General features: G+C 39.2%; 1 protein-coding gene across 6 annotated transcripts; it reads right to left on the bottom strand.

Moving 5' to 3' along the window:
* Positions 1-4803: 4803 nt before the first annotated feature.
* rhobtb4 (Rho related BTB domain containing 4) lies at positions 4804-42940 on the bottom strand. 6 transcript variants are annotated; one of them, XM_060882556.1, is made up of 12 exons: positions 42805-42940; positions 42255-42534; positions 23777-23978; positions 23316-23419; positions 21585-21770; positions 20693-21491; positions 19834-20053; positions 18451-18569; positions 11594-11744; positions 10756-10844; positions 10387-10492; positions 4804-10301 (listed from the first exon to the last, which is right to left on the bottom strand). In XM_060882556.1, the coding sequence occupies exons 3-12, from the start codon at positions 23966-23968 to the stop codon at positions 10120-10122; spliced, it is 2148 nt and encodes a 715-aa protein (XP_060738539.1). In that variant the 5' UTR covers positions 23969-23978; positions 42255-42534; positions 42805-42940; the 3' UTR covers positions 4804-10119. The 6 variants fall into 6 exon arrangements, with proteins under 6 accessions (XP_060738539.1, XP_060738540.1, XP_060738541.1 ...); XM_060882557.1 differs by lacking the exons at positions 42255-42534; positions 42805-42940 and adding exons at positions 28878-29001; positions 30255-30594; XM_060882558.1 differs by lacking the exons at positions 42255-42534; positions 42805-42940 and adding an exon at positions 41759-41868.
* Between the last annotated feature and the right edge of the window lie 15809 nt (positions 42941-58749).

Here is a 58749-nt window from a genome sequence, read left to right as displayed (position 1 = left end):
GAACTTTTTCCTATTACTGAGCTGATGACAAAATCTATTGGTGTAATCAGCATTTGCCCACACACACACACACACACACACACACACACACACACACACACACACACACACACACAGACGATGCCTATGTGGTCTCCTGCCCTCTCATCCATATGGCGACATCAATGAGACCCAAAATTTTACAACTTTAGAGTCAATTCTAAAACATCTGTGGCAGTGCTCCCCCCTCAAACCGTTACTGGAAATTCTGCTGGATGTGTGTGTGTTGTCCCCACATCATACACTCCTGCCATGACAACCACCATCACATGTCTCACGTTTATGTGACTGACGAAAACCCGGCCTACGTCCCAGTCCAATAAAATCTCAGAATCAAGTCACTAAAAAGCTAAAAATTACTGTGTCATGAGAGAGAGAATGGGTTGAGGAGGAATACATCACGCAAATCTATAATCAAGCCAAGTAAAACTAAGAGCGCTGACTCAGTCTTCTGAACCCCTGAGTTGGGAGGAAAAGGACGTGGAAGAGGCAGACAGGAAGATCAGCCTGCCAGACATCTCAGGAGAGTTGCAATCCGACAAAAGCATGAGCTGCAAAGATCAGTATGAAAGAAGATGAAAAATAGGTTGCATGGCAAATGGAATGAAATTCATTTAAAGAATGAGCTTAATGCTTTTATTTATTTTGGGTGGCAGAACCTCCAGTTGAAGGGCTTTTTATTGATTAACAATCCTACAGCAGGATTCAAACTACACCAGAATGAGAAATGAGTACTTTATGTGCAGTTACACAAGCATTTACTTTTCAGTACAGACTCCAATAATGCATTTGAGCTGAAGTGCGATAGTGGGACTGTCAGAACTGAGAGAACTGAGCAGCTAGATAGACAAATCCTCAACTGAAGATTCTATTACAGGATTTTTGGTTAAAAAAAAAAATAAATAAAAAAAATAAAAAAAAAGAAGGAGGTGGTGTGTGCAGAAAATCTGTCTGTTGTAGGGAAAGGGAGAGATAGGAATTTATAGGAAGTAAACTAAGAAGAATGTGGAGCTTCAGGCATAAGTCAGTAGAGTCATATTATGATGGAGATACTTGAATGCCTAATGTCAAAAAAGCTTAACATGGCTTATATAAAAAAAAGAGCAAAACAAAATCTTATACTTAAATTCCTATACTTAACTTGCTGTAAATACTTATCACTGGCGAAAGCAAAACACTTAATCCAAAAAAAAAAAAGTTTATATTTTATTCATGATGGATTGAAGAACGTACATAATTGTACGCAGAAAAGTGTTACGATTTGTAAATTTGATTGTTTTTGTTTGGTTTTGGTCTTGGTCCGTGTCAGGGTAAGAATGATATGGCTTCCAATTAGAAGCTTAGCCTAGTAGTATTGCACATTACTAGTCTTCTGCTATTGTAGCTCATCTGCTATTGTAGCTTCATGGTTCAACAAGCTGTACATTCTGAGATGTTTTTCTGCAGACCCTGGTTGTAAAGAGCAGTTATTAGAGTTTCAGTCAGCTTGATCTAGACATTTCAGCTTATATATCTGTTTTATTGTTGTTTTCTTAAGCATCTTGTGTAAACTCTTGAGAATGGTGTGTGTAAAAATCCCAGGAGATCAGCCATTACTGAAAACCAGGTCACAAAGTCCCTGACCTGTATCTGGACAATATTATGCTTTGCACTGCTGTCACATGATGAGGGATTTGGGGTCAATTTTTGCTAACATTATTTTTAATCTTTGTTGTCTACTACAGAAAAAAGGTTGTTTAGAATGTGAAGCTGGAGATGTGCTACTGCTGCTGATAAAGGTTGAGGAGTGCAGTGGGTTCTGCTGTCCCCCATTAATTACAAGACAGCTTAATACTACACAAAACCCACTCTGTAATAAGAATATCATCTACAAACCTCATGATGGTGTTGGAGGTCTGGGTGTGTATGCTGTCATAGGTGAATGGCAGGTTGTGTAGGGGACTCAGCATGCAGACTTGTGGTACTCCAGTGTTAAAAAAATCAGACTGGAGGAGGAACGTCCTACATCATTTCAGTGTTTCAGTTTCAGGGTATTTTTTCGACTAGAAAATGCTATTTGTTATTATGGCGAACAAGTACAAGCCTAGTTGCCTTTGCCTTTTATCTGACATGATAATGAGAGACTGATGAGTGAGTAAACAGTTGACTTGATGACAGGCTACTACACACGTTCAGTCAGACCACACAGTTTATACATGCTTTCTGGTTGGGGAAATCCAGGGTGCTCTAATTTATTGGGTTTTTGTCCTTCAAGTCCATGTGTGAGGCATTTGTGGCTTCTCATACACAGAGCACCCATAGTTACAGCCAAAAGACTCCATGAAAGTCTGAAGAAGCTTATGTGTCATATTTTTAAGGAAATTGTATCTGAGGCTCAGATTATAAATGACTTTAGATAGAAAGAGTGCGTCTGGTAAGCTATAGACAAGGTCTAAATGATACTATGCTTGTGATAAAATCTGATCAACTTTGCAGAAAAATATAATGAATAAATATGCCATCTATGTGTGGGATGAAACTCGCTTGGCTTTGCATACACTGTAAAAGATAAAAGTACTCTAAGGTCATGAGAGCTTCATACATACACTCGTGAACAAAATCTTAAGACCGGGGGAAACATTTGAAGTGTTTGCATTTCACGCTGGTGAATCGTAACTAGGTTGTAAGAACTGCTTCAAAATGTCAAAAAAAAATGAAGCAAGAGACAAAAAAACAGAGATTGACAATTTATTGAAAATTGCATTTAAACTCAAACAAGCTGTTCATCAGCTGATCAAAGGTTTAAGACCATAACCCAAAAATACTCACAACAGAACTAAAAGTGTTAAAAAAGGACTCAGTAGTGAGTAGCCCCAGAGATCTTGTTGATAACTTCAAACATTTGTTTCGGCATGCTTGATGCAACTGTTTCCAGGAGGCTGGTGGGGATGTTGCTCCACGTGGTGACGATGGCTTCACAAAGTGCATCCACAGTCTGGAACTGATGTCCGTTTGTGTAAACTTCCCTTGCCATCCATCCCCAAACATTCTCAGGGGGATTTAGATCAGGGAAACATGCAGAATGGCCCAGAAGTGCAACGTTATTTTCCTGGAAGACGTCCTTCGTCAAGCGAGCATTGTGAATTGCAGCGTTATCCTGTTGAAAAACCCAGTCATTACCACAGAGACGAGGGCCCTCAGTCAAGAGGGATGACTACTGCAACGTGTCCACATAGCCAGCCGCTGTTTAAGGCCCTTGCACAACCTGAAGCTCCATTTTCCAATTGAATTTAAAAACAACACAGATCATGATGGAGCCTCCTCCAATGTGCCGGGTAAAAAACATCTCAAGTGGGATCTCCTTGTCATGTCAGTATTGTTGGAAGCCATCAGGACCATCCAGGTTCAATTTTTTCTCATCAGAGAATAAAACTTTCTTCCATCTTTCATTGGTGCTCCCTTGCAAATTCCAACTGGCAAGTTTGTGGTGTGGTTATTGGGCTGCAGTCATCATCAGTAATGGCCTTAATTTAGTCAAAGATCATCCTGTGTCTTCACGGGTAGCCGGTCGGATCCTTCGGCTCAACGAAGGTGACGTTTTCTCACAGGATCTTTTAGAAGAAATTTAAAATGACTGTCTTACTGCGTCCAACCTCAGCAGCAATGGCACGTTGCGAGAGCCCTTTCTTGTGCAGCTCAATAATCTGCTACGTTTAAAAACAGAAACCTTTTTGCTTTTGCCATCAGAAGATCATGACTGTGTGACTGTCTGAAGGACAATGACATTAAATCAATACTTTTGCATAGATTTAACATTTTAAAGTCTATGGTCTTAATCTTTTGATCAGCTGATGACCAGCCTGTTTGAGTTTAAATGCAGTTTTTAATAAATCGCCTACTCTCTATTTTTTGTCTCTTGCTCGTTTCTTCTTTTGGCATTTTGAAGAAGTACTTACAACCTGTTTACGATCCACGAGTGTGAAGTGAGAATACTTAATATATAATATTTATTTAACTTAATATTTTCCCTTGCCTCTTTGTTCAGGAGTATATAACAATGATAAGTCATGTAATAAGTATGAAGGGTACTTGAACTCCACCTCTAACCCATATGACAATCATCTGTAGTCTAAAAGCTACATTTTCTTTTTGTGTAAGAGAATAGCTTTGATAACGCTAGCTTTGCATTAAGCTTACATGTACTGTATTTGTAGACTGTACATGTGGTAATAACAAGTCAAGAGAACTCTTATAAGTCTGGCTTTGTGTGTGAGTGGTAGGATCAACAAGATGAGACGGGAAATACTGAAGTCTTAGATTTCATTCTACTCTTTGGCAATAAACACAAAGTAAACAAAAATAAACTCTGGCATCTTCTTCCATAAAATAAGATTTTACATTATAACATTTTTTAACAGCAGAACCAGGCAAAAAGAATAAAGAATAATAATTAAAAAAATTCAATGTATATATATATATTTAAGGATTTAAAAGTGCTGTAAAACTACTAAATTGATCTTTAACTCCCTCTACTGGTCATTCTTTGGAAGTGTCTATTCAAACACTGCTTTATCTGGATTATTGTGGTCAGGGTTGTTTTGGTCATGGAGCTTACTCTGGGAACAGAGGCATCGCCTGTGGTAGCTAGTTAAAATCTTACATGTATTTGTTTCCTCCTGTTGACAAAAGTACACTCAGTGCTTAAAATAATACTACAAATGAGAGTCATTTACTACGAAATTTCATTTTTGTCGTTTTAGTAAAGAAATGAAGAAAAAGCAAACATGAAATCCACTTAAAGTTTATTAAAAGCCCAGTTAAACATTAGAATACTGAAACGGCATTTCCCCTACTTATTTGTTCCATTTTGTACAAATCACAGTGGTTCAAAAAGTATCACAAAGGTTTCATTAAAACAACATTTTTGCGGCATCTGCAAAACATTCTGATTGTTGCCTTTCTTTCTTTCTGTCTTTTTTTATTCGATTATTAAAAAAAGCCCTTATAGAGTGTTGTGTGTGCTCATTTTTTGTTTCATTACATTAACAGCAATATCCAAAAAGAAGTAAGAAGTTAACACAAAGTGCTTAATGGTGTAATAGTGATATAATAATTTAAAGAGAACAAAACAAAAGGAAGAATGGTCATCAGATTTTATTCAGTTGCTGACTGCACTCCAAAATCGAGGTGGCCTTGAGACGGAGATGCACACTAAGTAAACCTGACAGGACCATTAATGTTAGAATTGGCATGTTAGTTTAAAGAAGGCCACTTCCACTGAATGTGAGAGCTGTATAATCAAAATTAGGATAATATTAACCCCTTTGCATATTATTATTCCCCACAGCAGTTTGTATAAGATGCATGAAAAAAATGCAAAAAAAAACCCCCAATAAAATAAAAAATCTAAACCACAAACAAGTAACGCTCTGTCTTATGAAGTCACTGCATGTGAAACACAAGAGTGGGTTTTACCCAAAGAAAAATCCTGCAATGAATCAAAATCATCCTAATTCTAAAAAGGTACGTATACAAAGAGTGAGGTACAGAAAATGAGGAAGTCACAGTTGGAAGAAAATAATAGCAAGAAACAATTTGGAGAGGGGATGCTGAATCAGAACGGAAACAGCAGCACAGGAAGAAGCATGTGCAGCCCTTGGCTTCCCGATAACGCAGAAGTCTTTCCATCACACCAGAAAATGTGTACTGCATAATAAGCTGCGTTCAATAGTTCTCATTTGCGTCCTTAGAGGGCATGAGCGTCCAACTACGACGAATACTGAAGGCTGTACGTGCTTTCCCACAGCTGTACCAGCATGATCATGTCGAACCCAAAGCATTTATTTCCACTCAGTTCAGCAAAAACAAACAAAAAAAAGCTGGAAATATTTGATACGTGAAAAGCAATGAAAAGGATGCAGCATAAAGACAGGTTCGAGAAACAGTAAGCAGTGCTACATAACGTCCACAGGCACTGAAAGTAAGAGGAGGAATGCGGTGGTCAGCTGCCCGGCTAAGTGCCTGTGTGTGTTTATGCGTGAGCACACGTGGTTATCTTTACAATTATTCAACATCTAAAGGCAGTAGTAAGAGGCCCTCTTTAGAAAGGCAACACGATTATTTTTTTCTTAAAAAACAAAAAACAAAACACAAACCAAAAAAAAAAAAGAATCAAAGGCACAGGTAATGCCAGGATACAACAAATCTGAGCCCTATGGAGCATTACTATTGCAACCTTTGGGGAAGTATGATTTTTTTTTCCCAACAAGGACATGACAAACCAGATAAAAACTGTATATAAAATGGTGGTAATAATTTCCTCTAAATGTAGCACGCTTTTGTATATGAGCTCATATAGAAGAATAGACTAATGACAAAGTGCACACTTCGTTGATTCGTTACAACAACCATACACATGACTGCATGCAATCATGTCTAAGAGACCATTCTTCATGCACATTTCCTGTAACCGTGCATCGCTTTCCATGTTACAATGTTAAATTCAGGGCAAAAACAAAAAAACAGGAAAAAAGTTTGTTTTTCACAATTTAGGCTAAAGTGCATAGGCTGTTACACTGTTAATAAGGGCTTATCAATTGTTAGTGCTGTCGAAAAAGTCATGATAACATTTTCCCCACATCTGTTCCCCAAGCCATGATATCTTTTCTAATAATACTCATACAATCACCAGAAAACCACCCCAGAACTACAGAAACACATCGTTATACTGTGTCTCTTCTTAAAACCTAGCAAACTTTGAAAAGGCAATAACAATAAAGCACACAGGTTACAGGATATACAAAGACATCATTGCCTTCACCAACAAACACTGAACACAAACTGCATGGAGCTAAAAATGTCCACCAGTTATGGAAGTAAATTTACCATGCTACAAAATGTAAAGTGTTTTTAAAATGCTGGAGTTCAGGAAACAGTCATGCTCAACAGATCCAGACAGAAAATATGTTAAGGGAGAAAAATAAATAATACCAATAAATTGCCCAAATCACCACGGCAACACAGCTTTTTACCTTCAAGAACAGAAACACACCGTATGTGTAAACACTAGAACTATTTCCAACTTGTTTTTTACATTACTACTGAAGTGCTCGGTACTGAGGCAGTAATTAACAGAGCAACTGTAAACCGATAGTATATTTCAGTATATTTTGCTAAACAAAGGTTAATTTTAGATCAACAACTATGGCTTAATTAACTAAAATATCTAAATGGGACAGAAAGAGCTCCTTCCTTGTGTCTTTTTGCTATTTCCTTCCTTCCAAAGATCAGCTTCATTCACACTTGGGCCCGTTGAGATTCACTCGCATGTCTATTTCAGTAACTGTTGATTATTTGAACGTGTCTCTAGCGAGAAAAAGTCTTTCCACATCATATATCTCCAGCTAGCTACCACCGGCACCTGGGTGCAGCCTCACGGAGGTGAAAAACCTGAAAACCAAAAATAGCGGAAGGTGCTACCAAAAAAAAAAAATAATAAAAAATACAAAAAATAAGTTGAACATTTTTTTTCTGTTTTAACATTTACAAAAATAGCACTCATGTGAAACTGAGCTTTCAGGACATAGCGCCTTCTTCACCACAGCCCAAGCAAACAAATACCTAAATAACATTGATGTATATGGTGAATTAATTTTTGATATTGTAACAGGCACAGGGCAATAAAGATCACCAGATACAAACAACACCACTATGTGTTTAAGAAATACTTGATACTTGATTAAGGGACAAAACTGGAGAGGTTACAATCAGTGAACTGTTCTATGTTACCACATTAATACCACATCAGTAAAATATATACTAATAGCACAAAGTCCATCATCCATTTTGCTACAAGCCTTTCAACTGAAAGTCATAAAGCTTTTTAAGGTAAAAAGGAAACAATCATTTAGCCAACACCTTTGCTTTCTTAAATAGTCGAGAATTTTTTCTTCTTTTTGTGTAGGATTGTCACACAGAATATAATTAATTCCAAAAGCAAAATAAAAACAACCACTGTGAGAAAAGATTACCATCACTGTGATAATTAGTAATTTCAAGCACCAAGTGAAGGTATTATTCTGTGGTCTTATATTTCCAAATTAAAAAAATAATAATAATAATAAAAAAAAAAAACACACACAACACAACACAGGTGCTGAATCCCAAACTTCTTTCTGTCTGCAGAGGTAGAACACAGCAGGCTAGACGGAGGCAAGCTAATTTAGTTGTGTTAGCAAAGAGGAGGGAAGGATAAACATGGCAACCTTATTTTTGGTTATGTTGCAATTGATTAGATTAAAACTACAGGACAAAAAATCTTGAAAGGTTACTCTCATATAAAGGTGGAAAACCATTAAAAAAAGGCAAGAAAACTGGATTATATTCCTTGGTCTAAAGCATTATACAAATGGATTAAACAACACTGCCTCTAGTGGCGTGGTGAAGTAGATACAAGTAAAAAAAATCAATCTTGCTAACTGTCAGAACGAAAGCCTAATCTAACAGCTTTTATATTGAACGCTAATACTCCCACGGCAGTGGTAGAAATATCATTAGATATAAAATTAAGATGTTATGTTTTTGCACACCAGAATCATCTCTTTGGTGCTTTTATTAGAGCCTTCTTAGGTTAATGAGTGAAGCATCGGACCAAGTTTATTTAGTGTTCTGTTTCCGCCCACAGGCAACTTTAAGTGTTAGCAATAAACATTCTTGAGCCTCATGTATCAACATTGCATAGAAAAGGTTCTAAACAGTTTCATATCTGCAGTATATGAAAGCAAAATTGTGAATCATCAACGGGGAGCATGCATACCATATACACAAGTGTGCACTATAAAGCTTAATAAGTATCAGTTGTTCATAGCCGCTGTGCTTGTGCACTTCACTGCTCAGATAAACACAGACACACCCACTGTAAGTAAGTAAGAATCGCTTCAAAGGGTGCTTAAACTTTTACAAACAAATGAGAAATATTTGCAAAGCTGAGATTTTATCAATAAAGTAGAGAATAAGTAAGCTGCGCTGTTTAATATGTCTGTTGTGGTGTTATGAAAATACCTGCTATTTTCCCCATTACCCTCTAAAATGTGTCTGTAGGCAAACATCCTGGTTGAAAAAGACATGAACGGGCAGAAAAGGTATTGCATTTGTTTGCCTCATTTCACTCTCTTCAACATATGCCACAATTGATGACGTGAATTTATCGGTATTTGTTTGCACTCCAATACATAAACAAATACAAAAACCTAAGCAAAGGTTTGTTGATTAAATCGACACTCATAAACACAATTTCTTTCTGTCGGGAGTAAGCAATGTTGATAAATGAGGGCCCTTGAGTGGAGTTTCCCCCAATAGTGCCTCAGTGGAAAATTGCAAAAAAAAAACAAAACAAAGAATTAACATAAAGAGCTAAAAGGGGTCTACGGAAGAGCCGAGGAATTATTTTTTCCTCTTAGAGAGAATAGGCAAAGGTTATTCATTACTGAGGCAAAAAAGTATGTACCACAGTTCAGCTGGATTTACAGAATAACAAATCCCTGACGATGTTTTAGGTGCTAGGTGCAAGGTATTTGTAGCTCATATATGTTGGATCTTTTGGCCAGGAGAAGCTCATCACAACAGCACCATGCTTTATGCATGCTTGGGCGCCAGCGCCACGGATAGGTACTGAGGGGGTGAGTGAGTATGCGTGGGTTTGTAGTTGTAGCATAAGAATAACAGTCTTAAAAGGTGAAGGCAGATCACTGCCATAAAGACATTCCCTATGTGGTGTCCATACAAGGCCTCCACACTTGCTGGATTAACACAGTGAAACACACAAGACAGAATGGGAAATTCTCCCATTCAGCTGATGAGCTAAGAACTGCTGTATGTTGTATGGGCCACAGCTTTTTGCCTCAGGTTTGGCATCAAACCTGGCTTGATGAGAGAAGGCAGAAGCACGGGGGCGAAGATGCCCCAGACAAACGTCCATCAGCCAGGATGCACACATTGGACACAGACATAGGTCTTCCCAGACTCAGCTGTGAGTCTTGAGGCCGAGACAGGGAAAGCGGTTTGGGGTGTGGATGGTGGTGGTTGTCAGAAAAGGATGCACCCTCAGGAGATGTGGGGTGCAGAGGAGGACATGTGTCTCCAGAAGCACCAGCCACGCTTGGTGTGCTGTTTGCGCAGGATTTCTTCCTCACGCTCACGTTCCTTCTTGGAGCGGTTGTAGCGGTCTTCCTCCTTGAGGAACCAGACAGGGGGCCAGCGCTGCTTCTCAAAGTGCTTCTGATTTTCTGGAGAAGACAAGGAAATGAAATGTTCAGAGATATGGACAAATTTGATTAGCATTGAGATATATAGCAGGTATTGGGTCTGTACCTGGAGACATGTTCTTCATATCTTTGGGGAACTTGCGACACACACTGTTGTAGTTGGTGCAAATGTGATGGAGGCACCAGGCAGAGAGCTGCTTGGCATTGTGGAACTACAGAAGATACACAGAAAGGGAGACAAAGTGGAGTTGGCATAAGGCATCAAACAGTGATTTTTAACAATGCGGCTCATTTGAAAGGCAATGACTGGTCATCCTTTGAACTGGAGTTACAGTGAGCTAGGAATAAATGTTAATTTGGGGGATTAATGTGTTTTTTTGTTACCTGGCTACTTCAGTATTCAAATCAATGTGCTTAACATAATAATCTACTCTGAAAATGGTCTGTTTTGGCACAGAGCAAAAATGAAGATTACCTGAGCCATCTCTAGGTAAGCCAGCACCTGTCCGTCAATGTCCGCTCCTTTAACTGCCCACTGCAAGAGCTCTTCAACCGCATGTTGCTCTGTGGATCACAACATACCCCAATCCCCCCTTTAATACCTTGTAAACCTTTGCCTATTTAAGTCCTATTTATGGACTGTGAGCGTGTGGAAAATGTGTCTGGAAAACCTGCACACTGTATCTAAAAATAACCAGTTTAAATAACCTCAGGCAACATATATTTATATATAAGACATCTGAATTAAAATGTTGGTATAAAATTCTTTTATATCCTGTGGGAAGAGAGTTTTTGTGCTTTTTTCTGCCAAAAGCCTCTAAGAAATAGTCTTTTTTTTTTTTTATCATCTTCCTGCCGAAACCAAAATGAACCAAGCACTGGCAGAGATGACATTTCAAAAGACCCATGAGAAAAAGAGATGCTTCAGGGGCTTTACTGAAGTTAATAAGCTCCTAGCCCAGGTATAGCCTACGTACTTGTACAAAACCTGTGCAACCACACGAGTAAAGGTCAAAAGAATCAGTCTGTATTTAAATGAGGAGATTGAGGTATATGTATGTCATGTGAAAACCATGCAAATTTTAGGCACTACCATCTTTCATTTATACAGATGCTATTGGACAATTAGGGCAGATGTCCTCTTGGACCATTGCTTAACAGTCATGTCAAATCTTATCCTGTCCAAACTGTATTTAAAATATCAGGCTGATTTTGGCACTAGTCTGACTGCTAGACCAGTACAATCTGAAGTAGTTTACTATATTCTTTAATAGTTAATTGTAATCATTTTCTGAACGCAGTAATACATCTACCTGTAAGAGCCACAAGGCGGGGCAGGCAAAGCCGGTTGGCTAATATTATGAGGTCAATTGGCTCCAACTCGGGGCAAGGTGTGAGCAAGCCACAGTACAGATATTCCAGCACAGCTCTCATGCAGGCAGTACTGGTATCGGGTATGGACACCTGATGAAAGAGATAAACAAGGAAGAACAAAATTGAAATAAATACATTATGAACTGCACATATTGTGAAAATATGAAGGGATCTGTGCAAATTTGTGGATGTTTATTCATAGCTCATTTCCAGCATATGGAAACTCAAGGGGCAGACTGATCCAGTAGTGAAGCAATCTGCTTTTCATCTCTCACTGTTGACTCCTGCTTGGTCCTGGCACGCACCCAGAAGAGAGGGCTTCATGATGACTACCAAACATGAATTTCGAGGACAAGTGGTCAAGAGAGATTGAAGGTGAACATATGTGACAGATTATGGGATACAGAGAAAGAGAGAACCAGTGGCCACTGCGAGGGGCCTTTCAACCTTCAACAGCACTGCATGAAACTATTGCCATTCCTGATCTGAAGCTCTGGGCAAATAATTCTGTAGGCGTTACACCATTGGAGACATGACCTCTGCATTAGCCAAGGCCAAAAATACAGCCCACAGGCTCAACACTTATCAGATAATAATGAAGAAATTGAGAGTGTCTCCATTTTACAACAATATCACAATCACCCTAAACACCTGTAAACACATCATCTACTCAAATTCTTCCCTATTTCCTGCTCAAAAGCTCAAAGATTAAAGACAGGAACTCTTTTCATTCTGTTCTTGATTTGGACTTGGAAGGAATGCCGAACAGTGGCAAGCACATGTAACTTTAAGTAGACATCAACAATGTGCCAGATCTAACTGTGGCAGTCTTCTCTTCATGCTGTCACTTTTCCCTAAGCTGGCATTGGCACCTCTGTGAATTAACACAAGATGAAGAGAGTTTAACTGCCTCAGGAGGTGCCTATCCTTAAGAACCAGAAGTTTCACATCGGTCTTCAGAACAGAATCTTTCACTTCTACTGGCATCATGAAGAATTTCACAGATGACACTAGGATTATCATGCCTCTGGATCTGGCATGAATCCAGATCCTTAGAATGACTGGACATGATTCAATGACGATAATGAATTCATGCATAGTCAAGCATAGTGGAGACATAAGACATGCTAGATAACAAAGTCAGAGACAACAAGGTGGGGGGAAAATTAGACAACACCAGAATAGCTCAGGGGTCCTTTTGAAGCCACAGGGGTGCCCACATCTGCTTGACTAAGAACCAATTAGCAGAATGTCAGCCTGACTGTGGCCTTTAATTACAACAAAAGGGCAAAGAGTTAAGATGTGCAGTAGTAATTCAGAAGGTGTCATCCAGTCAAAGATTCAACACTGGATGATCTGGATGCTTTAAATAAGATCGAGCAGCGCTTTAAGCCTTTATTCAATCCAACACTCTTACATCCTCAGTTATCCTCTCTGCTGAAACAGATCAGGTTCCAATGCTATCATTCACAATAACATTCACATCTTCCTACAGGAATAATTACAAAAATACAGATCCAACATATACATTACAGCATAAATAATGAAACTTTTCCTTTTTCCAGTAGTGTATTTACAGTACTTTACTGTAATGTTCAAATATATTGATTTGCATGGACAAGTATTACAGTACAAATCTTGTTTAAACATTTTCTATTGAAATGACATAAGTATTTAACAAATAACTGTAAACAGGGTCAGAAGAGAAAGAGAAAAGTTGGGACAGACTATCACAAACCGCAGTCTGCATCATGCACCCAATTTTTCCTGTTTATCATCTTTCCTTTCACTTAAAATCTGACAGATTTTCACAGTTGAGCTTTCAAGCTTCCTCGCACTTTCTCACTAATCAACGCTGCTGTCACGAGTGTTGTTGCCGAGAAGACTTTTGATGCCTGACTGTCAGCCATACTTTCACAGAGCAAGCAGTCACACACAGTGCAACCAACGGAAAGAGACGTTCACGCTCAAGGGTTCAAACAGATAACTTTGCTTCTTGAAGTTTACCGTGGCTGCAAATGCTAAAATATCAGCGCACTTCATTATATACCAAATACTAAATCTTATCTGCAACACTGCCAGGCTTCAGAGGAAAAAAAAATCTCTCTTGGTTTGCAGCCTTCAGCCCTGTTTCTAGGAATGCAAAAAAGAAAGTGTAAAATTAGAGAAGGTGCACAGAAGTGTCTGAGTGTAGTAGGGTTATTAAATATAGCTCAGATTTGCGTAAAAAGCACTTGTCTATCACAGATGCACTCTCGCAGAGAATGTGTTATAAAACTACTTACAGATTTTCCAACAATTTTATGACTATTATTCATTCAGTGAACTAAAGACGCCCCTAAACTGTAGTGGCTCTCAAGGCCACCGAGTGTACTGCTTATACACAACACCATGCTCGGCTTGACACGAGACCCAGATCTATTGCAGCTCATTCTATAAATAGTGTAGAGTTCACTACAGTCGGTTGTCACACTGACTTGTGCCAGACAGAGCCTCAAACGAGACTGTGCTCACTGTTTACTTCTGGTTTTGTGTCACTGTTTAGTGTACAGCTTACATCATGCAAAAATGGTCTGCAAGAAAGGACAAGTGGATAGCTCAAAAAGAGTGGTGAGAATATGGACATGTCAAAAAGAGGCCTTCAGAACACTGATCTGTGCAGGCTTTGTGTTTGAAGGAACATTCAGTTAAAGGCATAGAAATGACATTCAAGTTGCTGAATGATGCCTCAGATGCCTTCCGTTGCTCCACAACATCACAATTATTTTAACAACACAGCATATTGAAAACTATGATAAAGGATCAACTTTACTAATAATGGCAAGTAAACTGAAGGTGCTTAATCATCAGTGATGCTGCAAAGAAGATCATTCTACGCTGCTATATAAACAGATTTACCTTTTTTTGGCTACATGACATTACACAGGTGGCTAAAATTCTGCTCTACGTCTCAGTGATTGTCATTAGAAAAGGACATACATAAAAACAGGAACTTGTATTGAGAAAACGTCAAGACAAAATTTGTTTTGAATCCTGATAATCTCTAATTGCCCTACTTAAAAATGTGTGTTCAGGATATAACAGATAGACTCAAGTTATCTGTGCTCATAATGAATATTAGCGGTAAAACATTTGCATGTTCATCTTGTAATGGAACAGCTGCAATGAAGTTACCTTTAAGAATGAGGGCAGTGAGTAAGTGAGTGAGTTTAATTGTACAACAGCTCTGCGGATCATGGATTGTGTTCTGTAATTTGTTTTACTGCAATACCTGTAAATTAAGTAGGCCAATCATTTTTAGCCATAAAAACTAAATGCTGCTTCACGAAGATTAAATGCTTCCTGACAACTAATAGCCTGGTAATGGCCGGAGTTAAAAGATGTATTTAATATTTAATCTTATTTGAATGCATCCGCTGACTGAATATGCACCTTAAGGCCCAGCATGGCTATTTTGTTCTCCACCACCTCGCATTGCTCTGTATATGTCCTCTCAGCAAATGCTGTCAGAATACAGAAGTGGCCAGCATCTCATTTCTTGCATCAGTTCCTGGTCTGGCTGTAAGTTTAGCTCCCTGTAATGCCTGAAACACTATACACGGTCTTCTTATTCTGTTGCTGTTCAACGTGCCAGGATACCTTGAGTTCCTTTACTGGTTCTCTCAGGTTAGGACAGTCCTGGAGCCCGGCCCATGAGGAGTTTATCTTTCCAGAATTTGAGATGACAGCTAGTTGTTCATGAAAAATAAATGTTGTGAATAGGGGAATTCTAACCTGGACTATATACGATTCACACAAGTTAGTTCTAATATAAAAGTATATACAGTGGTGTGAAAAAGTGTTTGCCCCTTCTTGATTTTTTTGCATGTTTGTCACACATTAATGTTTCAGATCATCAAACAAATTTAAATATTAGTCAAGTAAACACAACATGCAGTTTTGAATGGTTTTTATTATTAAGGGAAAACAAAATCCAAACCTATATGGCCCTGTGTGAAAAAGTGTTTGCCCCCTAAACCTAATAACTGGTTGGGTCACCCTTAGCATCAAGAACTGCAATTCAACGTTTGCGATAACTTGCAATGAGTCTGTTACAGCACTGTGCAGGAATATTGGTCCACTTATCTTTGCAGAATTGTTGTAATTCAGCCACATTGGAGGGTTTTCGAGCATTAACCACCTTTTTAAGGTCATGCCACAGCATCTGAATAGGATTCAGGTCAGGACTTTGACTACGCCACTCCAAAGTCTTCGTTTTGTTTTTCTTCAGCCATTCAGAGGTGGACTTGCTGGGTGTTTTGGATCATTTTCCTGCTGCAGAACCCAAGTTCGTTTCAGCTTAAGGTCACAAACAGATGGCTGCACATTGTCCTTCAGGATTTTTTGTTATACAGCAGAATTCTTCCAGGTCCTGTAGCAGCAAAACAGCCCCAGACCATCACAGTACCACCACCATATTATATTGTTGGTATGATGTTCTTTTTCTAAAATGCGGTGTTACTTTTATGCCAGATATAAAACACCTTCCAAAAAGTTCAACTTTTGTCACGTCAGTCCACAGAGTATTTTCCCAAAAGTCTTGGGGATCATCAAGATGTTTTCTGGCAAAACTGAGACAACAATACCAAACGGTTTTCAGACGGCCATTTTGTGTGTCGGCCATTTTGAATTTTCAAGTTAAGTTCAGTATTTTACGAATACAATGCAGCAGCGGCGCTCGGCAGCGGTTTTCATCTTGGACCTGCCATGCAGGACATTTTTGCCCAGTCTCTGTCTTATAGTGGAATCATGAACACTGACCTTAACTGAGGCGAGTGAGGCCTGCAGTTCTTTGGATGTTGTTGTGGGGTCTTTTGTGACTCCTTGGACGACTCGCCGCTGCGCTCTTGGGGTAATTTTGGTCGGCCGGCCACTCCTGGGAAGGTTCACCACTGTTCCATGTTTTCGTCATTTGTGGATAATGGCTCTCACTGTGGCTTGCTGGAGGCCCAAAGCTTTAGAAATGGATTTATAACCTTTTCCAGACTGATAGATCTCAATTACTTTCTCTCTCATTTGTTCCTGAACTTCTTTGGCTCTTGGCATGACGTGTATCTTTTGAGGATCTTTTGGTCTACTTCACTTTGTCAGTCAGGTCTTTTTTAAGTGATTTCTTGATTGTGAACATTTGTGGCAGTAATCAGGCCTGGGTGTGGCTAGAGAAATTTAACTCAGGTGTGATAAACCACAGTTATGTTTTAACACGGGGGCAAACAATTTGTCACACAGGGCCATGTGGGTTTGGATTTTGTTTTCCCTTAATAATAAAAACCTTCAATTAAAAACTGCATGTTGTGTTTACTTGCGTTATGTTTGACTAATATTTAAATTTGTTTGATGATCTGAAACATTAAAGTGTGACAAACATGAAAAAAAAATCAAGAATCACACCACTGTATAATCATACTACTATGTTACTTGGAGTCAATGAAGTGTACTTTCAGGCCAGGAAACACCAGAGTGCACACAGACTTCCTGCCACTGCAACTTCAGCTGTGTGCCAAACAAAGATACGAACATATGAAGAAGAAACTGAGGCCTGAGGATGAGGATGCCTTTATATTGCGCCTTGTCTATTCAACACAATTTTCATTAGAGAATACTTTTACAAAAATAAAATCTGCTTGCCAGCTACTGTATATCTCCCCAATCATTATCAATGAGAAGGACATTTTGCTTTTTACCCCCACGAACATATTCACTTAATATCCTATAGACTTCAACAGTGTAAAGTCAAAGTACAAAAATATTTTAGGTCTATTTATTCTAATGATTAAAATCCTTTGATCCAATGTCACATACAGTAGAAGAGGATGACCTCTGCTTTCAATTTATTTCTTCTAAACGTTTTGTCCTTATTCTTCCTCAGAGACTGTGTTCTTTCATTGGTGTGTAATTCTTCAAATGCAGCACCCTTCCATTCACATAGGACACGGTGCAGAATCCTCAACTTCACCACAACATTTACAACTAGCTGAAGCACTCCATCATTCCACAAAGGTTACAGAGTGTTACCTACTGGTAAAACCTTCCCTAATGGAAATAAGTTCAAAGTGTCCTCCCTAAAACCCCCTGGCCACAGATAAAATGTATTCCAAATTTATGCAACAAGATTTAAAAGTATCTCTGGAGCATCTGTTGAATTGGGCTGCTTTCAATTAAAAATAAAAGCTTAACAGAGGCACAGCATAAAAAAAGACAGTGAAGTCGGCGAGATGATAATAGTGAAATCTCTCTCAGTAGTGCTTTGTGAACTTCAAAGTCGGCAAGACCAGACAAGACCCAGACGTCCCTAATTTCTTTCCTCAAGAGATTTCCAAACACATACACAAAGAAGACATCTTTGCATGCATTTTAGTGTGTGTGCATGTTCCTACTGTCCTATGACCTCCTGTGTTTTAGACTTTTTGGGTCAATTTGCCCAAATGCTCCTCTTGTGGGGTGCCAAGTCCAGCAGGATGCATCAGTCGTCTATATAGATGTGATGGTTTCTGGCTGCTGGCATTGCAATGTGGGTCAGGTTGCCATGGCAGTAGCCTAATTTCAACTACTTGTGCCAGTTACTGTTAAAGATTTTATAAAGCCCTTGAGAATTGGGATTTAGTATCAAGTACCTTTAAGGGACAGTCAGTAAAATGTCAGGAAAAGTAAAGGATGGATATGAAAGGATAGATGGTTGGATATGACCTTTAACCAATGTACATTAGGTTCATTAAAGAAAATGACACGTCAATGCTTCTGATCAAGTTACGCTTACCTCCTCAATGTAGCTCTCCATGAAAGACCCACGGAACATGGCCGCCATCCAGTCGCAGCTGGAGATGAGCAGAGGCTTATGGGCAGGTAGGTAGCCATCATCCAGTTGGAACACCACATCTAAAACCATTCGGAAAAGAGCACACATCTTGGCGTGTGTCACAGAGTCGGGGCTACAGAGGGGGAAGACAAACAGACACAGAGAGACAGACGGAGAGACAAATAGACAGACAAACAAATAATAAATAGACAGATACACAGGGCTAATAAGAAGACCGAAAATAGTGAGGAGGGGCCTGGAAGTTGGGGCTAGATATGAAAATAATATGTTCATGAGTTGCATGAGGGGGGGCATTTTAATCTCTGAAAATCGGTGCAGTTTAGGTATTCTAAGATAAACAGATATGTTTTCAGCAATTTCAAATAGAGACACAGGCAAATGGAATGTCAAGCATATGTCAGTGCTCCATGTCAATATTTCAAGTTATTCGTATAGTATCTACTATATGAAAAACATAAATCTTTGTCATTAATTTTATTAGCAATAGTAGGAATAAACAATTTATTTGGAAAAGCTATGCCAAATATTACACTGACTGAACAATACAATAAATGTATCTTCAGGTCCTTGAACAAATTATTATTTAGATCTAGAAATATTTCTTTACATTGACCAATATTAAGCTCACGATTATCTAGTGTGGAGGTTGCATGGTGATTAGTCATATTTAACAAGGCAAAATTCACACTTAAAGTAAAAATTACAGCTATCATGTGTGCCCCTGCTTTTTGGTGCCCCTCCAAAAATAATTTGCACCAGTCACCACTGATAACGTTCGCACAGCAAGCGTGAAAAGAAGGAAAGCATCTAAAGCAGACAGTTAGGAGAGATTAATAATGATGGCACTGGTTGAACAGAGAAGCAAATTAGTCACACAGTAATATAAAGGAAGATGGTTAATCGTCATTAATGACAAAGACAAAGACACACATACAATACAGTACAAGACATGACCGACAGAAATAATACACAAATAACACTTAGCACATAAATCAGACAGACTTTGCAAACATAAATATATAACAATAAAATAAAGGAGTAACAATACCTCACCAGGAGACATTGGAAGCAATTCTATTGAAATTCAACTAATCGTAATAGAACTGCAAGTTCAACAAGTGAACTTATTTGTCACATTTATATATGAAATGATTCTACAAGTGATTCATGGCTGTAGACTAGTAGTAGATGTTACATGACAAAATTACAACATACTTACCTTCACTGGTAAGAACATCTACCAATAAGAACTGTTTTGAGTTGAAAATAATATTTATACACAAAATATGAGGTTGGAGTGGAAGCCAAACATCAGGTGCCTACCAGCAAAGGTGCCTTTACTCAGGCACTCTTTGATTCGGTTGGCCCGACGCACGTGGAAGGCTTTGGTGATTTCCTGGTTCATGAAGCTCTCACGGTTCAGCACATTGGCCACCATCATACGCAGATCAAAGACTTCTAGAAGCTCAGCAATGGTGGCCACCTGCATCAGGTCACTCCGGCCTTCATCTAGATGACCTGTGTACAGGTACTGCAGCACGGCCTGAGCAAACGTGAGAGACAAACCTCAGCAGTTCTAGAAATACACATGCAAGCCTATTTCCTCATACTAACACCACTATATTTCACCCTTTCCTTAATAAATTATTTAAACCATTTTGAATGGGTTTCTATGGCTCTACTATTCAAGTCTACTGCATTTATTTACATAACATGCACATTAACCACCACGAGAAAAAGGTTTAAAAAATTATGTTATAATAATATAACATTATAATGGAAATTAATATTAAATAAAGAAATAAATTCATAAAAGAAAAAAAATCTCTAATTATCTTGACTATTTTCAATATAAAAATAGTTTTAAAAAACTAAGGCATTCAATTGGGAGTCTGACTATTTTTTTATTAGATTTGGAATTCTGTGTACACTTTTATTAAAAATAAATTTTAGTTACTAAAATATATCAGACATTCAGAGCCCTTAATAGTATATACAGCAGCAGAAATCGGGATAATGATACATGTTAGATTTAGTAAATTGCATCTTATATTTTCCTAGCTTTGACTTTCCATAGGAGTGGACAATAGAGTTGAAAATGCACAGAAGTTAAAAATGTTATTATTACATATAAGTGCAGAAGTAGATGATATTGTCTTTTTTAAAAAATTGTGTTTCTTACCCTGAAAGGTGCCTCCTGAATGAGTTCATCCATAGACACAACTGTCATGAGTCTTGTTCGACCTGTTACAGGGTCTTTCACCCTTTCCAGGTACACACCGAGGAACCCCCGTCCCCATCCTGAAAGTGGACGGCCGGTTCCCAGGGACCCCACTGGGTACTGGCCCCTGGCGGGGAGTGCATTATCACTTTGGGAAGTCCTCATTAAGCCCTGCTCCAGCAAAAGCAGTCTCCTGCCACCCTTGGTCCCCCCATCACCATCTTTATCAACGTCAAGGCTCTTGGCACGTCCTGCCTGCTCTTTGGCTCCTCTTCGACTTTGCTCCTCCTCCTCCCCGCCCTCCAGAGTCTCATCTCCATCCTTGTCCTCCTCTGTAGATCCTAGGTCCATGCTGAACAGGTCATAGAACTTGGAACAGGAAGTGGCTAGGTAGACTTTATGAGCAAAAACACGAGTGGCACCTTGGAGAAGGAACAGGACATCTGAGCATAGGGGCTGGCAGAAGAGAGAGTCAGGGCCTTCTCCATCCAAGGGCGGTGGGTCAGGGATACCCACTGCAGGTCTCGGTGGCCTGGGAGGCAAAAAGGGGGCCTGAAGAAGAGGCCGCTGGACCTTCTTTAAATGGGACTTCCAGAATTGGAGGTGGCGACGAGAAATCAGTGCAGCGCGGATGGCATTGTCAAAGACGTCCTTGACGCCAAACTGCGCGACAATGCTGGTTTCGTAGTAGGGCACCCCTAATTCTTTAGCCACCTCATGGCCTCGTTCTGGTGGAAGGATGTCGGTGGGTTTTATGGGTCTGAGGGCAAAAACGTGATAACCAAATTAAATACAAACTCAAGCAAAACAAACGTTGAGAGGGTAATTCAAGGATAAAGGATATGGGTCATACTTTGCCAGTGGCCTACGAGCTCGGTTCACTGCATCTAAGTCAGCATAACGCAGGTCCAGCTGACAGCCCACCAGAATGATAGGGGTGCGTGGACAGAAGTGCTTAATCTCGGGGTACCACATGGTACGAACATGGCGCAGAGAGTTTGGGTTAGCCAAGGAGAAGCAGAGCACCACCACGTCAGATCTAAAAAATAAAAGTGCACTACTGAGATTTTGTAAAAACATGAACCATTTTTTTCTTCCGAGGTAAAATATCCATACATTGCCATAATACATACTTAGATCTCTGTGTTTGGGCTGATGTTGTTGTGAATCAGTCAGTATATGAACAAAGAAAAGGTGGATAGTAATCATATATATAAACGACAGTATGGCAGACAAAAATAAACATGAAGCATTTGTGCAAATAATGATTTCACACTAAGCTTTAATGATCCCATATTCTTTACAGGGGTTTCCCTATTCCTCCCTGAGACATAAACTAATGAGGTGTTCACAAACAGTTGTGTGCATGTTGCCAGGCATTAAGGAGAGCCTCTCACTTTTTTCAGATTTTCCAACATTATCTTTTCTCTGGCTTACCATTTAAGAAATAAACATAATTATATAAATCTTGTTTTTCTTGTAAATCTTGTAATTTGAGGCTGATTTGGCTGCTTTATTTCAATCTATATTAACATCCACATGAAAAAGGTCTGTGTCACTAACTGACTGCTGAGGTCAAGATTCGTGTGTGTGTGTGTGTGAATAAATCAAGGTATGAATTGTTATGCAAAACTTGCATGGGACAGTACTTTCCACATTATGAAGAAGTACTCTGGCTCATAGCCAGGTAAGCAACAGCTCCTTATATATTTGATGCTTAAACAGAATTGTTTACCCAATATAACACATACCAGTGGAGTCCTTCTAGGAATTTCTCTCTCATTGATTGGAATCTCAAATGCAAAGCAGAGAGAGACAGAAATATTGGCCACTCGCCAAGGCGGGTGCATGTTGGGTAACGGTTGATGAGTTGGTGCTGTTTTCATAACAGGACAGAGACATTAAACAGCATGACAAAATCTAGCACACAAAATCCTGCCCAGGCACAACAGCTGAGCTGGCAATGGTACTTAGACCCAAAATAGTATGCTTGCACTTTGGACATGTGTGACCAACACACAAGCACTGGAAAAGCAGTGAGATATGAACATTGTTTTCTTTCAGGCAAACAGAGAAATTAACCAGGATTTAACAGCTTTGAGTGCAAAAATGAAATAAACGCTCCAGCTATGTGAATCTCTATCTACATCTGTTACCATTGCAAATAATGGACATATTTACTTGTAATGAGAAGATGTTTACTGAGAGCATATACTGAAATATATACAAAAGACAATGTTTTTTGTTTCATAAACTAAACCCTACAGCCCTGCATTCTCCCTTTGGCTCAGCTTCCCTTTGAGATCCTACGCTAAACGCCCCTGAGCCAAAATATCGTTACTGATCTACAGATCTTTTAATAAGCTCCTCCACACGGCCCAATTATGGTGCATTACCAAGCCAACCAGAAGGATTATGTCAGAACCCAAATCTTTACAAGCCTACATGTGGTTTAGGAAGATGAGTGGAAATCGGAGCATAACAAGAGGTTAGACTGTAGATGGAATAATGAGAAGGGGGAATGTTGTGTCTCAGTGGAGCATAAATAAGCTTGTGTAAAATAATGAAATGTGGTTTTACTGACCTGCCATAAGCAAACCTTCTGTCTTTGTGATGGTCTCCGAATGTGTCCCACAGCCTGAGAGACACACTCACTTCATCCACCACATCTCTAGATCTTTCCAACACCTTAGGATGAAAGAGCATTATGTCCTAATTTATTTGTGATAAAAGGCAACCTGCTACAATGCTAAAATATTATACAACGTAATCCAACTAAAATTACGGACACTGAATCAGAAAAAAACAAATTAATAAAGAAAAAATACAGAAAAGAACAAAAAGTTGAAAAAGAAGAAAAAGAAGAAGTGTGTACTATATAGTTGAGGACTGTGTAAGAAATGTTATTATTTTTTTAAGTGTAATTTTTAAGAGTTGAGGCCACCCATTTCATGTACTGCTGTTTCCCTTCGAGAGGAAAAAATATATACTTATTATATTTGTATACATTCAAATACATTGTACAGACACCATAGGACTACCCACCTCCTGGCACACACGGTACTGGTCGATGGCCCACACGGTTGGCACGTGGGTGGCGAGCAGCTGGTACTGCGTGAGGGTGGCATTGCAGGCACGAGCACAAATAAGGCGGGTTTTTCCCACCGCGTTATCACCCACTACCACACACTTTATAGTCTCCACATTAGGCCGTTCATAGTCTGTGTCTATATCCATGGAGAGGGCCCTGAGAGAGAGAGAGAGAGAGAGAGAGAGAGAGAGATAAACAGATATGTATGAGGGGATCAAAGTCAAGCACTGGTTATAAATACCAATGTCTCTACTGGCACACGTAATGTACTAATGCCAGTAATGACTGGCACACGTAATGTACTAATTTGCCTGTTAATACGAATCAATAAATGATAGCACCATAAAGAAGCCTCTAATGTTTACTGCTGAATGTTTAATGGTGAAAAGCTTAACAAGGGTTCTATTTCATGTCTCCAAGAGAAAAACAAAGGAAACCACTAGTTTATGTACTCCTCCCAGGAAGCAACACAAACATATTTCATTTCAGTTTTCCCTTTTTCTGAGCGAGATAGCAGCCTTCCCGAGGATCTGTGAGAGCCAATGCTACTAACAGAGACCAAAGCCCAGTGGCAGAGTTTATTTTGGAAAAGTACGCAAGAGTCCCATCTGCTAATGTGGAGTCCATGAGCTTTTGTGCAACGCTCACACTCTCACACACACCTACTTAACTCCCCAGGCATTAATCCACACTAAGACAAGGAAGGAAAAAAAAATATTACCTACTTAAAGGATGCTGTTAGATTTGGCAACTGAGCAGCATAACAGTACAGGCTGTAACCTAATATCCATGACAACTAAAAAGGCTTTTGTAGAGTTTGAAATGATTAAGCAATGATTCTTATTCCAAAGCAAAGCATGAAAGTGTGTTAATAAGGAGCTGAGAGTCGTTAGATTAGTAAGAAAAGGCTAAACACACCTGAACAAGTCAACTGGATTCTTGTTTTCAAAGTTAAAATGAAAACATAGTGACTTACAAGAAGACTATCAAATTTAATTTGTATTGAATTTTTAAAAAAAAAAATCATGCTCCAGTTCCTTTTAGACTTCCAAATGTCATTATCCAGAGAGCTTTTCATTCACTGACATTTCTCCACTACACACTACATTCTTCCGCGCCCCACACCTTAAAAGCGTCCCTCATGCAAGAACGAACAAAGCGATCGCCTTGCAACGCTTTCCATTCAGCAAAGGATGCGGCTATCTGCATTACAAGCAGGAGAGCATTCTGAAATCCAGCTCTGATGGGCTTCCTAAAAAAAGCATCTATGAAAGATTAATAGAGCTGCTGCTTATTATGCCATTGACAAAGACGTCATTGCTGTGACCTGCTATGCCAAGCTGGGGGGGTTGTCTAAAAACAGCTCCTATTCAGAGGGACATATGAGCCATCTTTTCAGCCAGCGCATTCATCTCGTCTCATCACTCAAGGACGAGATGGCAAGACTGGCATCATTCACCAGAAGGCTGTAAAAAAAGAATAATGAAGGCGAGAAACACACCGGTGTTCAATAAGCTGTAATAAGTTCTCCAGAGTACGCATTAAGATGTGTCTATATTGTCTCAGTTTCTTACCCGGCTTGCTCGTTGCTAAATGAATCTATGAATCATTCTTCATCTTCCTTCCAGGATTTAATCAGTGTTAATAATAGTGATGGTCCAGTGGCATAAAATATCAAATCATGATATTTGAAAATATTTTCACAATACACCACCATGTGATGTAAACTGTCAAAAAATGTGGTATTTCCACAATTTAAAAAAATCAGGGTCATTTTTTTTACAGGTTTTTGTTATTTAACATCCATAAAAATGACATAACATGGAAACAAGCACCTAATAATACAAAATTAGATTTTAACATGTTACACGTCAAACGTTTGTAACGATAAAATAATATCAAACAGATTTTGTTTAAAAACTGTTAAAAGGCACACCAGTGATATTATCTAAATGCGTACTATAATATTTTTGCTAACGTTATTTATATTTGGACTCGCTGTGAAAATGGTGGTTTGTGATTTCCACCAAAATTCAAAGATGATGCAACCCCCCGGTTAGAAGTCGAACCACTTTAAGAATCTTTTCCTAGCCAAAGAACCTTTCAAGAATCCTTTTTTCTAAGAGTGTAGGAGGAAGCAGCCTACCTTGAGGTTTCCATTTCGAAGTACAGCCGTTTCACATGTTGCTCAAAGTAAACAAAAATTCTACTTTGTTCAGACAGGATAAGAGCCAACTGACAAGGATCAATGGTTAACCTGACTTTGTGCTAATCATTCTTGCGATGACTTAATATTGTAAAATTGTGCTAAGGGTAAAAGATAACATTCAGAACTTGAAGAATGCTGTAAAGGAAATATAATACGTAGTAGCACTGTCTAGATTTGCCTACATTTTGTCAATAAAAAGATTGAATCAAGTGTTTCACTACAACTCTGTCTCTCTGACAAGTGGAGAAAAGACTAAAGTCATGCTGTACTTATGTAATGCTTCCACGTTGTTATTTCCTTTTAATCCAGGACCATTTAATCAAACCTTTTGGGCGTTTTCTGATTTAGTGCTTCTAACGTTAGATGCATATTGCTGCTGTGTTTAGAACAGAAAGGCGCTTGCTACCTACGATCTCTGCAGGCCAGTAATCAGCTTAGAGACAGAGCAGTGTATGATGTAACCTAACAGCAAATACCTTTTACAGAGTTATAAAAAAAGCGAGCGGATATCAACCCCCTGTTGCTGTCTCATTGTCTCTCACTGAATAGCAGTTGTGTCAGGGATTGAGCTGAACGACGTGCATATGCTGGTTTTAAATAATGAATATTAAAAATACTGTATTAAGGATTTACGACTGTCCAGACAAAGACAAATACACTGATACCCCGTTGCAAGCAGATGAGCTGCGAACAAAAATTCCAGAAACCATACACCTTATGACCAGCATAGAGTTTCACTTCCATCAGCTGACCAACACGCTGTGTCACACTACAGATCACACACACACACACACACACACACACACACACACACACACACACACACACACACACACACACACACCGGTAGACACAACAGCTATCAGTCTATCTCTTGAGCAGGAATAGTACAGTGAGTCAAAATGCTCAGAGATTCAGTGGTGCATTTTGCTTTGTGCTTTGTTAGTGAACAGTGTAGAGAGACATGCACATGTTTGAAGCTGTCTAATGGGAAGTCGGGGGAAGTGAAGAGAGACAGAGAGACAGACAGAGAGAGTAATGAAGGAATGCAATGAGGGACAGCCAATGTGGGTAGGAGAGAGAGGAGTGAGAGAGAGAGAGAGAGAGAGAGAGAGATAGAAAGAGGCAGACGCCTACTCCATTCACAAACATTTCACAACCCACACAATAGTCCTTCTGCTCAATTCAACTGAGCCAAGCTCTGTTTCTTTAGACTTTATACATAAAGTTGGCGGTTTATTAGGTACACCTATTTTGATGTCTACGCTCATTAAACATTATCAAGTACACCTGTCACAAAGATATACATAAAGATATACTACACACACACACACACTTTATATAATATATACAATTACTGACTGTGCTAAGCATCTTGCATAAACTCTACTCTGTCCATGAAAGAGACCAAAACAGAGCCACTGCTGAACATAAATTATTTGCACGATGGACTAAATGACATGTGTGCTGGTTAAACACAATGTACACTGGGCACATCACTAGACCAATCCACCTTGCTGTTGTTTTAACAGCTCTCTGGTCCTTTATCAGAGATGAGTTTTTGACCACAGGACATGGATACCTTCTACATACAGTACATATGACACTGTATGTGCAATAAAGGACATATTCAAGATCAGGTTAAGGTGTTGAACTACTACTCAGAAAGTTGTGACTTCCACTCCCAGGACCCTCCAGCTGCCACTCCCGGGCCCTTGAGCAAGGTCCTTTACCATCAATTACTCAGTTGTACAAAATGAGATGAATGTAAATCTGCCAAATGCCATAAATGTTAGCATCTGCACACTGGAGTGTTTGTTCCAGTCATAGTAAAAGAATAGCTATTCTTGCATGGTGTAATAGCATTTTATTTAATTTATTTAAGGAAAAATACACAGCAGAAGGGATGATAACTTTTGAGAACAGGAGATCAATAGCTTTGGCTGGATTCACAAAATGTTATGCAAATAGATGCATACAGTGTGCATGTGGTCCAGCATGTATACAAGATAAGGTGAAGAATAAAAAATAACTGAGTTACATCTCAGGAGAATATCTTTATACTTGGCTAGATTGTGATAAACTGTAAAAATACTATTTATTAAAACTTGTATATATAAAACTACTAATAAAACTTTATAAACACACGTAGGGTAAAGACTCATCCAAATGAATGTCAAACTAAAGCAATACATTCTTCTAATGGACCTGTCTACACAGTGATATAAATGTTTATATCAAATGTAGACCTGCATGTTGTGAACATTATCTGCTGTGCTGTTTTGTGTCTCTGTTCAAACACTACATTAGAATGGGGATATGTAAAGATGGCCAACCAAAATGACATTGGTTGTTCACACACCTAATCACTAAAGTATGATCAAGACACCAATGTGGTGATCCAAATGCACTTTGGTATAATTTTGGATCTGTGACAAAAGGGCAAAAACAAGGAATATTCTTGTACCTCAATATAGGTTCTAGTAACTATAACAATATATAAGAAAGGAAACAAAGAATAAGTGATCTGTAAGGACAAAGAAATAGAAAGCGATTCACTCTCTTCTCAGTCTTCTATCAATCTCCAGACCTCGTACTAATAACCATTAAGACTATATTGAAATTGATATCCAGTCCATTAGAACTGTATTCTCTGATTGACTTAAAAACAACACGCAGCCCTGCACTCAAATGCAAGCATGCATGAAAAGGCTGAATCAGGATGTGAGTAAACAACATAGCAACCTGCCATGCAACCGTTCTGCAATGGTTATCTACGCAATACACTTCCAGCAATTGAGACCCTGTGGACCTCAGATGTAGATGCTTACCAAACATATACACACCTTTGCCGTGGAAAGTAAACTCAGCCAAGGACAGAGTAAGGCCCATGGGGTCTGGCCAGGACTCCTTCCTTAAGTTCCAAAACTGCAGCCAAAGTTAATTTAGAGGTTGAGTCGCTTTTCTTATCTGAAAAAAAGTGTGTGTGTGTGTGATTTATTGCAGTGGCATTTCACAATATCATCTTTGTTTGTGTAACCAATGCAGGTTATGCGAATATTGCAAGAACTTAACAAGCTATGTGTTCTTTTTTCCAGGAACTAGTTTTAATACTAAAGTGACTAGCAGTGGTAATGGTGTGTATTTTGCAAAACAAACCAAAGAACAGCAAGAAATGTAATTTTCTTTATCTGTAGGGGATACCCTGCTTGGGGTGCCATCCAAACTCAGGGCATAATCTCACTTACTTACTTACTTACACACACACATTCAGAAATGAAATTCGGTCTACAACACCTTGCCTTTGGACAGGGAAAGAAAACCGAAAGTAACAAAACGAAAACCCCAAAAGACAGAAACAACATGCAAACTCTACAGAAACCCACAACTCAGGGGGTGCGAGGCAACTGTGCAAAACACAAAATCACTAATGATGATGGGGGGAATGTAAGGACACTTTAATACTAAATAACAGTGCTGTCAGTGTACACAACATTCCCCAACATTTCTAAGTCTTCAACTAAGATTGTGTATAAATTGCATATTTCTGTTTATTGGGTCTGAACATTAAATAAGTAGACTGGAGAAAAGAATCTGGGATTGTGTTCCAGTTGCTAAAAAAAATATATAAAAGCCAACACAGTTTTGTATTCCGGAAGAAAACTGATTTCCTGCGATTACATCAGGTGAAGAGATGCTGAGAAGCTTCTGTGCGGCCATTGACAAGCAGCCCATTCATATTTTCATGCATTTCTCTTCATTGACTTTTTTTTTTCATGTATTTCATTAAGAAAGGCAAATCAAGAGAGTGCTTTTGTAATGAGAAATGTTTGGTTTTGGAGATAACATTGTAACTAAGCTCGTGCATGTGTAGGAAGGGGGTGTAAATGGGTCTTTACAAGTAAGCCGCAAAGATCTTGTGCAAAAAAAAAAAAAAGAAAAGAAAAAGAAAAAAGATGCAGCAGAGCGGAGCCAAGCCCATGCGCCTTAACGCGACCGGACAAAGGAAAACAAACCCAGATGTTCTACCAGTGAGGCGCAGCACAAACTGCAGATATGCTGCTGTGACAGCTGCAATTCCACCCAAATAGCCGCAGCTTTGAATTGCAATACTGAGTGTAACGGTGCTGCAGAGTGATCTGGATTCTACTAAGCTAATTCCTGCTGTCTTCAAGTCGTGCATGTGACTCACTTCTCCTACAAAACCTGACACAGCTCCCTACCTTCCAACGCTTCCAGAATTGACCCACATGCCAGGCCGGGCGCTGGAGGTCTAAAGAAAATAAAGGCGAAATGAGATGCTGTAAGTTGTGAAGAGAGCGCATTCGCTCGAGCCTGTCACAAAGGAAGCATCTTCGCTCGCGTCTCTGCTGAGCCGAAAAGAAGTTTCCCGGATGCTCCAAACTCGCCTGGGACTCTGCTGACTCTTCCGCTTTCTCATACAGCTCGTTACAAGCGCGTTTGGACCTGTCGTGTTTGCTGTGTAGGGGGTCGCGCTTAAATGTTATTGTTTCTACAGTTGATTCCGCTCACAACACACGCCCCTCTCGCCCTGCGTCACGCCGACTCAACTGAACCCCGAATCAACTGCGTAAGACAAACGGAAGCCAATCAGATGCGCAGCCCCGCCCCAAACCGGAGTATATCTCTGGCTCTATTAACCCGCGGCGTTCCGCAGCGCGTGCATACGTACACACACACACACACACACACACACACACACACACTCAAACACACAAACACACAAACAGCATAATCTCAAAACATCCAGACACACACAGACACTCAAACAGCATAATCTCTAAACACACACACACACACACTCAAACACACGCATGCACACACACAGACACTCAAACACACACGCAATCACACACACAAACAGCATAATCTCAAAACACACACACAGAAACACACTCAAACACACACACACACACACACACACACACACAGCATAATCTCAAAACACCCAGACGCTCAAACACACACTCAAACACACACACAAACAGCATACTCTCAAAACAGCCAGATGCTCAAACACACACACACACAAACACACACACACAAACAGCATAATCTCAAAACACGCAGGCACACACGCAAACAGCACAATATCAAAACACATACAATCACACACACACACACACACACACACAATAAGATTATAAAACACAGGTCTGTGTTGCTCTGTATTATAATCACGTCAACTTTCAGTTTTCACGTCAACAGAAGGTGTTAAATGAAAAGGAGGTCTGAAAATCATCAGTATCAGAAAAAAGTCTCTGCCTGTCTTAACTCTGAACTCTGTCTTTTCACATGAAACTTTTACACAGTCAATGACTCACAAACCGATTTCATGTTAATGAAAAAAGAACATGCAATACATGTGCAACGAATAATTGAATTTATTTGGTAAACTTTGTGACAAGAAAAAGTATTGCTAATTTTTTTTAAAAGATATGTCACAAAACATTCATTCATTTTCTACCGCTTATCCAAACTATCTCGGGTCACAGGGAGCCTCAAGCATCAAGGCAGGATACACCCTGGACGGAGTGCCAACCCATCGCAGAGCACACACACACTCTCATTCACTCACACAATCACACACTAGGGACAATTTTCCAGAGATGCCAATCAACCTACCATGCATGTCTTTGGAACGGGGGAGGAAACCAGAGTACCCGGAGGAAACCCCAGAGGCACGGGAAAAACATGCAAACATGCACACACACAAGGCGGAGGCAGGAATCGAATGTCCAACCCTGGATGTGTGAGGCGAACGTGCTAACCACTAAGCCCCCGTGCCCTCTGTGTCACAAAACAGAATGAAGTTAAAAGTAGGAACGCCAAAGAAACGCTTTGATATATCAAAGTTTTTCTCATCATTTACCAGACACCCTTATCCAGAGTGAATAACATTTTATTTATACAACAGAGCAATTGAGGGTTAAGGGCCTTGGACAGGGGCCCAGCAGTGGCAACTTGGCAGACCTGGGATTTGAACTTATGACCTTCCAATCAGAAGTCCAACACCTTTACCACTAGGCTACCTACATCGCATCCCGCGTCCCACAACCCACATCTCACTCCTGGTTGTATAACAAAGCATCATTAACAAAACAGCTTAAAATAGAGGCCAGGGATACTCCAGGACCAAACAACTGCATGCATTAAGGCAGAATTAGCAATAATCTAAGGTAGGAGTGTAGATTGGATCATAAAACAGTATTAATTAAACAGTTCATTTCGAGTTCCAATATTTACAATAACAGCATTGATACATTTCAATGACTGGATCAAACGCTATACAGATGAAGCTTCATTAGAACTTTTTTGGGATGGAGCAAACAAATATTTTGCTATCTTTTTGCCTAAATTGTGAGTTACTTAATAATAATTTCTTGTGTTGTATACCAACTATCAGCACAGCTGCTATCAGCACACTCATCCTGCAGCCTTATTCTGAATCACAGCCATGTTGATATTCTCCTGTGTGTGGAATATTAATTAAATATAGACCATGAACGTAAAATTGCTTCTTGCCAAGGTCTTTGCAATAATCTGTCAAATAATTTTCAAATAAAATTAATTAATTTCCTCCAGGTAATTAGCTACAGTTCAGACAAGTTTAACAAGCTTTTGTAGTTCTATCTAGTCATTAAGCACAGATTAAGAACACTGACCTCTACTGGTCGACTGGAATATTTCTAAACTGAATTCAAAACAACTTTGATCTGTTCCACTCTACACATTACATCAACTCTTATTTGTATATCAGTGTAACCGCTTTAAATAAAAACAGCGTTTTAGAAAATCCCCATGCTCAGTAGTCCTACTGTGAGGCTGTGAACATGCATGAGGTCATAGCCCGTAGAGTAACAGCGGTGTCAGTCACAAGCTTGAGCAAGTCGTACGCCTCCTGTTCCCACACTTCTGTCAATGCAGACCTTTTCACCATCCGTCTGAAGCCCAGCTGGACACTAGACGGCAGAGCAGTGCCCAGTGCAGCAGCAGAGCCTGAGAAAGTGATGCCCTCTTGGCCTCTTTGGCATGTCCAGAGAGAGAGAGAGAGTGGGAGAAGTGGACTGAGTGGCCAAAACAGAGAGTGCATTGGGCATGCTTATGAAAATGGACATGAGAATCTAGGGCTGTCTATAAAAAGTAGTTCAGTCGTGTTGTATTTGGTGTAATGTATGTCACACAGTTTAAATAGGCCATCCAAACTGTGGCAGGCAGAGAGACAGAGAGGCAAATTAGTCAGCCAGCTTCCTCTGAATGGATGAGTGGTAAGCCTGGGAAGTATTACAGAATGTCTGCTGGATCAGTTTGTGTCTATATGTGGTGGGCAAACATAGTCCTAGACAGACAGCTGAAACATCTGGAAAACATCCCTCTAAACCATATACTCCTACTCACATACTGTAGGCTATACGGGACAACACTAGAAAGACAGCTCCTAATTTGTATTTTTATTCTGATTGTTATTCTGTATGACCTTGCACAAGGTTACAAGTTTGAGACAGCAGAGATGTACAAGAGGAAATTGTAAGGAATGAAACAGGGTGTACTGTTATAGAAAAATAATCAAGGGGTGGTTTGATATGACCCATCGTAAAGTAGAAGTTAGGAATTTATATTAATAGCATTTATGGAATTGTTTATTTCAGTACAAAACATTCCTTTGCCAACTACTTTAAACATGCTTTTTAAACATTGGTTGCTAGATCTCATGTTGCGGAACAGATATTGTTATCACTTATGTTAATAAGTGATTGTTAATCCCTCATCTTTCACTATTTTGGAGTGAATGTTACAGCAAAACCAGGAAGCAAGAAGTCCTTTGCTCTGTGCTGACATGAGAGATTCCTTCTAAAAATGTTACATAAATGTCTCCTTAGAAAATGGTTCACCACATCAATGGTTATACTCTTTTCGGAGTAATGGTTAAAAATCAATACAATTTGAAGAGTGGGGGTTAATAAAGTACAAGTGTTAATTGCAGTGTGGTTTTAATTATGGGATAATATAATTTAACTGGTTTAGTTTGGTTTTATTTAAAATAAATAATATTTGGTTATAAAAAACACACCCCATTTTTGATACACCCATCCTCTGGTATTTATTACAGCCACAAACACACACACACACACACACACACACACACACACACACACACACACACACACACACACACACACACACACTTAACATCCCTCCACTGCAGACTCCCCAGGCACTAAAGGGGTAGGCAGGCTGACAGCAGGGTTGTGAGCTAAATCGGGCAAAGGAGACAGCAGACATTTAGGGCACCACAGCTGTACTGAGCCACTCGTATGTCCCCAATTCACAAACTGTAAACTAGCCTTAAACTGTCACATGCTTCACACCTACTCCTTCTCTAACGCTCCTCACTAAGTTTTCAGCCATTCTGTCTGGAAGCTCATCCTCGATACAGTGGTCACGGTGCATCATAGCTCTACTGAGGTGATGCATGTTTTAATTGTTGTCCTCTAAACATGAGATAAACAGCCATCTTTCCCACTATTTCAGGAGTTACAGGGAAGGTAATGTGGTATCAAAGGATGGCATAGTATGTGTGCGGTTTGTGAGTACACACACTGTAGAGAGACTGTAGAGAGAAAGAGTGACAGTAGAGGGTGTGAAAGAACAAGGCAGAGACAGCAGAAAAGACGGAGGCTGAAAAACTAAGGTGGCCCACACAGGAAACGTGAAGGAGGAACAAAGAAACTGTAGAGATAAACAGGGGAGCGGCAGGGAGAGAGAAAGCAATAAAAATAGTGGCAAAGGCATGAGATGAACAGAACTCTACTTTGCTTGTTTTCTCTATATTATCTCATCTTGGCAGGGACAGGTCACAGCATCTTATCTATGCAGCATTTCAAGTGCTCCAAGTATGTTAGCACTGCAAATACAAACCTGTTATATCATGTGTGATCTACATACTGCTCTTATTTAAGTATGGACATCAGCCTGAAACATTATAGGATGTGTTTTTCCTCAAAACAGTGTAAACTGTATGACTATTATATTATTACTCGATGAACTTCCACTAAATAAATTGTGTATTGTAAAATGTTCATTTTGGTTATGTTGAATGTGAAAGATTTGTAGATTCAAAGCTGTTACGTCACTTAGGCAGTGTGGGAAGCCATGTGCAGTTTGCATCATTATTTTCCCTGAACGCTTTTCTGAGCCGTGTGCTGCTGGACTGGGTCTTGGTGGTGAAGTGGGGCAGATGTTTGCTGAAAAGTGCTATTGGCTTGGGTGACATGTTGCAGGTGCTTGTGAGCACTGTCAGCACACAGCAAAACACAAACACACGTACCCACATTCAGATAACGCTGGCATTTAAAAAATCTGCCTCACTCTCTTTAATGCATGCACTTGAATTCACATGCACATACAGTAGTTCCTGCCAGCATACATACTCAGTCGCCATATCTTGACCGCAGTTCCCTGTTCTTAAGAGCAGGAGATCATGATAATGGAGAACGAATCCTGCTGTTACCCCTAAAGCATTGTCTTCCCTGAGCTCCAATACTAATAAACAAAACCTGTTTTACTTCCAGCCTCGCATAATCCCACTTTGATTCATTGCTTCAGAGGCTAAGCAAAGAATTATGCTAGGTTATTGAGGTAGAGCAGGGTCAGCAGATGCTCCTCACTCTTCAGTAGCTTAAAGCTTTTATGATGTGGATGGAAATGGAATGAAACTGACAGAGTGGCAGGAAAGGCTGGAGATTCAGGGGTCATCCGGGTTTATTGGACGTCTGAAAATTAACCTTCGACTTGCAGTTGTCATCTTACTAGTGTTCCTATTTAAACATTGGACAAAACACCAAACACCAGAGATAAGATACTAGACTTAACTGTAAAACTCTGGTCTAATCTGTTATACAGTTTTTTGTTGATCATTTTAACCATCATAAACAAGACACTGAATTAAATCTAATGACGTCAGAATTCCTATCTGTGTTTGCTTTACCGCAATCAGCTTTTTTATAGCAGGTCAGCTTTTCTACTTTATGTTTGTACCTATGAGGGGAATGGAAAGATACAGAGGCACATGCACATTAGCTAATATTCTCAGCTGGACATTTCACAGAGGTTAAACATGAGGTTCTTTAACCCACCCGCTCAAGTGAAGAGGCTAATCTCATTAAGTCTTCACCCAGCTGCTCCAGCGCCAAGGCTTAATCACAGGACTGCGCTATGGTTGAGTACCTGAACATCTGATTTACAGTGCCAGCCTCTTTAAGGCTTAGGGCTAATTTGTCTGTGGATGAGCTGAGTTCAGATACAGTGCATATGTACAAATATAATACTAGTCTGATCTTTCATAATGAAGAAGCCAGTGGAAACAACATAAAGCAAATGGAAACATAATATTAAAGGTACTTGCTTTATGTTGCAAATACACACAGCATACTTTATATTGCAGAAACACAGAGCATTCAATTGCATGATCATTTATTCCCCATTTAAAATGCTTTCCTTGTTCAAACTTGTGCATAACACACCAGCAGGATTCACAGAACAATAAATACACATTCAGATGTACCTGGTTTAAGCTGTTCAATCCAAAAAACTGTAATCAAAAAAACAAAAGCAGAGAATCCTACAAATCCTGAATTAGCATTTGAACTCTGTATTTTACAGCCAGGCTTTGTTAATGAGTGTCGTGAGGAGCAGGACAGGGTGCTGTTACCAGGCATTTGCACTTGTGTGCTAGTTGCAGGAATGTTGGAATCTACTTGAGCTGTCAGAGTTTTGGATAAATCTTCACAAACCCTCACACGTTGATGGGTAAACACCTCAGGCTGGAAGAGCCAACTGAATTAGCACAGAGAGCAGATATAGGAACAAAGGAAAAGTTTGAGTCTGTAATTTAAACATGTCAAATTTGAGTTTCATTTACAGATGGTGTTTCTCTTTACTTCATAATCACCAGCATGTGGAATATAATCCTAATGAACACTAATTAGGACACACCTAATGCAACATATCTTGCATTCCTATGTTATGCAAAGAAAAAATATGAAGAGACAGGGAGTGGAGAAGGTATACAGAAGGGGTGGATTGAACAAACAGGTTCATCAAATACAAGGCTTTGCCAGGGTAAACACCTCATGAGCTCAAGCTGCAGTCACAGCACGCCAAGCTGGGATCAGGCGGTCCACCTCTGGGGGAGCAGAGGAATGCCGCAGGGCTGTACACAAGGCCCACATTAATTCTACCCTGCATGCAGCTTGGAACCACAGTCAGAGAGAGAGAAAGAGAGAGAGAGAAAGAAAGAGAGAGAGAGAGAGAGAGAGAGAGAGAGAGAGAGAGAGAGAGAGAGAGAATATACACCTCACTTTAACAAAGACATTCTTTATGTCAATTCCATTACTGAGATGCACTTATAGCCCATAGAACTGTCATCGTAGCGTAGGCTGGGGGTTAGAGCAGAAAAAAAAGTGAGAAAGCTAGCTAAAGAGAAGAAGGCTACTGTTTCTTTTCTACATCTGTGTCTCGTTCCCTCCGTTATTGACACTGTTGCTCCCTTTGTCTGTACTTTTCTCCCGTTTTCTCTCTTTCTGAGAATTTCTGTGTTTCTGACACTATCTCTCTTGGGACATGGGCTTTCAATGCAAACAGGAAGGGGCTTTTTGACTGTGTGACAGTGGACTGTTGACTGGGTGATGATGTAACACTTATGGAATGCATGCTTACAATGTGTAAATGTGGAGTATGAACATCTAATAAAGCACAGAATAACATGGATAATAATATGCATGTAATAATATGTATGTGCATGTATCCAGCTACAACTAGCACAAAAACAGTAGACCATAGGGTAAGCACACACAACCAGACACATCCTGCCTTGTGCCCTGAAGAACATTTCTGAAAAGCAATGGAAAAATCTATACTGTTGTTAGCTACATGCTCATCACCAATAGGCACCAAGCAGCCATCAGTGATGGAAAAAAGTACACTGACACGAGGGATTATGTGTGCTATATAAAAACAGTCGTCTCTTTTTATACATCATGTGCAGATAAATTACTGTAGAGTGGATATCTAGCTTTATATTTATTAAGTTATCCTATCATAGATTTGTTTCGGTTTATTTAGTCATAACTTTCAACACATCATTTATGAGAGTTGGCTAAAGTGACCTTGCCTACATTTAAAGTGCTGAGAAAAACAATTCCAGAGAACAGGAGTCTGAGTCTATTACTGTCAGAGACTCGTTGTAAGTGGACGGATCTTGACTTGAGATGAAGATTAAAAAAACATCCATCTTACAATTCTAACTATTATGTCTTGACTTTATCTGAATCATGGTATTGCATTGTACTGCTGTTGATTACTGTTTGCTGTCTTGTCTATACTTTATACCTGTACTGACCAATGCTTACAACAACAAAACACTGTAACGCACAATGCAAAATGCATTTTACTGTAAGCATTAGAAATGTTCTGTGCCTTGTTTTGATGGCATGTTTCTGAAAAGGGTTGTGATGGCAGCCTCCCAGTTTCAACTGTTTAGATGTATTAAACAAATGCCACTCTAGCAACTCCCAGCTTGAAGCAGCCAGCCAAGAAACAATTGATCAAGCAAAACATAACCTGTGGATCAGGGTTTGCAAGTATAATCATATCTGTGCATTTTGTTTTGTAGACAAATGAGCTCTGTATTATGCAGTTCCAGAAAAGACATGTCTATTCAGTTGCATTTTAATTCCATTACAATCGTCTAACACTGAATGATGACTCCATGGGTGTCTTGCATTGCAGACAGCAAGAAAACAAATGTGTTTTTGTACCATACACATGTGATTGGCAAACTAATTTTAATCTTTGAGAAAGATGTTAATATAGTTACTGTCTTTCGCTTAGGCAGCATAACTGAGCAAAACATCTGGGCTTCAAGTATAGAAAGAAAAGGCCCAAAAATGTATTTATACTTTTTGCTACTTGAAATGTTCTGCACTCCACAACCCCACCCCCCACACTCATATGAACACATACAAGGTGTTAATGGGGCTGCTTAATTCTGTTTTAATAAGTCCCACACCTTCTCAAGACAGCTTTATGAAAACTTATTAAAAGTCAGACAAAAAATTATGCACTCAACTTCAACATCTTGAGATGCAACAATGACACAAGCACTGTTTTACCAAAATCACAACAGAGAAATTTTGTGGCCCTTCATTGAAGATGTTGTCTTCACTCCTAGTGTTGCTTTTGGATCTGATCCCTCTCACTCCCACTGACTTTACATAAGCTCTGTAAGCCCAAAACTTGATCTCTGGATACTTGATCTCTGTCTACTCCCTGAAAGTGTCTCGCAAGCTGCCCTTCCATGCTGTGTTTCTGGGTCAGTATCATCTACCCGTATGTATGAGAAGTAGAAGTTGGAGTAAGTAGAACATCTGGACTTGGACAATGATACCCAGAGGTTTTCATAAAAAGTTGTGCAGCATTTTTTGCTACAAAGTCCATTCATTGTCTTTCCCATGTGTGAGTGAGTGGGTGAGAATGAGAGTGAGTGAGTGAATAGATAATGCTTATGTTCAAACTTGTATCTCAATTATTGGAATTGATGAGTCATTATTCATCAGTTGATTCATGCATCAGTTGATTTATACTGGTCAGGGTGCAGCCAGAGCATACACTTGGTGTAGGCTGGGAAGACTATACATACACACACTTACATAGTGAGAATATGACTAGCTAACTAATTAGTTTTCTATGTTTAGGGATTACAGGGAGTGCAGTGATCACTGTGTTTGTGCAGAAAGACATTTATTTCCATCTTTATTTCCATTCAAATATTAATTCACCTAGCCTTTTCTTATTGTTGCCACAATGTGGTAAAGTGTTACAGTATTATTTTTATATCTCCAAAATGGTACTGAGTAGTGTTGGCATCCAATCAAGCAAATTTGCCTGGGAATGTAATGCAAAAATTGAGCACTCACTGGAGCTGACAAGCTTGCTTCTTTGAAGCAACTGACCTGATTAACTGGTTCAGGTGTGTGCGATCAACGATGGAAATCAATTGTAAACTGTGTAGCCCTCGATGAAAAGTCAAGTACAACAGTACTGTAGTTCATAAACACACCACAATGCAGTGCCCTTGTGTTTTCTGAGTGCTGATCCTGTTGAGGATGGGATAGCTTTGTTTGCTGGAATTAAACTCTAAAAAAATGAGAAATTAAACAACAATAATCTTTAAAGACAGAGTTGCAAAAAACAAGTTGGGTGATTTTTAAGAAGTCATGTTTAAAAGAAGCACAAGGACAAAAAGAAACAGATAGATGAAACAGATTTTAGAATTGATAGTGAGCGCTACCTTGATGCGGTACTAAGTATCAGTTCTAACATCTGTTTCTCCAATCTGAGCTCCTTTGTATTTCTTTTTGTCCTTGTGCTTCTTTTACACATGACATCTTAAAAATCACACAACTTGTTTTTTGTTGATTGTTATTCAATTTCTCTTTCTCTTTCAAGATCAGCACTCAGAATCTATTCCTCTTTCAATTCCTCTCTTCCTTTCCCACTATCTCTTTATCGCTCTTATGTCACCCTATTACCCATGGTGCCCTGGCACCAGTTCTTTGCACATGGACTCGTCTTTCTTTCAAAAACAACTTTGGGTGCAGCCAAGAGAAAAAAAACATTGGACATTGTTTTTCTCTTTTTAATTGCCTTGCTCTGGTGCAGATGAATATCATGTGCTTTTTGTTGTTGTTGTTTTTTGTTTTTTTTTAGGGTGGAGGGGTGGGGGTGGTGGGATCGTTCATTTTTTCCTGTGTGCAGATGAACATGCAACATATGTTCCAAGGCAGAAAGGCAGCTTACAGTATGCATACTTCCAGGCGTTTCTAAGCATATTTCTACACCACCTTGCATGTCTGTGTATGTTTTTTAAGCCAAATGGGAATTGCCTTGATTTAGATGGCATGTTGCCCTGTTAGGCAGACAGGAATGCAGATATCGGTCACCCTACCCCCACTTCCCTAAGAGCAGAATGAAGTTTAAGGGGAGAGAGATATTGCTCAAGACGCAGAGCCCCAGAGTCTTATAAGGTTCCCAGCTGTGCTGAGCTGGCCAGCTCCTCTGTGCTTGAGAAGCCTGGAATGTTAGGAGTGTGAGCTCTCTAGAAAGCTCAAGTCACCAACAACAATGTCACTGAAAAAAGGAGACACAATGGAGGTGGCAGGAAGCACACAAGGAAAGTACTGCCTCACCGAGGCAAAGAAGCTTTCTCATCCATCAAAGCTTGCTAAGCTTGCTCCTGAACTGACAGGATAGACTTCTGGCCAGGAACACTCAGTGTGATTAATTTACATTTTAGATATGTAAATAAACAGCAAAAAATAATTTCTATTATAAATCAAATTTTCCTATGATGAATACTAAAAAAGCATTTTAATGCAATACTCAGAAATATATGATTGGGAAAAAAAGGACAGTGAAGAAAAATCAAGTGGAAACTGGGCCCAGAATAGTGTTTATGCAGCTGTGTTAGTTACCGAAAAAGAAAAATAGCCTATAGCCTAACTTTAGAGAGTGTACAAATCTGCCCAAGCTTGAAGAATTTGCCACCAACAGAATATAAACAGTGAAACCCTAATGTGTACCTCTAATGTAATTTAACAAGTAAAATTGTATATAAATTGAATCCAAGAAAGGCTGATAAACTTACTTAAATTGCTCTTAGAGTCGCAGTCCAAACTGAATACAAGTCCCAGGTTGGATGTTCTGCAGTGTATCAGACTTCGACAAACAACGAAACAGACAGTAGATACTGGGAAGCTTAACTTCTTTACTCTCAGATGACACACCCACAGTTGGTACACTTTACCAGACACACACAGCATACATTACACAGCATATGCAACACACACACACACACACACACACACACACACACACACACACACACACACTTACGCACGGACGCGCACAGATACCTTAACCACTGAGAAACAACGCGCTTTGTGCATTGGCATAAATTCAAAAACACAATAACAACCCCAAACAATTTTAGTTCTAAGGTTTAAATCTATGCACCGGATCCACGTGTGCGCTCGAATAGGAGAAGCCGCGCTGGCAACTAGAATAGAAACTTGGGCAGAAGTCAAACTACATTCGGTTTCTTTCTCTTTCTCACCCTGAAGCAAAACTTACCAAAGACTTACCTTCAGTGCAAAGCTCTCAGTTAGGAGGAATTGATGATGCTTATGATGCTTGATCTATTTCTCCATCAAAGCCAAGAAAGGAATTTCTTTAAGACTCTTTCGAGTCAGAAGCAACTTGCTGAAAATCCTAAAAAAAAACCCCGATGCAACGTTACAGCGGATGCACAAAAAGAACGTCTTGTTGCGTTGCGTTGTGATGTGTTGCGTTGCGTTGCGTTGTGTTGTTGTCTCTGGTGCTGATGCGAGCTGCCTCGGCCACCCTGGAGTTGTTGTTACTGTGCTTTCAAAACAAATTTTATAAAGTTAGTACCCCAAACTTCCTTGCATGCACAGACAACTGAATTGTGATCAGAATTTAAGTTCTTATATTGGAAATAATTTCCAATCTAAAAATAGTTCTTTCCACTGTATTCGGGTATGATGTGCTGTTTAAATGCAAGTTACTATTTAGAATTTTTCCTAACTTTTGACAGGTTGCATTACTCATTATCTCACTACAGGCCTATAGTGAGGCAGTATGTAAAGTTCGGACAGCAGCTTTTACACTCACCGAGTCGCGTGCAGCTCCGCGTCTGGGATGCTGTCTCGACCCTCTCGCGCTCATGTCAACGCTTCGCCCGAACACGTCAGCGGATATCAGACAGCGCTGTGACGTCGGACGCGCTTGCGACCCTCTGACACACCCACTCATTCATAAAGAATCGAGCAGCGGTGTTACTGCAGCTCCTCCAGATCGCACGGTGACTGTTGCGTGCTCGTGCAGCAGGAAATCTGCCCCCAAAAAAACTAACAAAACAAACAGAGAGAGAGAGAGAGAGAGAGAGAGAGAGAGAGAGAGAGAGAGAGAGAGAGAGAGAGAGAGAGAGAGAGAGCACAACAGACAAAGCCAGCATGTAACATGGGGGATGCACTAAGCATGCCATAATTACAAATGTACATTTGATCTAGATCACCACTGGGTCTGTGATGAACCACTTTCCCCATTAGGGCTGTTTTCAGATAGAATTCTTTTTAAATGGACCATTCTCAGTACAATATGGCCTAAAAGAAAACTAACTGCAAATGGCCTTTTCATGTCCAAAATACAGCTGGACTCAAAAGGGGACTTGATTATCTTTCTGGAAATCTTCTTGGGATTTGATTATCTTTCTTTACGCCATGACCTCATCACCATAGTTTAAAGGTGAATATGGTCTAACAATGAATAGTGTCATTAAATAAGGGTTGTTGTTTTTTTACGATGCTACAATTCCATATCATTGTTCCAGTCACTGACACAATACTATTATTAGAGTCTACCGTGGCTCTGTTGGTTCATTTGTCATATTGCTACCTAGCACGGCTGACCTTGTTGTTGGACGACACCTGGAAAACCATTTGAGTGACAGAAAACTGGATTTATGTATGTAGAGTAATTGTCAAGTTGTGAAACAGACTGACATCATATTGTTATCGCAATGCAAGCATATAGTGGACCACAAAACAAACTGCAAAGGCTGTCATGTGCTTCCTCCAAGATAAGTAAATAAATACAATGGCATTTTCTGAACTGCTGCTCATGCTACATTACAGGGCAGAATAATACACTCAGAGAAAAAGCTTATACACACATGAGCTCACAAATACCATTGATTGTCTACTATGACTGTGATTGAAATGGGGGGAAAAAAATCATTAATTTTGACATAATCAGAACACCCAGAACAAAATTGCTGGACGATTTGGGAAGCAATTTTCTGTTGTGCAACTAGGGAATCTTACATAAGAATACACTCGAAGACAGTATGGAGTTTGATTCCTCATTTCAAAATAATGACAGTATCAACAATGCCAGAGCTTGTTCCGTCACACCTTCTTTATCAAGTTCAAGGCTGTAAATATCTTCCAGTTCAAATACTCACAAAGATTTCACAAATTCAGACATATACGATATTCTAAACCAAGCCATAATCTCTATTTTTTCCCCTTAAAAAATGGTGGTTAAGCTTTTGGATAGCCACACATCAGAATATACAACCACAAGTAGGTATTAAATGAAGCAGTATTATAGATGAATTCTGCATTGGATAAATATGCAACAGGTGATTCTCCAAAGATGACCTTGCTAGACCTGTCAGTGAAGTTCCACTAGGTCTTTAGTGCCATCACAAACATTGCCTCTGACCTGGGGACACACCAAAGGATATGCACAAAATAAACAATACCTTAGCTGTGATAAATTCAATTCATTTAAATTAAATTCAATTTTTTTGTATAGCACTGTTAACAAAGGACATAATCACATAATCAGCTTTACAGAAATATATAAACCTGTGTATAAACTTGAAAATGTATACATTTATATTTATAATTATAACAATCATGCCAGAGGTGACGATGGCAAGGAACCAATCCCCCAAGATGAGAAAAAGACTTTGAAAAAGAGTTTGACTTAAGTCAATAATCGTACCAAGGTCATGTAAAGCTGCACTTGATGTAACCGAAAGGACATTTAGAGTTACTTTGTAATCAGAAAGCTTACTTCTAGCTGCATGTTGTCCTAGTACAAGTACATTTCTCTCTCAGAATTAAGGCCTGGCATTAGACACTGGTTGCTTAGTAGCATCCTTCTATTGATGAATGTTATTAAGCATTCTGTGTCTAATGTCCTTTACACATTCAACAAATTTGTTTTGATGGCTTTGCTTAAACATATAGAGTAATTGTGTGTTATTAGCATAACAGTGGAGGCATGTATGGGTGGAAAAGGGGGCTTTTAAGACAACCTTGTAAAGAATAAACATGACCTTAGTATATATTACAATATACAAAATAACAATCAGTAAACAAGTGAGGAGACAATAGGCAATGATTCCTCAAACTTCAAAAACCTTTTCTAGTCTCTCAAGAAAAATAATATGACCAGCGGTGTCAAAAGCTTAACATATGCCCTGATTCCGTTTGTCGACTTCAGTTCGGCTTTTAATACTATAATTCCGTAAATTCTCCACTCCAAACTCATAAGGCTCACTATAACCCCTTCCATCTGTCAGTGGATCACCAGCTTCCTGACAGACAAGAAACAACAGGTGAGACTGGGAGGTGTCACCTCCAGCATTCGGACAATCAGCACTGGCGCTCCACAGGGATGTGTCCTCTCCCCACTTCTATTCTCCCTCTACACTAATGACTGCACAAGTGACCAAACTGTTAAACTCCTGAAATTTGCAGATGATACTATGCTCATCGGTCTCATCCAAGATGGCGATGAGTCTGCATATTGGCAGGAGATGAAGCGGCTGGTGCTATGGTGCAGTCAGAACAGTCTAGAACTAAACACACTCAAAACTGTGGAGATGATAGTGGACTTTAGGAAAGACCCCACAACACTACTCCACCTCACAATATCCAACAGCCTTGTGTCATCTGTGGAGGCCTTCAGGTTTCTGGGCACTACCATTTCCCAAGACCTGAAATGGGAGTCCAACATAAACTCCATCATCAAAAAGGCCCAGCAGAGGATGTACTTTCTACATCAATCAAGGGAGTATGGTCTGCCACAAGAGCTGTTGATGCTGTTCTACACTGCAGTCATTGAATCTGTCCTGTGCATATCCATCACCATCTGGTTTGGCACAGTAAAAACAGCAGAAAAAAAAATTGGCGCCCCCCTGCTCACTCCCCAGGACTTGTATGACAAGAACCAGAAACCGGGCAGGAAAAATCACCACTGACTCTTCGCACACTGGACACAACCTCTTTCAGCTCCTCCCTTCTGGCAGGCGCTACAGAACTTTGCTTACTAAAACTGCCAGACACAAGAACAGTTTCTTTGCCCAGGCCCCTTATCACCCTGATTAGTAACTCACCCTAATTATATTCACTGCTTCATATCTATAAGTACTGCATTATTATGAATTATTAATTCATATTTAATACTCATTCTGTCTATATTGTATCTCATCGTCTGCATTGTCTTGTATAGATTGTATATTATAGTGTTATTTATGTCTGTACTTTTGAGAGTCACAAACAGGAACCAAATTCCTTGTGTGTGTCAACACACTTGGCCAATAAACCTGATTCTGATTCTGATTCTGATTCTGAAAAGCTGCACACACTGATTAGATGCCAGTACTGTCATTTATGACTTTAACCAGCACTGTCTATGATCAGGCCAAAATTCCTGAGTGATACATTTCATGAACGTTATTTATATGTACTGTAGGTACTATAAGCCTAAAACTGCTGTGCTTCAACCTTTCCTAGGATTCTAGAAAGGACAGGTTTGATATTGACCTAGAATTGGAGAGCTGAGAGGGGTCAGGTTTTTTAATCAGGGGAAGGATAACTGTTGGATTTTTGGGTACACAGGCAGTGCCAAGGGAATAAAAAAAAACATTATTTTTAAAAAAGGATTGATTGCTTCTGGTAGTATCTGTTTGAAGAAATTGGTATGTATAGGCTCGAATACACAAGATGAATATTTTGGTGAGGAAATTGATGAAATTTATTAAATGAAATTACTCTCAAAGGTGAGAAAACTTTCTCCTCACTGATATGCTACTGTATATGGTGAGTTATCAAATCGTCTGTGCATAAATAAATCTGTTTTTCTTGCCTAATATTTTCAGATTTGTCTTTGAAATATTCATGAAGTCAATGCGACTACATATTGTGTGCGTGTCTCTGTGGTGGTCTTCTTCCTAATTACTGTAACTTTGTTACAGAATTAAATAAGTATAATCCATGGGACATTCGTAAATATACAGAAATACAATTAAAAGTAGATTGTAAACAGTCAGCAGCTTGATAAAATTATTGCATTAAAATCAAAATTAGAGTTATAGAAAATTATAGTTATATCCGAATCACTGAAGCTGTTCATTGATGAATGGCATTGTGGAATATGTATGGATGTCATCATTCTTACATTATTGCAGTGCATTTTCAAATATAGTCAAGAATTCACTCTCATATTTCGTCCTCACTTTCATGAAAACATGTTTATGATTGTCTAGTGTTACTGAAACATTGAAAATATCTGCCTACAGCTTATTCTGTGTTGCAAAAACGTAACATTTTTATTAAACTGAATTTTTATGGCAAACCAATATCTCTGCTCTTGTTTTTTGTGAAAAAGCTACTGTCTTTGGTCAGTTGGTGCCAGATTCATATTCAGTCTATGGCCTTGTTTCTTGCTGGCTATGCATAGGTTTTTTATTCCAAAGTGTTTTGCCTAGCACTTTTTTCTTCCCAGGCTTATACTCAATGCCATTGGTGTGGCTGGGGCAAAGTGGACAAATAATGACAAATGCAATGTAGTCACGACATCTCTCTCTCTCTCTTTCTCTCTTAGTGGGTCAGAAAGGCCTAGCATAGGCTGATTCAAACAAACCAGGCCCAGTTTTTTTTAACCACATAAATGGATTGAAAGGTTAAGTTCGGCCAGATCAGTTTTTTTTCATTGACTCTCAAACTAACTGTCAGCATATTGTGGCATAGAACCATTATCCAAACAGATCCACCCCACAAAGACCTGCAACTGAAGTCCCAATTGAGCTTGAACAATTGCTCACAAAGGCAGCCCTCAGTCTGAACCCAGGCGATCGCTGTTAGTCATATTTAGATATTTATGATCTGAAGCTATGCGTTCACCAGTCATACCAGTCAGACTGCACAATCCCATTACTTAACGTTATACTCCATATATTCATATCTGTATCTTTATGTGGATGTACAGACAAAATTGGTGAAGCCTTATACAGTATATGCCCAAATAGTAAACCCCCTACTACTAGGTTACTGGAAACACTGGAAAAAATCCTGAGATAAAAATGCCAGTACTGTCATCATGGTCTGTGAATTCTGGCTTTGACAGAATTCTACAGTAACTAAAGACCACCAGTTTAATTCAGCTTCAAACCTCCCACTCACATTATTTTTTTGTTCTTAATTCAAGTACACACCACTAATCTCAAACTTTCTGGAAAAAAAATGTATTTGGTTACATCACTAACTTATACCAACATTCAGAAGTTAGCCAGGTTGTCTGGATGTCAAAGTTCTTACTTAAACTTCCGTATAGTAAGCTGTCACACATTCACACAGTTTGTTAAAGTGTAGTTTTGGAGGTCAAGGTCAGAACTACTATGAAAATAGTTAGAGCTGTGTGGTATGTGTTCATGCATAATTAGGTGTCCAACAATAGGTGTCCTGTTTATCATGAAAGCATTACTGCTTGGGCTAAAGTAACTACTGCTTCTATTCTCAAACCCACATATAGACTCACCTTAGAATCTAGTTCTTCTTTGGTGACTCAACGTCTGCCTCCTGGCCTACATTGTCTTGGCTTACTTAGGTGTCATAAATCTTTTGGACTTTTATTATGTGTTGGAAAGCTGGCAAAACTTGTGTGAAATAAAAACATAAAAATAGGAGAAAGAGGGAGAGAAAGAGAGGGAGAGAGAAGGACAGAATAACACATCTCACACCTTTTTTCTAGTCAGGCAGTGATAACAACAATGGCAACAACAGCAATTGTCACTGTAACTCTAGTAATTTTGATTGCAGACAGTGGTATTGGGATGATAAAACAGTCATATATTATTAAAAATATTTTTTTAGAAGTGAGAAAAATAGATAATCAATAAACACTGCTGTGAAATGATACATATATGTGACATTATGGGTTATTATACAATTAAATACATTCATATGTGTCTAAAGTAAGGTTTGTTAAGCCCACAAGTGATGCTGGCTGAATGAACATGATCTAATTTGTTATTGTTAATAATGAAAGAAAAACTCCACAGTAACAGATACAGTTAATAGAAACTGTGGCATGATGCTTGACCTGTTTAGAGAAACTGGGCATCAGGTGTGCACTACACTAGAACAGGACCACATGATGAAATTTGGCACATGATGGTGTGTAGAGTCATACACCTGCCCTCACCGAGTGTTCTCAGTTTGGTCTGTTTTCCCTCGATGAAGGGAGGTTTGTGCATGTTAACATGCTCCATATGGACCCACCCAGTGCTTATCCTGAGTGTGGCTTGCCACAGGGAGCTATGAATAGAAGCTCGGCAAGAGAGAGAACAAGAAACGCAAAAAATCTGAGAGGAAAAGATGGGAGCGTGTGAATGAGAACCTTAAGCAAAGAAACATAGAAATTGTTGGGGACATAGAGAGTGGGACAAAGCAAGGAGGTGAGAAAATAAAATGGACAAAAAGAGAAAGCAAGAGAAAAAGTGTTAAGGAAAGAAGTGGAGGAGAGTGTGAGAATTTGGCACATGTTCCCAACAGTCATGCATCCCAGCAGCACTTTAGGATCACCATGGAAACAGGGAAGGGTTACAGTCGCAGCTTCTGAACACTCATAATGCACGTTACACTCATAACACACAGACACACAGACACACATACACACACACACACACACACACACACACACACACACACACACACACACACACACACACAGAGTTTGACCCTTGATATTTAAAGTTTAGTCAAGGGTCAAAAGCCACTGAATCAGTAATTGAATCAGTCTGAATTTTAATTTGACACACTTTAATGTTTAACACTTAAATTTACAACTTTCGTCAGATATTATCAAAAGTTGAAATGGTCCTATATACATACAGAATAAAAGCTCACATTGTAAACTCTACTAAGTACATCATATCAGTTAATTAACATACTTTAAGTTCATAATAAGAGAAGGTTTAAATGGTTAGAATCTTACAATACAGATACTCATAATACAACATTAAGTTTGGATTTAAATATTAATCATATAGTATTATGAAAGATTTATGCTGTACTGAAGCGAATAAGTATTTCTGGATGTTGCACTACATAGCCTTTCCAATATCTATGTATAGAAACAGTCCTTGTGTCTAACTTAGAAGCCTGTATTTTGAACTGCATAAGACTGGTTTTGGATGGTCTACAGAGAGTGTGGGTGAGACAGGCTTTGCGTTTAGCAACCCCTTACAGTTTATTTTTGCCAAATATTTATGAAACCCTCACAATCTTATTAATGAATGTATGTTCCTGCATGAATGTCTGCTGTTCTGTGTAAAATATAGCATGCATTCATTCATTCATTCATTTTCTACCGCTTATCCAAACTATCTCGGGTCACGGGGATCTCAGGTGTCATAGGGCATCAAGGCAGGATACACCCTGGACGGAGTGCCAACCCATCGCAGGGCACACACACACTCTCATTCACTCACACACTCACACACTACGGACAATTTTCCAGAGATGCCAATCAACCTACCATGCATGTCTTTGGACCGGGGGAGGAAACCGGAGTACCCGGAGGAAACCCCCAAGGCACGGGGAGAACATGCAAACTCCACACACACAAGGCGGAGGCGGGAATCGAACCTCCAACCCTGGAGATGCGAGGCAAACGTGCTAACCACTAAGCCACCGTGCCCCCGTATATTGCATGCATAATACATAAATATTATAATGTATAACTACTCAAATACTCGAGCTATTTAATGATTCGTATTGCATGAGCAAATGCATGTAGTCTCATGTTTGAGTCACCCTTAGTCAGTGGAAATATATAGTCTCATATTGTACCAATTACTCTTTAATAATTATACAATTATAAATCAATATTCTTAAATACATTCCAAAATATTACTAATTTATTTCAAATATATCAGCAAAAGTGCAAAAGTCTTTATATACATTTTGCATTAAAACTTTGTAAATATAAATTTGTTTTAAATCTACAACCAACATCCAGGGCCAAAAATCTTCTAAATACATCTGCACACTAACATATAAGAAATTATTTAAAGGTTAAGGTTTAAAGGCAAAATTAAAGAAAGAATCAGTCCTACAACATAGAACAGGTTCATATACAGTCTCCTCCCTCTATCTCAGTTCATAATGATGTTAGTCCTCCTAATGGACAAATCTGGTGATCTTTACACTTTAGTTAAAAGCTTTGCTTAATGTCTGCACTTGCAGGCCCACTGAGAATCCCAAACAGCCAGATTGAAAGGTTTGTATTTATGCTCCATTTAGACCCCAGTGTTTGTTCCGTTATGCACATCACCGGAGCGAGGCATGGTCCATCTGGAAAACTCATTGTGCTCAGTGAAAGAGACTATGCTGCAGTGGACAGTGCTCATGTAGTACTGCAATTTCTAACCAGCAGCTTTTGATATTTGGAAACTAAACATTGTGTTAATGTTTGTCAAATTGTTTGGGGAAATTAGTGATGCGGGCAGGGGGTTCATTTTCACATGGCTTTTTTTTTTTTTTTTTTAACTTTGGTGTCCTTGTATGAGGTTAAAGGCATTTAATTGTCCCTACATGAAGGCCTTGAATAGTGCTATTTACAGGGCATTCCAATGCCATAGTCATGAGGATCTTGTGACTGTGTTGTGGTTGAGGGAGTATATTACAGGGAGAGGTGGCATAGTCGATGCACGTAGAGTGTATTTATTTTGCTGCTTGAACTGTCATTAATCAAAATAATTATATAAGTATACATAGATTTCAAAACAATTGGGTCATGATTAGTGTGTGTGTGTGTGTGTGTGTGTGTGTGTGTGAAAGAGAGAGAGAGAGAGAGAAAAATGTCCAGCACAGCATATTCAAGTAAGGCTACAGTGTGTTAAAAGTGCACGGTGAATGGCAAACTGGGACACATACACACACAGTAAGCAAAACAGAGAATACCTTATACAGTAGAGCAAAACCACACCAGCATACATTATGAATTAGAAATACCTTTACTAGTACATTTACAAAGCATGTATAACCAACAGTATAATTTTTTTCAACCAAAAGTCTGTTGAATTTGTGCAATAGATACAAGTCAAGTTTTTGAGCCAGCATGCTGATAAGACGTCCACTGTTAGTTAAACTATAACAATCATATCTATAATATGGATTCTATGTGACATAACAAAGTTACTCATACAGCTACCTTACACCTTTACACACTTAAACACAGTGTAATTCCTTCATTACAACTACTATAAGCTAGTGAAGCATATACGGTATGTACAAAAGTTTTATAAACACCAGAATACCACCAAATGCAGTGATTTTCAACCGAATAACTATTTCTGTGTGTGGGCATGCATGGCAAGACTTTCACCAAGGTAATGATATAGCATAGAATTAAATATAAATACCATTGTTATATGGCTATTGTTTCCCTGTAAACGTCTTGTTGTGTTCCTGCCAGAGGCGATGAACATGACCTGGACAACATATTACACAATATTATGAGGAATAAACACACCTTAGTATTACCTGGAAAGGTATTCGGAGGATACTGCTGAACTCAAGTCACAGGGAGGGGCAACATTTTTCTGGTAGAACCCAGAGAAGGTGCATGGTGACACACAGAGAGGAGAATTGTAGACTTTCTTAAGCAGCACACCTGTAAGTAATAGCTGTGAGTCAATGCTTGTAAAATGGCATATCATGGTAAGGGCTTGGCATCCAAGTTCCCCCATGAGCTATGGTGATGACATTACTCACACTATGGGCCAATGAGCCAGACATCTCATTATGCCTTTATTCTGTGATGAAAAGTGGACATTCTGATTGCTGTTTTCTGATCTAAATAGTTATACCGAGAATGCTCAGGAGATTCTCTCTCAGGGAACATTGCATGGTCAGTCAGCTGGTGAGGAAGAGCATGTTAAAATGTGCAGATGAACTTGACGGTATTCCAATCACCAATAAGATCAGCCATGAGTACTATTAGGTCTTGTTGCCTACTTTGAAATCCCCAAGAAGTTCTTTGTTGCCTGACTACAGAATTCTGTACAATATAGACAAAGTGAATGGCAAAGGTGGAAATGTGTTCTGTAGACAGTGAGTCCAGTTGTGGGACAGTACATAACATCACTCTCTCATCACACAGTAAAGACTCTCTCTATACTACCTTAAAGCTACATTGATCATTGGTGGATTAGACTGTCATAATGTTGAGCATACCAGTACAGGGCAATATTGCAAGAAATGGTAAGAAACATGTGAAGAATTTGATGGCTAGACAGACCACCCTGAACACCAACTCCTCCAAAGAGGAATTCTTGGTCATTCTCTTTGTGATTCTTGGTACTTTTTAACTCTGTCCAGCACCACTCATAAACAAAACCTTTTTGTGAGAAAAAGCTTGCATCCCCAACGAGTTACAGCTTGCGCCCCTCTCACTGAAACAAAGACTTCTGTCTGTGGTAATTGGGGTTTATCCACTGACTGATTACACACTTCTGAAACTCCAAAGAACATGTCATAACACAACCTTACATTCAGAGGAGCCTGCAACTGTAACTGTTTTATTCTGGTCAGGGTCATGGTAAAGTCAGAGCCTATCCTTGGATCTCTGGGTATGAGGCAGCAGTACACAATAAGTGACAGACCTCAGTCAGGTGTATAACACTTGATTAAAGCCATCTTTGACACACTTTTATGCATTCACACAAGCTGACCCGCTAATCAGAGTCACCCAATCCCCATGATATAACAAATCACCGACAACTTCTGCTCTCACAAGACAGGCTATATGAACCTGGGAAATCATAATCCATACAGTGCTGCTTATTTTGTCTGAATGTAAGGACGCTGTGTTCAGCAGTTAGATTACTGTATCATCCTCTCTAGTGCTACCCTAACATGTTAATTGTAGGCATTCCATTGCTGAGGTGTTACTAAATGTGCCAAGGACTGTTCCAAATTCAGGTTTATCACTATCAGTGCACACATGTAATCTTAGGTCACAAGGCAATCTTAAGTTGCAGTTATGTATGCAGGTACACATATCTCTCATCTCATTTTCTACAGCCCAGTCTATGTTTATCTACACTGTCTATTGTCTTTCCCTGCTACACACACATTTAAAAGTATCATTGTCTCAAGTCACAGCAGTGACAGCTTCACTTGCCTCTCACAATGCACATTCACATGCTCACACATGCACATGCTAGCTCACTTCTGAACTGGGGGCCACCTGTGCAAATATGCTAATCCTTCTTCCAGTCCTTGCCAAAGCCCTTGCCGCAGTACCTGACCCGGCCACACCTCCAGCTTTATCATACTTGGCACACAACATCCAAAGTTGGACAAATGAGGTGAGAATGCAGCCTGATGGCATTCACAGCTTGTGATGAGGCCTGGTTTAATTCAGCTTAACCTTGCTAATAAAAGAAGCCACAAGAGGATGATATTGCTTTTGGCAAAAGGGTCTCTAACTGACACTATTGAATTGTTAGTTGTGAATATCAACAATACTGCTCTAGCTGTGACAGTGGTGAAGAGCAAAATGGACCATGCACAATAACATAACTATGAAAAACTAAGAATACAGCAATACTTTTCTTACTGCCATTAAGCACTGTTTATTGTTTGCTGTTATACTGTTTACTGTTTGCCATTAATCATAACAGTGTTAAATACAAATTTGTATTGACAAATGATTCATTCATTCATTTTCTACCGCTTATCCGAACTACCTCGGGTCACGGGGAGCCTGTGCCTATCTCAGGCGTCATCGGGCATCAAGGCAGGATACACCCTGGATGGAGTGCCAACCCATCGCAGGGCACACACACTCTCATTCACTCACACACTCACACACTACGGACAATTTTCCAGAGATGCCTTGACAAATGATGAATTTACTAAATCAATAAACAGATCATCACATTAATGTGATTTAAATTTAAATCTAAATTTAATGTGTGGTGTAAATACTAATATCATCATTAATATCATCATAATATTAAATATAGCCTAAATAAATACCACACTGTGTAGATAAAAGATCTCGATTGGAAAAACAATCTTTAGTTTATAGAAAGCGACCTAGTTCAAAACCATGTGGAAATAAGAATGGGTTAAAAAATCAATGATTGATTTTAGGTCTTACTTGTGGGAAAGAATCTATCGATTTCTGGAACTGACTTGGAGAATATACTATAATGTCTTTAAGGTAAATATAAACCATAAAGTCTCAAGAGCATTATTAATGCACAGATTACTTTCCATTATTCACTGTTTAACTAGAGACACAAGTTTTTACTTATTTAACTGGATTTGTTGATTAATGGTTGCATGCAGAGTATATATTTCCTTAACTTGGTTTTGCAGCTTTGGTTTAGAGTTAAAGAACAGAACACATCCATCAAGTAACCACTTCCTTTGAAAGCCCATTATCTACCTCATCGGTGACAGAGACACAATGCCCACCACATCAATCCAGACGGAAGTCTAAATTTGTTCATGTAACACAAAATAAGCTAAAGGGAGTTTTGGAGGGGGAAATTTAGTCTCATGCCGCATTGGTTAAACTGTGGAGGCTGTGTGCTCTAGCGTATGTGTCTGACTGCACGTGCACCAAAACCAACGTGATTCACAGCGTAATCCCGGAGCTAGGCTGGTCTAAGCCTGTGAATAAAAGGGGAAAAAAAGACAAACAAATACACACATACTGAGTTGATAGGTGGTTCTTGGGGAGGCAATGTGAAACTAGGAGCAGCCACAAGTCTTACTTGAATATCTTGTAGAGATACTGGTTTTAAACTATGCATTATTTTCTGGGTGATTGTTAGTGAAATAAACAAATATACCAATGTGAGACATGAGAAAATTATTTGAAATTTCAGGGGCTGATATTTAGAAGGAATTTAGACTACAGTATATAAGAAAAGACACAAAATAAAAAATTTCCCATACCATTTTTTGCTCACAATTTTCTGTGACATGAAATAAAGGGAAATTAAAATCTTGATTAACTTATCAGAGTTACAGCTTATCAAGTTTGCATATAAATGATCTAATGGAAGGGAACTGCATTTACAGTTAATTACTTGGTTGATAAACTTTAGTTTGTAGTATTCATATAACACACACCGATCTACAAATGTAGGTCAGTTAAATGCAGTAACTAGCTGCATAAATAAAAGGTTTTGGCTTGTTATTTGGTCTCATACCAGATGGAGTTCTAAATCTTGCTCCCTCTTTAATTCCCCACACCACCATGGTGCTGATGAAACAGGACATGGATAGTGTGTGAGACAGGAGGAGTGTACACGTGTTTCAATCTCCAGAGAGGCTAAAAAAGGCAAAATAAATCAAATGAATCATCAGCCGTCTGACGGATGGCTCGATCTATCCCAATCATTCCCCTTTTCCTGTCCTTCTCATTTGGATTTTCCCTTAATGCTGGCTTCTGTTTATATGTTTCCTCATACAGGAGTCCTTTTTTTCCTTTAGCGCCAGAGTATTAGACCGTCAATCCTCATGCTGAAAACTCTTCCCAGCAGGCTTAGCTAGAAGGATGTGGCACGCTCCCCAAAGCCTGGGGAGAGGACTAGAGATTGGCACACCGTACAGACATCCCTGAATTAATCATTCACAATAACAGGACATGTACAGAAGCTTTTGTTTACCAAGGCTTCTATTTACAGGTCATTAGGTTTGGCCATGGTTGCAAAATGCTGGAAAAAAGCATGCAAGCAATATTCAGTTAATGATTAGATTCATGAACAGATAAAAGGAACAATGGATGGACTATATTGCACACATACAAGGGAACGATGGATTAGTGTCTCTCTCATTAATAAAAGATGGGAGTGTGTCTGCTGGGTTTTATGAATGGGGTCACTATGGCTCCTCCCAACTGCAAAACATCAAATATGCTCTCATACACTTCTAGATGTATCTTCTTTTACAGACTGTCATTCACTATAGTATATGAACACCACTGTAATCACAATATACTTTCCAATCAACATATAGAACCACATGGGCTTTTACAGGACTAGTGTGAACCAGAACAAAGCAAAAGTTACTGTAGATGTAACTAAAATATCACAGGAAACATGAGAAACCTAGTAATTATAGTCTTTAATTTCCTGACCAAGCAAACATATGCCACTGCCATAAAAATCTGTTTATCACATAATGCTCCACTTTGAAATAAAGTGTAACCAGCTGGGTATCGTTCTAGTATTTCAGTACTGAGTGGTAATGCATGAGGTCCCTGGGGCTACAGATTGAATAGACGAGGATACTATTGAATTCACTGTCCTAATCCAGCAAAAGCGTTCATTACCTTACTAGCCAACATGCCTCTCAATCCTGTCCCTCTCTTTTTCACGGCTGTAAAAAACATCATTACGTAACTCCATTAAAGAGCCAGCTATTGGAATTCTCACTAGCTTTCGGTCTCTGTCTTTTTAATTCTAGCAAACTTGTGAGCCAACATGCGTCCCTTTTCAGATAAGCTGTTTTGTGTCCCTAACGTCCAGGCCCTCATGCTCACATGCATGAGAAGTAACAGACTATATTAAGGCAAAGTTTAAAAAATAGTCCTACATAATGTCCAATGTTTTTGCCATTAACTTATCTAATAAAATTCTGAGAAGACAAGACAACAGCAGCAGCTTTGCCTGTGGACATGTATTTTTGGCAAAACAAAGGCTGCACAGCATGTCAAACGACAACAACATTCAAATGGGTTATTTAAGGCTAAACTCCAATGCAGGCGATCAAGAGTGTGATACTTGAAGACGTTTCTCAAAAAGAGAAACTCGGAGGCATGATGGATGAATTGCTGTCAAAGATCTCAGCTGATAATCTTGTTGCTCCAGTAGAGTAGGTTTTGCACCTACTTAGCTAAAACAAACAAGTGTGTCATATGGTATGCACAAAGATGGTCTATAAATGGAGTTAGTAACTCTTAACCGGGAACTAACCATTCTTGAAATAGTCATGCATGAACACTGTGTAATACAGACGACCACTGCTATTATATCACTTCAATCAATATTATTTTTCTATCACCAACTAGTTTGCAAATATACTGTAGAGCTTTTTTAATATAATTTAATATACTGTAGGCTACTCCGTCCAGGGTGTATCCTGCCTTGATGCCCGATGACGCCTGAGATAGTCACAGGCTCCCCGTGACCCGAGGTCGTTCGGATAAGCGGTAGAAAATGAATGAATGAATGAATACTTTAGGCTGATTATTTAGGACTTTTTTTTTTTTTTTTTTAACACAGAACAACAGAACGAAGATAAGAAAAGACTGTAGATTCACGCAGCCTTTCAATGACAGGTGGTGTTTTTCAGGCTGCTTACCTGACATATTTGTAACATGTCCCATATACGTAATATGACATAACACACCTGACATATTTGTAACATGTCCCATATTCGTAATATGACATATAACACACCTGACATATTTGTAACATGAGATTAATAAATAGAATGTACAATACAGTTGTGGTGCTAAGGAACATAGATACAATTGATAACTACATTCTCCTTTATTACCTGTACATCCATTCTTTTCTATAATTAAAAATGCATTTGGAGGAAAACTAATAGACAAAGTAAACACACATTTTCTAATCAAAGAATAAATGACAGAAAAACACAGATCTGTAGGTTGTTTGAAAACTTTAATAGCTCATCATTCTTATTCCCTCACTAGAGACCTTATGAT

The sequence above is a fragment of the Tachysurus vachellii genome, chromosome 12 (assembly GCF_030014155.1).
Source record: "Tachysurus vachellii isolate PV-2020 chromosome 12, HZAU_Pvac_v1, whole genome shotgun sequence".
NCBI classification, from domain to species: domain Eukaryota; kingdom Metazoa; phylum Chordata; class Actinopteri; order Siluriformes; family Bagridae; genus Tachysurus; species Tachysurus vachellii.
The sequence above is the reverse complement of the archived record's forward strand: the minus strand, read 5'-3'. Positions and strand labels throughout refer to the sequence as shown.

Bases quoted from the DNA above. Each gene is read 5' to 3' on its own strand.
- rhobtb4 (XM_060882553.1), bottom strand. From the start codon at position 30,283: ATGTGGGTCAATTCTGGAAGCGTTGGAAG. The intron at 21,771-23,315 runs GTCAGTAAAACC...TTTATTTTTTAG, and splicing joins AGAAGGTTTGCTTATGGCAG to ATCTGACGTGGTGGTGCTCT. The intron at 18,570-19,833 runs GTAGGCACCTGA...GAATGGTTTTAG, and splicing joins GAGTAAAGGCACCTTTGCTG to ATGTGGTGTTCCAACTGGAT.